The 72,089-nt window shown below is 40.9% G+C and overlaps 1 pseudogene; it reads left to right on the forward strand.

Annotated features, from left to right (window-relative positions):
* The first annotated feature begins 16,401 nt into the window (after positions 1–16,401).
* LOC148041460 (polyubiquitin-like) lies at positions 16,402–53,452 on the forward strand (annotated as a pseudogene).
* Positions 53,453–72,089: the final 18,637 nt, after the last annotated feature.

The raw sequence follows: 72,089 nt of genomic DNA on the forward strand, positions 1-72,089 counted from the left end.
CTAATTGCATCCAAATGAGGCTTTTTAGCTAGCCTTGTGATATCATACTCTTTTATGGAATCCAAGAGCTTCTCAGACTGAATGGGGAATGGGGTGATACCCATTTTTATTTTTCCTCTTTATTCAATCAATGGTTGCATCACCACTTCATCTATCTTTGGAGGTACATTCATCTCTTCTCCTTGTCATGTGGTTTCATGTTTTAGACTATGTTTGTATCCTTTTGTGACATTGGATTGTTCTATATTGTAATATCCTGTACTATTCTATCGTGTGGCTCTATTGGGAGCTTGAACATGATAACTTTTGTAGGTGGAACATTCTCTTTTGGAACTATTGATTCTCTTTTCTTGGCACATGTAATTGTGAATACCTCCAATCTACTAGATTGGAGGCAGGTTCCTGATTCTTTTATTCTTTATCTATAGCATTAGCCTTAACAAGGGGCTAAACTGGGATAGTCTTTTTTAGTGGTATGGCCTTCTCCTTTGCATTGGCTATAGAGGGGCTTGTAATCGATGGATCTTATAGAGTTGTTGAGTAGGGAATCTCCTTGGACCAAAATTAGGACCAAACTCTTTGGGATTTGGGTATATATCTTGGGTTTTCATTTTAGATTCTAACAAATTGACCCTTGCTTTCTCATCTTTCTTCATTTTGTCATGCATCTCCTTCAAAGAGTAGATGTCATGGTTTTTTCTTAAGCAATAATAAGAATAGAAGGCTCTAGGGATAGTTGGCTATTGAGTACATTCAGTGGTTAAATGTCTCGCTTGATGGCACTTTTCACAGCATGTATTTGCTCTCATCACATCTCTTCCACCTCTTGTAGTGTTGGATATGCTAGCAATATTCACTTTCAGTGTCTACAATTGTTCTATCATAAACTCATTCTTGATACTTACAATTGAATTGGACAAGTAGTCCTTCAAATTTTCTCCTCCGAAAGTACTCACAGTAGGGTTTTAGGAAGTCTCTATAATCATGCCATAGACTAGTTGGGTTAATCTAGGAGAGGATCCTATGTTCTAATTCTAATTCAGAGTTTCTATTGGGACTCTTGATTGCTACTTCTACTTGATAGGGTTCCATTATTGCTACTAATTTTCCATTGAGGTATTTGTTTGAGGCCACTACTATTGTGGTTGAACCATCATTTGAGGCATTATTTTTTGTGACCACTGTGGATTTAATGCACTATATTGCCACGCTGTTTGCATTTGGGGGTAGGGGTAGAAAATAGTCCCTAGTTATACATTTAGTGGGTATACGATTTATGGCATTGGAGGAGGTAGGACTCCTCTTCCTAAGGTCATAGAAACCCTTGCTTCAACTTTATCATACAATCTTGCACCTTCCACTACACTTTGCATGCTGACTAGTCTTCTTAGCTCTATAAATATACAAACTTCTAGTTGTGGGCCTCTAAGAAATTTCATTCTAGAGCATATGCTTTCACCCATTCCTCAGAGAATCGAATTAAGTTCATGAAATCCTCTCCATCTACTCTCTCCAAAATATTCACGTGTGAATTTAGTGAGAAAGGCCATCTTCAAGTCATCCCATGTGCCAAAAGATCGTCACGCTTGTCTCTCATACAATTGAAACATTGCACCTATGAAAGTGGTAGGGAATATTACCGACCAATGCTTTGGAGTTGTGGCATTATTGGCTATACATGCTACCATGAACTCGGCTACATGAAGATTGGGGTCTTCATTATATTCTCTCTTAAAGATTGACGATGTGACTACATTCGCTAGGCTGTCATCAACATTTTCATGATAGATAGAGCTAGGCAACATGGGACCTTGATTTGCTATTAGGACTTCTGTAAAGAGTACTGCAAGGGTGTCAAAGAAGGCTTCTGTACTAGCTTTTTCTTGGCTTTGATTTTCGCCTTCTCTCTTCTCATGTACCTTTAGATTCATTCTAGTGCTTGCCTCTTGATCTTGTCATTCATCGGGGAATTAACTCCACTCAATTTGTCTGTATTCAATAGAAGAGAATCAAAGGGGCTTCAATCTCTAAAGGACTCTCTTGTCAACATTTCTTCTACTTCCTTCTTTTCAACGTCTCTGAATTTCACTTTCATGCCACTACAAAGTTGAAGATATTCAATTTTGAAGATATCAACATTCATTCTTCTAAGGATCTCCGTAGTATAATTGTCCTAATAGTACCAACTACGGAGGGTCTCAATGATGTATGCTATAGAGAACACTAAATCTACCAACTTCCAATGGGTTATCAATTGCACAAATAGAATATTATCTATGCACCAAGTGTCCTACATATCTTGTTGTTGTGCATCCATGAATAAATCCTAGCTCTTTTCTTTCTTATTCTTGTGAACTTCCACTAACCATGACTTTTAAAGCTTCTTCGCAATCTCACTTGATGATATCTGAAAATTCTTCAACGAGTGTCAAATCTTCAGTTCATACTTATTCTGTCTATTTTTCTCTTTAGGTTTGTGGGAACACTTGGCTATAATGATACAACTTTCTATAGTTCAGAAGATAATAACACCATATTAGAGAATTTGGGAATTTTCTAAGTCCCACTTTCAAATAAAGATTGAAGATTTGGCCATGTGGCTAAATCTTAACCCAACCATGCTTCAAAGTGGGACTTGGAAAGACAACTTCTATAGTAATTAGAGTAGACTCTACTTTCATGTAAGGGGACAAGATTTGATCATGTGGACAAATATTAACTATATTGGGGATTCTCAAACTATATGGGGATTCTCAAATTCCCTAATATAATGTTCAGTGGGATCATTCTGTCACATAGAGTCCATATCAAGATAGTGATATATTTTCACCATTGAGAAATGCACTTTTGAGAGATGATTTGTGATATTGAGAAAAGCTTAAAAATAGCCAAAAAATCTAAATTTCAAGGGAATAATAGACTTTGTCAAAGGCAGCAGCTGCAATCCGTACGATTTTAAGCGGCAAGCCCCAAAAGTGCTTTAAAGACACACCGAGCGATGGTTGGGGAATTTTCATAAATTTTTCAACTGTCATATGAGACTCTGGGAGATGCTTGGTGGTGGGGGACTTTGAGACGGATGCGCGGGAATTTTTGGACCTCGAATTGGATGTCGGACGACCAACGACTGAGCAATTGTCCAAACTTGGTGAGAAGGGGCGAGGAGTGAAAGGGGGTGACCCTTGGGGTCCACCCCTTAAAATTTTGATTTTGGGGGGGGAGGGGGGCATTTTTTCAGCCATGTGAAGGAAATGGCGACGTCCTCCTATGCACGACGATTTTTTTAAAGGGGGGTTTCAAAGGAACCCCCCCTTCTGATTATATCCATGACCTTGTGCTGCCCGGATGAAGAGATATAGTTTCAGTCTTTCTCTCTCCTCCCTCTCTCTCCCCTTCAGGGGCAATTCATGCATAAGAGGAAGAATGAAGACCAGTTGAAGGATGCTTGCCCAGCATGAACCGGATTGCTCCAAGATCAAGGGGAGGCTGAGGGGAGATGTTCAACATTGAATATTTGCTACTAGTTGGTCCATTGGCAACCTAAAAAATTTAATATAAAAACCCGCAACATGCAAGTAAGCGGTATGTGTAATTTTTACAAAGGAAATTTGCTTCTTGTTGATGTTTGATGGTTGAAATGGAATTCATATGGAATAAAAAAAAATTGGAGCTTGTTTGCATTATGATTGAGGGTTGTCCATAAAAAAAGTACAGATCCATAATAATAAATAGTCACAATAATTAAATTGTAGCTTGAAAAGCGCATTTTTAGTGTAAAAATGAAGGTTTTATTGGTTTCGGGTGGGGGAAAGAGATGTGCATGGGATAAAATTCTGAGACAAAATATATTTCAGCTATCATAATTAGTCACTAGTCATAAATAAAAAAATAATCTATTTTTATGCACAAATAAATAGAGAAAAATAGCTAAAGAATGAGAGAAAATAAGATTTTCGTGTTATAAAAATCTACAAAATTATTATTCATGGTTGTGGATGTATAAAAAAAACTGAGGCATGAATTTTAGATTCAGTTCTGCTTTGTTTATGTTTCATAGTCCATGTTTTTTCCATCTTATACAAAAAATACATACAAAATAAAACCCTACACCTATGCAACACAGCATAACCTAAACATTAAAGGGAAAGGGTGAGGTTAAGAGATTAAGAGGGTTGAGAGGATTTTAAATTTTTGAAACATTTGATTGTGCATTCCATTTAGAATTGTGATAATTCAGTTTAAGGGGCTAGTAGAACGAAGAATCGGTGTTAGTCTCCATACATCGAAGCATACGTTTAGTGAAAATCGTGAAAGGGTTGTTTTTTCCACATCACAAAATGCTATTTTTTTAAATATTGTTTGTGAACTAGGATTTAAAAAAACTATGCATGACACATGACATGGTATAAGTCTCGGATTGCATAGCAATTGTCTTTCTAGGACATGACTTATACGTTGAGTGGAAAGGAGCCGTTGTTGTAGGTCAGTTGTACGCTTTTCTTGGGACTGTTTGTTGAGGATCTATATATTCATGGATCGTACAAAACAAGAAAAGAGTGGAGTTTTTGCGTTATGTTTTATATGTTGGAGCGATGCATCTTGGGGCCAATCCTTGAGGTATAGGAGAGTTGCAGTGGAGCCACGGCAATCAGCTGAGAGGAGCTTCCTGATGTTTGTGTGACGAGGCACTATGCCTACATGTTATGGGATCTCCTTTTAAGGAGAAGGGAAGGTAAACATTGGACTACATATCAGCTGCAAATGCATAATTAAGTCTATTTAGTGTACATCGGTGTATTACAAACGCTCCAGGCCCATGAGACCGTGTGGTAGGGTTGTTTGTTTTGTGCACAAGGCCCAGCTAGTGCCATAGCCAGTGCCGGCCTGTTTTAGGTCCCATCAGTGGTGCATTTTTCGGGAGCCACCAACAAGTGGTGGTTCTGAATCTAGGGTTTCTAGGGACCAAATAGTTGGTTTATGTCCTCTGACAAGAATTGTCAAGCCAAAATACAAAAAGTGAAACGTGCAGAGACAGTTCCTTTATCACCCTCTTTAATCTTTTGACCTCTTGTTATGGCTCGTAGATTAGAAGTTTCAGTGTTATTGACACATATAACCTCAATAAGACTGACTCCACTGCCATGAGGCAACTCCTCTACAATAGCCTTTCCTCATTGCAGTATTTATCTCGGTCCCTCATCTTGTTGGAGATTATTTCTTCGTGCATGATGGTTAACTAGACCTATCAGTTTACTCCCTTGTTGGAGAGAAGTGATCTTACTCCAATAGGTAGCAGCTAAATGGTCAAACTTCCCGCAAATATTGCATTTGACATTCGGACAATTCTTAAGGAAATGTTGGCCACCACACCACTTATATCTGAATCTTGAGGGGGCACCCTCTTCAGAGCGTCGACTCCCTATCAAATTCTTCTGCTTCTTAAGAAAAGTAACATCCACATCTATTTTTCTATATTGTTCAGAAATGATATCGGTGTAGTGCTTCATCATGTCCCTAACTTCGCCAAGGATATTAGAGGCACTCAACTCATAGTCGTGATCATCTATCTGTCGTCCCATCGGCCTAACCACTTGATTAGGAATTGACTTTTGACCTGTTGGGACAACATTAAGATTCATTGTTTGGCCCCCATTATTTAGTGAGGCTGCCTAACTAGCCATAAGCATATTCATACTATTACGAGGAGTTGGTAACATAGGCGAATTCAACATAATACTTCCTCTTCCATTCACATTTGACATGGGGTCCCCTTGACTCCCATTGGTCAATGCCAAATTATTACCATTCCAATTTATCCTTGCTACATAAGCCGCTTGCAAGCGCGACTCTACTCCTTCCGGTTGGGTGATAATAGTGTCAATGTCGGCCAAAGTAACACTACTAAGCTACACCTAGATATTGAAAGCTAATCCATGTAGGAAATATTGCAACTGTGCAGTCGATGGAATGGGGATATAAGTGCGCTAGGAGTATGCAAAGAATTTAAAAAGATCTTGTGTACGTGTTATATCGTAGAACCCTTGAGAATAGTGCAGGTAGGGGATGACTGGTTTGAACATGCCGAAAAGTACTGCCCAAGGGTTGTAGCCTATGTTGATGGGATTCTAGTGGATAATGCTATCCTCAACACAGGATTCTTAGTTAATATTATGAGTTATGAATTGATGGAGAGGCTGGGTCTTGCAATTCAGAAAGATGCCTCCACAATCCTTAGAATGGTTGACGATAGTCTGAGACAGCTGAATAATCCAATTTTCAAGGCATCCGAGTTACCAAGTATTGCTTGGTCAACCTTGGATTTTGCAAGCAATTTGTCAAGTAGATATACCGCTGGTAGATTGATATTTGGCAAAGGTGCTAGACGTGTGGTAATTGATGCATAACAAAGAACTTGCTTCAGCTTCTTTGCATAGGCCTAGATATTCTCATTTGGCTCTTGGCGTGTTACATTCAAGACACGCAACCAATACTATCCACCCCTCTTTGGAGCAAACTCTCTATGGAAGGCCGTGAAGAATTGGTCAGTGCTAGTTATGGTTTTGGCCTCTAGACTGTGATACCATACTGCTACCCTTCCTTTTAATGTCATGTTGAAGAACATCATTAGGTGTCCTTCGTCTTGGATTCAATAGTTGAACATGAGGATTTGAAACTCCTTAATATGGAGTTCTCTATCTTCTTCTACCAACCCATGGAAAATGGGAAAAGGTGCTCCTAATGCCGATAAATCCGATGTCCCTATTGGAATTGCAATGGATTGTGCCATGGCTACAATCGGATTGACAACATGAGTTTGTGTAGGTAAAACTATACCCCCACTTGAAGTGGGTTGATTGACTAGAAGAGGGGAAGTACTAAGACTTCTGCTTGCACTCAAAGGACTGCTTACGACACTTACGTTATGAGTCCGCCACGAACTCCAAAGGAAGTACATAGCTTTCTGTCATCAGTAGGGTTTATTGAAGGTTTATAAATGCCCTGGCAGAAATAATGTTGCCATTGACGAATCTATTGTTCTTTAACTGTCAGTTTACATGGAGTGATACTTGCAAAGTATCTTTTGATGATGTGAAGTAGGAGTTTGCCAAAGCACCTATTTTAAAAGCACCTCAAAGGGGCAAAATATTATATATATTTTCAATAGTCACCATGTATAGTATCAGCTGTTGCTTTTCCCAAATTTGGGAGGAAAAGTGGTACCATCCAATAGCCTTTGCTAGTCGGAAGTTGGGCATACAGAAATTAACTACACATATATGGAGCTTGCCTCGCGATAGTATTTGTGACCAAAAAGTTCAGTCATTACATTCTTTAATCACTTTGCAAGAGATGGATTATGAGATCAAGAGCAAGCTACCAAATCTACAGGGCATTGTAGAATGTCTTGTGGATTTTGAAGAGCCCAAAGTGGTCTTGGCTGAAGGAAGTGACATAGAAACTTTGTTCAAGATTGATATGAAATCTATTCCCTCTTGGTATGTTGCTATAATGCACTATTTATCTACGGGAGAGACTGGAGTTACTTTATCCAAATCCGAGAAGAGAAAAATTAAACAACAAACATTGAAATTTTCCTTGATTGCAGGAACACTATATCGGCAGGGTACTGGTGATATCTATCACCAATGTGTGATGCCTGACGAGGTTCCATTTATCTTGGAGGAGTGCCATGACTTCGCTTGTGTAGGGCGCTTTGTTGGGTAGTTGACGGCACAAAAGGCTTTGAGAGCTGGATATTGGTGGCCATCCATCTTCCAAGATTCATTTGAGTATGTTAAGATATGCGATACATGTCAAAGACATGACAGTAGAGAGAATAGGAAGTGTCTACTTACGACTATTATGGCTATTCTTCCATTTGAGAAGTGGGGCATTGACTTTGTGGGTCCCATTACCCCATCATCTACCACTTAGAAGAGATACATTATAGTAGCCACGGATTACTTTACAAAGTGGTCAGAAGCTCGGGTGACAAAGGTAGGACAATGCAAAAGAGACAGTCAGTTTCCTACTTGAGCAGATTATCTACCATTTCAGTCCGCCAAAGGAAATAGTATCGGAACGTGGAACCCATTTTTTGAACAAGGTAATTAAAAGCCTGACTGAAGTATGGAAGATCAAGCATAACAAGACGACCCCCTATAATCCACAAGCCAATGGAAAAGTTGAAAGTACCAATAAGCAGCTTGTGGGTATCCTATCCAAGATAGTCTTTGAAAAGAAATGGGACTGGGATACAAAATTATATGTGGTGGTTTGAGCATATAACACAACATTTAAACGAGTCACTGGCCACACCCCCTTCAAATTAGTTTATGGGGAGGAGTGTGTCTTGCCCTTGGAAATTGAGTTTCTGACCATAAGATTTGCAATCAATCATTCTTTGGGTGACAAAGATGCCCTATTCGAGCGGTTTAGAACTATAGTCCACTTGGATGAGCTCAAATTGCCGAGTCTGTTGCACCATGAGGTAGGTAAGCATCGGATGAAGCGGTTGTATGATTTAAAAGTGAAGAAATATACCTTTAAGAAAGGACAGTTAGTTCTATACTACGATGCACGTAGGGAGCTATTTTTAAAAAATTTGGAACCTAGATGGGTTGGCCCTTACAAGATAGTTAGGATAGGTAAAAATAAGTCCACGGATTTATTAGTTGATCTACAGGGAGTAGAATTTAAAAATAAGGTTAATCTTAATAAGATTAAGCCTTATTATTTTTTAGTATGCTAACACACTAAATGCATTGCAAGTCCATGTTGGGGTTGATCTGAGACCTGTAGGAGAGCTTAAACTGGTTGATGGGGCGGTTAATCCCTTATTTGGAGCATCCATATCTAGAGCAAAGGTATCATCAGGGGAAGCTTATCTGGTGGAGCAAAGGATACAAAGTGATTGAGCAAGAAGACGGTACCTTTGTGAGGAGATTAAAGTTTTTTGCCATCACTGTTTACAAATTTTGACAAGCATCCCTATTGAGTTTAATGAAGAAGGTGGGATGGAGCCATCAGTTCATCCTCTAAATATGTTGAATTTTGACTATCATAATTACAAATAGGGGAGTTCTTAATGGGATGGCTCTGTAAACCCAGTGTGGATATACACGTTATACTTCGATGGAGTGTCCAGGGGCCCTCATAATAAAGGGAGTGTTGGAGTAGTTATCCGAGATTCCCAACGTAGAGTTATAATGAAATTAGCTACTTATCTCGAGGTAGGATTCACTAACAATATGGCAGAGTATAAAGCCTTGATTATGGGACTACATTTTTCTAAGAAATGTGGTATTTGACAGTTGTTAGTAAAAGGGGATTCCTAGTTAATCTTAAATCAGCTAAATGAGACATATACAGTCCGGAATCCCATCCTTTACATGTATCATCGAGCTAATATAACCCTACTTGATGACTTTGAGAGCGTATCTCTTCAAGTCATTCCACGTTCTTGGAATCAGTTTTGTGGATTCATTAGCCAATTTTGCTTATGAGGAGAACCTCTTCTTCAACTATGGTCCTAGTCTAGATGTTGCTATTGATCATGAGACAGGACCTTGTCACTTGTGGGGAGTTTTATCAGACCACGCATTATATGGCAAGCGATGGTTGATATGGGTAATGTGAAGAGTAGTAGAGACCCATCTACCACTATTATCTTGGACCCATAGGTTGATTCGATGACATGTTATGCATACACCTCTTGCTATATATGCAGGAGAGGGATGGGTCACAACTTGATGCATTTAGTCTAGGGTTGAAAGCCCTATTTTCCCCCTTGGAATAGAACGTCTTGTCGTCTATCTACCTTCTTCCAAGGAGGGATCTATATGAGTTGGTTTGTTTGATTTCTTTAGGCCAAGAGGGCCAGTTTCTTTAAGGTTTTAATGACTGATTTATTTAGGCCAAGAGGGCCAGTTAGTTTGTAGTGAAATGTGTTATTTCTTTAGGCCAAGAGGGCCCTTTGTCTGTTTGGTGCAGGTGTGTTTAATGGTTTGTTGTTTTAGTGATTGCATCATGCAGGTTGACGAAGTCGTTGGAGGGAGCCTTTATTGTAGAGGAGCTTCTTGTGGCCATTCTAGACGGGTTCGTCCCCTTTCCGAGTCTTTTTTCCTAACTCAAATCCCAAATGTTAACCTTGAAGGAAGGACTTCAATGATTCGTGTTTGGTGGCAAGGACTGGAGCCCCAAGAGGAACACCAAGGAAAAGGGGATTCTCCTGCAAGAAAATCTATCTTGTAACATCAACAAGCTTTTATTTCATTCTTTTGATGACCAAAACAAGGAAAACAACAAATCTTCACATAGCAACATAGTAGATATCTCCCACAGATTTGATAGAATCAACCATAATCTTCAATTTCTTCATAGAATCCATCATAACAAGCAAGAATACAAAGGAATACACCACTTTTGAATGGAAATAAATCACATAATATTCATCTTCAATTTCTTCATAGTTTTCTCTCTCAATCTCTCATAGAAAGATACATTGTTTTGATAGAATTGACTCTCTCTCTGTCTCTCTCTCTCTCTCTGTCTCTCTCTCTCTCTCTCTCTCTCTCTCTCTCTCTCTCTCTCTCTATCAATAGTACATCATCTCCTCACTACAATACTCAATAATGGCACTCAATAATCCTTCTTAGGTTGGGATACACCTCCCAAAAGGTATGTCTGATGCGAAGAGACACCAGAGATATCATAGTGTCCTGTGAGATCTAGCTTCTATCACTGCTCTTCTGTAACCTTCTGTGAATCTTCAACAGCTACTTCTTCAATTCAATTAGCTTGAATAGATCTTTCATTCATCATTTTACTAAGATAAAAACACTTCCCAAAACATCCATATATCCAACATAATACTCAACAGAAACAAACAGAACAGACCATAGAGCAACAGGACAACAGAAGAACAGGACTACAAAAGCTACAAAACCTTACAGAAGATCAACAGAGACCATAAAAACCAAACCAAAACCAATTCCATATTTCATAAACCTTTTAGCACCACCTTAACCATCTCTCAAAACATCCATTCAACCATCTCAACTACCAAAACAGAAGCAAAATAGAACAAAACATAAGAAAATCAGACCTTACAGAACCAAATGGAGAAAATCACAGAACCCTTCAGAAAATCATATCCTCATCAAAAACCAACATAAACCCTTCAAACATACTCAAACCATTCCAAACACTTCAAAACATCTTCAAATTGAAACAATACATCACCAAAAACAACCATTCAGCAACAAAAACAACAAAAAATTAGCCCAAAAAACATATCATTTCAACACTCAACATATATCCCCACACTTAGAAAGGAAGCGTCATCGTGACCTCAGAAAAAAATGAATAAAAGCTCTAATATTTGCTAAAAAGAATCTTCAATCCAGCTCAAATCATTAGCTACTATCACGACCCCAACATATCAGCTTCATAGAACCTATATCTAAAATAGATATGAAAGAAAAACCAATAATATCAAAAGCCATTCCAATACCATATAACCAAAATAATTCAAACTATTAAAGGATATAAGAGTTCAACATCCAAATCTTCAACTGCAACTATGTTATAACCATCATCAGCAATTTTCACAGCTTCATCTTCATCAGCTCCTCACAATATAAAAAACAAACAAAACCCTACACACAAAAAATACCCATATACAAATATAGTCTGAATGGCAAAATCCCCAAAAAAGAAATTTCCATTGAGAAAGAGAGGATACAATCATGGAAAGCCCTCCTACAAAGTAGAATGAAGGTATTTCTTATTAAATTGCATACTAAATTTAAGATGGTCTAAGACTTTGTTCTCATCTACAAAGTACTGAGGTACATTTTGCAGGAACTGTAGACAACACATCCTTTCCAGTAAAATTATGAACCTAGTAGGGAAGGCCTATGCAAAGTAATAGAGAACATCCATGTGAGCAACATCTACATCCTCATTTGGATTAATCAGAAACTATGGGATACTCTTTCGAATATTCAGGGTGGATTGTTGATGCATAAAAGTAAGATATTCAGGATGGTATCCCCAAAAGTAACATGTACTCTAGCAAAATGGAGGTAAGAGTTTGAACATGCTGCAGAGGTATCATAGGACCCTGGAATAAAAGGCCAGTAGTTCTGTCACAGAATCATGTAGTGTCCATTGTTGTCGACGAAGTATGTCACTATCATAACCTGGTGAATCCAACACTGTCTGGGCAGGAAGGCTAATGTAATCGAATGGAGAGGGCAATGAAATAAAAGGAGAACATTGTAATGGAGGATAGGATAGATCAAAAAAGGAAGGTAAATGAAGGGATAAAGAAGGTGGAAAAGACAGAGAATACATCAAAAAGGTATGAAGGGATTCTACTAAAAAAACAGAAGGAATGAGAGGAACGGGAGGTGGGGGTTCAGACGGAGGAGGAGATAATGTAGATCAGCAATGAAAGGACATGTAATAAAAACAGGAATATGAGGAAATCCTGAAGGGGTAAAGGATAAGAGAGGAATGGTGTCAGGACTAGATGAAAGAAGAGAAACATAAAGAGGGAAACGATAAGATATGCGAGAATAAGAAAGAAGATTTGCAGGATCTAAGGGATCAATAGAACAACAAAAATCAAGGTCTTGAAAAAAGAACTCTATAAATAACGGGTGATTAGCAATAAAGCTCAATAACTGAGGTTGTAGAGGCTGGATATCGGATTTATGGAAAACATTTCTGAGTTGACGAGGTTCCAAAGCAACATCCTCCAAAGGTGGATGCCAAGCATGTCCCTTACACCAAGACGTCTGCTCATGATAATAAACTATCTGCTAGCAGGAGCTCAACTGAGTGTACATACATCACTACCTATAAAATCACATCCCCCACATAAACATTCAAGCCCTCCTTATTAGGAATTTGCAGATGGCCTATAAGATACATGAAAGATAGTAACTGGACCTCATGGGAAATCAACTCATCCACAAATCTATCAAAAACAGCTCTCAAGAGATCTACATGCCCATCCATCCTCAGGAGACTCCAAATCCACATTACTTAAGGAGATATATAAAGCAAATCTCTACTAGTTATACTTCACCCAAAAGGAAGGAGGAGGTGACACCAATTCAGTATAATGGACAAAATCATTCTGCATGCAATCCATACACTGCTAAAGGCATTCAACCTTAGCTGAGAACCCATCACATAGTTTAACTTTTTGTTGCAACTGATCAAGATCCTCTTTGGAAGACAAAAAAAAAGATACAGGAGTGGGAGGAGAAACTGAAAACAATCACTCTTTGGTTAAGTTCTTCAATAAGTTTCTTTTGAGACTCTACAGTTTCCTGAGAGTGCTGCAACTATTCCTCACTAGTAGCAAGTTTACTAGCCAAAGTGACCATTTCCTCAAGGGAAATTTTTTTCTCAATCATCAAAGATGCATTCTCCTCCTCCAATTTAACAATTTTAGATTCCACCTCTTGAATAATTACCTTTTGTGAATCCATTAAGGTTGTGGAAGTAGTCATTTGGTTATGAATATCACTGAGTGTAGTCCTTTCAGAAGACAGATCCTCCAGTGTCTTACTCAGCTGATTGGTTAAGGAATCCTCCTTGTCTTGCTTGGAAGTGTAAACACTTGTGTACATTGTCTGAAGGCAAGAGGTAAGGGAGGTTTCTAGAGTAGCCTGGATGTTTGAAACCATCTGTGGAAGCATGGGTCCAGATATTATGGCTTATAAAGATGAAGGAATCTGCAAATCTAACGGGCCTTCCTTTTGGGCTGCAAATAAATTAGTACAGGAGAGGAAAGAAGGAAGGGAACTGCTAGAAACAGTAGGAGTGGATATGTGTACCCGGGAATCTAGTACAGGAGGATTGGAAGGACCCTTCGTGCGAAGGTATTTCTTGCAAGAAAACACAACAGGGGACTCTTCATCTTCTGAATTAGGTTGCATAGGCCGAGGAGAAAAAACTAAAGATGTAGGCTGCACTGGTAAAGAAGCAGGATCGGGCACTGGAACACCACTAGGAGGTGCAAAAGTGAGGATTCTCTGTAATAAGGCACCATAGGAGACATTACTATTTTGACCCTTTTGTACTCGCTCGAAATGTTGATCCATCTTGGATAATAGGAAGCCTGCCCAATTGAACTTAGCACCCTCTAAAATCTTTGCAAAAGCAGTGAACAGTTCTTTGGACAGATACTTGGATACAAACTTTCTTGACATAAATCAGTCATGGAGGAACTAACATAGTTGCTTCCATATGGGAGAAGAGATATGGAAAACAGATACCCCTGAACTATTAATGAGCTGGTTAAGGAGCAAGGGGGTAGAAGTTTCCTTCTTCATTAGCGTAACAATCTCTTCAGTAGTAAGTAACTAGTTACCGCTGGGCACAAATGAAGCAGAAATGGGCAAGCACAGTGCTTCACTGATATTAGGTATAGATAAACAAAAGGTGCGGTTATAAACTAGGCCAGACTAGTTTTTGTAAGAAGCCAAGAAGGAGTAACAAAGTTTCTCATGCACAAATGGCAATGTGAGGGCAACAAATGGTTGGAGGCCTGCACGTCGGATCTGCATGTCGGATGCAATCCACCTCTAAAAGGAGGAAATAATCATGGACTGTGAGGGGAACATGTTGTACCACAATCAGAGGGGTAGAAGTAGGTGCCATTCAGACTATAGCAAAAACCCACACACACAAAACCAAGAATAAAAAGAGAAAACGTGCAAAATCCACAAACAAAACCCATTAAGACCATAGATAGGAAATAGACTGAGAACTAGACTGATTGGACCAAACCACTCCAAGCAAACCACATCCTACAGAAAATTCGACATGACCTACACACATATGCGACCTAAAGCTTCATGCTATGCGATAAACAGGCACCTTGTTATATCCTCATAGACAAACACTTAAAAAGAATAAAACTCAACCACACCGTATTCCAGACATGGACTCAAAAAATCATGATTGAACCAAAGACTCTGTCTGAAAAGATAATGAGTAGACCAATGTCAAACTGATAATCTCGAATCCCACGTAATGGTCAATGTCCTACAGTGCGGTGAAGTGGACAAGTGAAACTAACGACTCATTTTGATTAGGTGATCAATTAAGCACAATTCATTGTTAATTCAATCCGTTAATGCATGGTGAGTCGAAAGCGTAGCCCATCCCCTCTCAGACTTGACATGACTTGACTGGATTGGGTCTCTACAAATGCAGTTCATTGTTACAATTACATGATGTGTGGCACTTGAGTGCATGCATGCATGACTTCGGGGGGTTTATTTTAATTACAATTTAAATGTGTTTGTAATGCGTGTGCACGTGCACTTGTGAATTAATTTTTAGAAAATGAGATGGGTTATTGTGCCAAAGCACTTGTGCAATGGCAGGGTTCCTTTTACAATTAACATTCGGTTCATTTTATTTACAATGTTATGATGTGCATTATGTTAATTTGGTGTGTGCAATGGTTAGTTGATTTTTATTACAATTAAATGTGTGTTATAGTGCAACGTAAGAGAGGGAAAAAGAGAAAAACAACCTGGCAATGTGTAAAAGAGTGGGATAGATGGGTAGGACACGAGTTAGCATGGGAATACCCAATTATACTGACAAGGTATATAAGATGTTGAGAGACCCAATTAGGGCATCAGTTTTATCAATAATCAAGTCTCTTTTCTCCTTCCTTCCAGCTTTCATGGCTTCCCTCCTCTTTCTCTCTCTTTTCTTGTCTTTCTCTCTCTTCTACTAGTATTTCTCTCTCTTCTTCTTTCATCTTCTTCCTCTTTCTCTCTCCTCTCTACAATCTCTCCCTTCTCTCCTTCTCTCTCGGTATCCTTCATTACAATTGGTATCAAAGCTTAGGTTTTTGGTCCCTTCTTCTTTTTCTTTTCTCATATGCAGTTATATTTCACAAAAAAACAAACTAGTTACACATGTACAGCACATGTAAGAAGTAGTGATGGAGTACCACATGGTGTTGGCAACCTTTCTTGGAAATCTCATAAGAGCCACATGACTTGGAGAGAGTTTTGACTACAATTACTTCTCAAAGGAGTGTTTTCTTCTTCATTCTTGAGAATCTCCCATGGATTCTCAGTCCAACGAAAGAAGGGAGAAATATTCATTGTTTCTGTATCACCCATAATAGGAGTTAAGAAATCTTTTGAGTAGCAACATCATAGGCTTGGACCGCTTCTTCAGCTGTGTTGAATAACTGTTTCTTTCTCCTAGAGTTTTTGTTCTCAACAGGTGTTCCTACTGTGATAGACGAAGGTGTAAATCAAGTTGGAAAAACGTTTTTGCAGGGGTTCCTACAGGACTTAAAATCATCTCGCAATAGCTTGATCATTGCATCTTTGTTAACCAAACTTTGCTGGTCGGCAGCTTGAGGATGGACGTACCCTTTTCGCCTATAACATTCAGAAGGAAAGCACCCTTCACCTTGTCTTATGGCTTCGTGGTGGCATGCAAATCTTTGTCAAAACCATACGATCACTCTGGAAGTTGAGAGCTTTAACACCATTGATAATGTGAAGACCAAGATTCAAGATAAGGAGGGCATCCTGCTTGACTAGCAGAAACTGATCTTTGCTGGCAAACAGCTTGAGGATGGTCGCACCCTGGTAGACTACAATATCTAGAAAGAAAGTACTCTCCATCTTGTTTTACGTCTTCATAGTGGTATGCAGATCTTTGTGAAGACACTGATGGGAAAGACCATCACCCTCGAAGTTGAAAGCTCGGATACTATAGATAATGTCAAGGCTAAAACTCAAGATAAGGAGGGTATTCCTCCTGACCAACAGAGGTTGAGATCCTTACTGAACTTTATTACAGACTGAATTTGTTCAGAGCAATGCCTGGCTTTGCATCAAAGATGTTGGACCTCTCATCCCCAACAAAGTCGGTAGAGACCACATCATTCTCAGTATATCCAAGGATCCTCTTCATTGAGCTTTCAGAAGCAGCTTTGACTGCTGCCTTAATTTCATCGTAAGAAGCATCTTTTTCCAGTCAGCAAGTCAAATCAACAACTGAAACATTAGGAGTCGGAACTCTAAATGCCATGCTAGTCAACTTGCCATTCAACGCAGGTAGAGCCTTTTCCACTACCTTTGTAGCACTAGTTGAGCTAGGGATGATGTTTTGTGCCTCACCCCTGCCTCCTCGCCAGTCCTTCCCAGAAGGACCATCCACTGTCTTTTGAGTTGCAGTAGTTGCATGGACCATAGTTGAGAGCGGAATTTTGGTGCTGAGAAGTGCTTAAAAATAGCTAAAAATTATGAATATCAAGGGAAAAATATCCAATGTCAAAGGCGGCAGCTCGATTTTAAGATCAAGTGCTTGACGAGCACCCGTGCAACACTCCGGGATTTTTAGTAACTTTTCCGTGCGCCTGAGCAAGTGATTGAAGATGTGGGCCAGTCCCGGATGCCAAGACGAATCTACAGAAATTTACAGCTCGCAAAACGGACGCCGGACGTGGGAGGAGCCTAAAATTTGGCCAAAAATCGAAGATTGAAAAGGTGTGATTAGTGGGGGGTGACCTTTGGGTCTACCCCCCCCTATTTTTCGGTTTTTCATTCCGCCAAGTGCCTGAACGGTGACGACAGGCGACTAAACCCCCCCCCCCCCCCCCCTCAATGCAAAAAATGTGCTGAAGAAGAAGCCATACTACTGATTACACGGGGCAACTACATTATTTTCACACTCTGCATCACTCCGTCCCGCGCGAGATTTGGCAGCCTGTAGAGAGAGAGAGAAAATCAGTTTTTCTCTCTCCTCCCTCTCTCTCCTCTAAGGGGGGATTCATGCGGGAAGAGAAAGGAGGAAGAAATAATGGTGGAGGCTTGTCTGGCATCAATCGGATCGCTCCACGGGCTGGAAATGGTGACGTGTGATCGCCATGAGCATGAAGTGCTACTGATTTTCAGATTTGCAGCCATGGACATGAAACCCGAGACACGCAAATAAGCGGTAATTCAATTTTTTCAAAGGAAATTTGAGATTTCATGGCTTTTGATTGATCAAATGTTGTTCATCTAGGCTAAAATTTGTTTATGTTGATGTTTTCCATGAGTATTTGTTGATCAAAATCAGAAGATAAAAAAAACACGCATCTTGTGGCCCAAAAAATACACTAAAATACGTAAAATATGGAAAACCAAGGGAAAATGATGGTTTTTGAGCATAAAAATGGAAAAATAAATAGGAACACCAACTAAATTTTCATTTTTGTTGCAAGAAGGAACTAAGGGCCACAGCCCATAACCTATTTTGAATTTTCAGTAATTAAATAATGCTAAAAATAATAAAAATACAAGGAAAATAGAGAAAAACCACTAAAAATAGGGGAAAAATGCATTTCGGGTGCGGAAAATTAATGAAAAATAAGAACGATGTTCGTGAATATTTGTGGGGATTGAAGCATGAGGATTTGCCTCAGTTCAGCCCCACCTTCTTGTTTTAGTGTGTCTTTTTCCGCTTTTTACACATAAAATGATGGCAAAATGCCTTATAAATCTATGCAACAATGCAACATTTGATCGATGGGAGGGTAGAGTGGTTAAAATGTGTCTAAATGCTGAGTGAACCGATGAAAATCATGATGGTTTTTTTCATACCATATAGGTCAGTAAATAATTATAGAATAAGGGCCTAGTAGCACGAGGGTTTCCTCGGTGCTAGGTTCATGCAACGCCGCATAAGAACAGTAGCTGAAAACCATTAAAAGGATGTTTTCCACATGTGCACAATATTGATTTTATAATTGTTTGAGCACTTAGCATCCACAATATGCATAAATCATGGAAATATTTAAAGGTATCAGAAATCGTGGATGCACAACAATTGCTTTCATTAGGACCTTGACCCACGTTGAGTGAGAGACAGGACACCCTAAGCCATAGGCTAGTCATAGGGGCTGGGGAAAAGAGAAGTAAGGACAATGGTACATTCCTGTATATGATCAATTGGTACCTTGAGTGGATTCTGTGCGAAATGTTTATATGTTGAGTGACGCACCGAGGGGCCAATCCCCAAGGTGTAGGAGAGTTGCAAAGGGGTGGTGGCACTCAGCCGTTGGAGGACCCCCTATGTCTGTGCTTCATGCCATTAGGCAATGTGTAAGGGACTCCCTCTGAGGAGTAGTGGGTGAGAGAAGAGTGGACTACAAACGACGTAATACAAGCGCAAGATGTCTAGGAAGGCAATTGATGTGCCATTAACGCTCCTAGCCGTGAGGCCGTGGGGTTGTTGAGAGCGTGAGATAGAGGTCCGGCTAGTGCACGAGCCAGTGCCGGGCCATTCTAGGTCCCATCAGTGGTGTGTTTGCCAGGAGCCGCTTAAAAAGTGGCGGTCCTCGAATCCTGGTTGTCTAGGGACCAACTAGCAATTTATGCCAAAGGATACTATGATTGATCTATTATTTATCGATAAGCATCGTCTAGCAGAAATCCAAAAGCAAGAGAGAAACGAAAGAGCTAGGCGACGTGCTGAAATTTTTAGGAGATATTCCCCTAAGCGTAGCGGTGCTGAACCCTTACGAGGGAGTGGATCTAGTGGTCTTGGTGCCACAAGTAGTAAGTTAGGAGAAGGTGGAAGCTCTGGTGCCAAATTTTGAACTACGTGCTCTAAATTTCAGCCCAATGATGGACCTGTGATGTGCCTTTGGCTCTACGTAGCCTTTGGGGTCAATCTCGGGGTTTAGATGTGTCAAAATTTGTGTTCTAGATACCTGTCCGATTTTGACAGTTTTTTGTCCGATTCTCAGGTGTCCGCTTTTTAGGAGTCCGATCATCGGAATTAGACGCCCGATTCTGGGTTGGTTCGATCGGCCTAGTGGTCCGATTTTGGTCACGTCCGATTCTGGGAGTCGGATCAAAAAGTAGTCTGATTTTCAAAGTGGTCTGATTCTAGAAATCGGATCAGACAGGGTGGTCCGATTCTGGATTCTGGTTGGTCCGATTTCGGACTGATCCGAGTGTCCGAGTCGGACGGGTTGGTCCGAGTGCCACGTGACAGGTCCAGGGCTGGTCCAATTCTGGTAATCAGACCAGAGTGGTCCGATTCTGAAAGTCAGACATCTGACTCCAGAGCACGAGTGGTCCGATTTAGGGTTTCGAACCACTGCGAGTTGGTCCTACTGCATCGGCAGCGGGCGAGATTCTGGAACATTTGAACCCTCCTTACTGTCTGCTGCACACAATCACCATAGACTTCCCAGATTTGATTAGAGCACTATTGGAGAACACTGGACTCACCTGGAGCAACACGAATCGCTGGCGCCTAGAAATCGGGGTAGCGCTTCCTCGTCCTGTGAACCAGAAGCTCTCTCTCTCTCTCTCTCTCTCTCAGCCAACCAAGGAAATGGGGTCTGTCCTGGCCTCCCCGGCCTCTTAAGGTCCTTTCCCAGCGCTGCAGAACCTTACAGCTAGTTCTGTGTCCCTATTTCACCCAGAAACTTGAATCTGGTCCCCTGTTTTCCTGTTTTAGCCTGTTATCCAACAATAGAAAATCCTACTGTTTGTTTCTTTTTCTTTGTTTTTTTCCTGTACTAAATGCATACAGATCACAAAGTAAATACCTACCCTACTCCATTCCACAACATAAATCTCAAGAAAGCAAAAACTACTTGCCAAGGAGATCAAATACCCTCTTCAATCCCCTCGCTTCCTACCTATCTACATCAAGCACCGGTTCGGGGAAAACCCTACTCCAATGCTCGATTGGAAGCGCGCAAGTGCTCAAGGCTTGAATCCGTTGGTCCCGACAAAGGAACCAAAATGTGGGGAGCTTTCACTCAACCGCCAAGACCCACAGACCGCTTATTGTTTCAAGCATTCCAAGCCGAGCACTAATGGCTACCTCTCACAAAATCGACATGCCATCCATATCTACGGGTGTAGTGAGCTTACCTCCGTGCCGTTCGAGTTACCTCCTCTCCCGCACACTCCGGTAGCTCCACGATCCAAGTGCAAGCTTCAAGCAAGCTCCATCCTCAAGCTCCAAGCTCCAAGCTCCATTGCTGCGAGCAAGACAAGAGAAGAGAAGAGAAGAGAAGAAGAGAGGAGAAGATGGAGAGCTTCTCCTCCTCGGTCCCTCACCCTCACACACTCGCTCCCTCACACTCTCACACTCTCTCTCTCAAGCACAAGCTCAAGCAAGCAAGAAGAAGAAGAAGAAGAAGAAGAAGAAGAGAGCTACTTTTGGCCACACACAAGAATGAGCTTCTCATTCACATTTCAACTTTATATACAAAACCCTAAATCCTTTTTGGGCAGTCATCCCCTTTTCCCCTTTTTACATGGCTGGCCATACCCTAGGCCCTTTTTCCCATTGTCCTTCTATCTTCCTAGCTTCCTTTCCACTGCCCATCTACATTTACAAATTGCACGGGTGAGAGCCTGGCGCTCTTTTACAAGATTTCAGGGTGCGCCTTTTTATTTTAAAATGCGCCTTTTCCCTTTCATATTTGCCTTGGCCTTTTAAGGTTGCCCTTGTGCTTTTGGCCTTTTCTCCTATTCTTTCTTCAGTCGAGCTACCTTTTTTCCGCCTTTGCCCTGCGTCTTTTTTATTTCCTTTTTCTTTCTTCGTGTTGGGGTTAACACTCGTCGTCGGCTCTCTTGCTCGAACCTTGCCATGACACCACAGTCCATTGTGGAGCGCATTTTGTCAATACCCTCCACGTGAAAATGCTGTCCGTGCGACCACGCTCCACTATATATTTTGTACTATACATTGAAACACTCAAATTAGATATCGCATATAAAATTTAGATACGACAGATTCTAAAGCCCTCATCACCTTTGGACTACATCCCCTCGAGAATTCCCACTCCTCCATTGAGACCTCTGTCCCTTCGCGAGATGCTGCGGTCAAGGCTCCATGCAACCATCGCGTTGACATAAGCCGCGGCATCTCCTCCATGCCTTCGGGATATCGAATCGGTCGATGAAGCGTAGTACATCGGAATTCAGCTCGCACTTCCTCTCAATCTTACCTTGCAATCTGGTACTTGGCGAGCCACATTTCCATGGAGACATGGTGCAACATACAAAAGCGATTCACCTTCTCTTCCATTGAGGCATCCATTCTTTTTTCTACCCCATTTCCAACCACCACATCTCCAATCAGTCTATCATCATCCTTCAGCGTCCATAGCATTTCATTGTCTGGTTCCACCGTTGGTAGCCATTATGAAATATGCACTAATGCCTCTGACATCAACCAACCTTCGGCCATGCTACCTTCTGGCCGAGCTCATTATATCACAAAGCCTTTCAGGGTTTTCATGAAGCACTCTAGGAAGAACATCCATCGCGTATGGACAGGTCCAACAATCTCCACTTCGTCCACAAAATGCATCAAGAAGATGGATTTGTATCGTGAGCATGCTAGTGGGCAGGTATTTCTCAAAGAGACAGACCATCTCCATTGCTCCGCTTGGGGATTCAATAGAGGATGTCTTAATCTCTTTCTGTGAGATCCATTGCACCAAAGTCGACAACTTGTAAATGGCCCCGCGAATTTCTAGAGTAAGGCATCCTGTGATCGCGATCGGTAGGACAAACTGCCACAAATGAGAAAGCATTATGAATAATGGCAACTTTTCAAATTGCAAAATGCCCACACTAATTACAATCCATTCATAGCACAAACCTGACATATCTTATGCCAATCATGGGATTTTAGCCCTGACAATTGGTCGTCTTTAGAAAATGCGGACCTGAGAGAACGCATCATACCCGTCGGAGTGCAGATAGACTTGATTACTTGCTTCACAATGTGCTCTTCTTTAGTGGACAAAACCCAAGGAGCGCGAGGAAGCACCTTGAAAAAGCACAAATGTTTGTAATAATAGTGTCAAAAAAAAATCAATGAAGCCTATGTGCAAGGTACCTGAATAACTCGGTCACATTCATATCGCTCCACCCGTATTTTGCTTGTACACTTAAGAGTGCAAGCAGTGTCTTCAATTGAGATACTCGACACCCATCATGTAGTGGTATGGATGCTTCCTCTCTAAGAGGATCAGAAGTCTCGACATCCATGGGAATCAATGCATCGATCATTGCCTCCATCTCAGGCTCCAAGATTATAGGTAGGTCTAGAAGATTGTCTGTCTCCTCTGGCATTGATGGTATAGATTGGCCTTGCGAGTGGTGGATTGGCTCCTGCACTCCATCCATCACACGCCCACAAACTCTTCTAATTGGCCGCAAAGGATGCACTCCCCCTTGGGACGAGACATCACCTCCCTGGATAGAAAATTTGCCAGCAAGACCCAATCTTATTGTATATGGTTTTCAATTAGCTTGCGAGTACACTGCATGATTGATATTAACTTCAAATTACCGTTTGCTGAAAATCCACAATCGCGTGATCAATGATCTCAGATTGAAACTCGCCAAATCGTCGTACGTGTTCTATAGACAATCGGCGTTTTTGTCTAATTGCCAACTTGCATTGAGAGCAAGGACATGGGACACGCTAATTAAGATATGCCTCGCGATCTTGAACAACAAGACCTTCTTCGTTTTCCATCTTATCTACATTACAACAAACAATTTAATGACTTGTAATACAATTTGGAAAAACGAGGCTCAAATGGATAGCTTTATGGAGATGTATGTCAAGTTGCAAGTTGACCATAAGCTCTTGCTTGAGAGGTTTTAGCCTCTGCAAGAGATTGAGAAGCAAATTTTGTAAAACATCGAGGTTGATATTGATGCATCCATGGTGTTGAAATCTAAACTTCAAGATATAAGAAATGCTTTACTGATTGATGTAAAGAATGCATGGGACATAGTAGTTGAGAGACTTATTGATGTTATATCTCGGCCATATACCATGCTCAAGGATTTGTTTGTCCCGGTAGATAATTATTCATTATTGTAAAAAAAAAGCATTGGTTCATAAGTTTCATGAGTTGAAGACTAAATGTTTGGACTTGACTAAAAGATTGGATAATGCCTTAGATGCTAAAAGGAAAAGTGATGAATATGTTACTTCATCATTGCAACAAAAAGATTGGTGACAAGGATGCTATGATTAATGAAGTTCTTCACGAGGTCAATATAGAGTTGAAGGGGATGGAACACGATTCTTGTTTGGGATTTAGTGGTGATCAGTCAATTATTGAGGTGTCTTCTTGTATGGCCATTATACCTTATATACCTAGCTACGGTCTCTAGGTTATGTACTTTGAGTATCTTAGAGGGGCTCTACTAGGATTACTTATACAACTGCACTAGAGGGCTTTGAGTATAAGTAATCTTAGTCAACAAAATTTATGAGCATAATTGAGGATCTCTTAGTCTAATAATAAATCAATCTCAACAAAAAGCATCTTAGTAATGTGGTTTTTTTGTCCTAGGTCCATGTATAAAAATTAATGCCATCTATGAAATTTATCAACGATAGTTATAAAATTTGTTCCAATCAATTCTACTCATAGTCATAACATTTGAAGAAAATATCCTATGCTCAATTTAAGGGATTCTTCTTCTATAGCAATACTTTTGGGTTCATTTTGATGAAGTACCATAATGACCATTAGCTAGGGTATCACTTTCTTTTAGTCCTTCCGTTGACTAGTTGGCATGATTACTAATTTGTTATGCCTATAAAGTTAATACAAAAACAAGGAATTATGCATATCACAATTAGATCCCCTACTTGGACATTATGAAGGATATGACCAATTTTAAGCCATCTTAAAGAGTCACCAATGTACGTGGCCCATGGCAAAGCACATTGCATACCATTATCAATAAGTCTATTATCGTGCATCTTAAATCTCCTAATTAGACTTTATAAAGTGTATGACCAATTTTTAGCCCTCTTAAGGAGTCGATGTAATGGTACCCATAAAAAAAGCAAAGTGCATACCATTACCATAATCATGGATATGTTATCGTTCCAATATATACACACACAGGTGGACTACATCTTGAGTAGACAAAAGCTATCCATTGAGTAGACATACATCTCCATAAAGCTATCCATTTGAGTATACATCTCTTTCTCTTTCTCTCCCTCTCTCTCCCTCTCCCTCTCTTTCTCTCTCATTTCCTCTCCCTCTCACAATATATCCTAACACTCTCCAAAAGCAAAAGGGAGAGGGAGAGAGAGAATGCACTCTCCCTCCCTCTCCTTCTCCCTCTCTTTCTCTTTCTCTTTCTCTCCCTCTCTCATTTCCTCCCCCTCCCTCCCTCTCTCCCTCTCTTTCTCTTTCTCTTTCTCTCTCCCTCTCTCTCTTTCTCTCCCTCCCTCTCCCTCTCTTTCTCTCTCATTTCCACTCCCTCTCACAATATATCCTAACACTCTCCAAAAGCAAAAGGGAGAGGGAGAGAGAGAATGCACTCTCTCTCCCTCTCCTTCTCCTTCTCCCTCTCCCTCTCCCTCTCTTTCTCTTTCTCTCCCTCTCTCATTTCCTCCCTCTCCCTCTCCCTCTCCCTCTCCCTCTCCCTCTCCCTCTCCCTCTCCCTCTCCCTCTCCCTCTCTTTCTCTTTCTCTTTCTCTTTCTCTTTCTCTCTCATTTCCTCTCCTAAACAAGCAAAAGAGAAAGTGATTTAAACCTTAAACAAGTAAAAGGAGAGATGGAGACTCACCGATGAGATATGGCGAGTGTGGGGCGGCTCCTCTTTGCGATGAAGGCTCTTCCTCTCCTTCATGAATAACGGTGGCGGTGACGGCGGCGGCAGCAAGTCTTCTTCCTCTCCTTCTCTCACGACGGTCGCTCTCTCCCTTGCTCTCGCTCTCAAAACACAAAATGCGAAAATGCAAAATAAAGCCGTGCTCGATTTCGGCCCGTTTTTTTTCCTTGTGGACCATCGCTATTTGCGTTGATTTTGGGACGCAAATACCAACACAAATAGCAACGCTGCTACCTGTCGTTGCTATAAGCTCAAATCCTTGTAGTGATATATGGTATATAGACTCAGGGGCATCTAACTGCATGACTCCTCATGGAGAGTGGTTTGACACATTGGTACAAGGTGCTCATTGATATTTTTTCACAAGGGATGATACACAGCATGACATTATGCATAGAGGTATTGTTCCCTTGATGATGCATGGTGGTAGGAAAAGAGTGTTTACATTGGATACAAAAATTCATGTGTTGAATGCTGCTATGTAATCACATGACAATGCTGCAATAAGGGACACTAAAATATGGCATAAAAGGATTGGTCATGCAAATGTTCAAAAGCTGAAGAATATGCAGTATAAGCAAGTAGTAATTGGACTTCCTAAGTTCAAGCATGTGGAATTGGGACATGTATGTCAATCGTGCCAATTTGGGAAGCAATCAAGGCTTCCATTTATGAGGCATGTAAGCACTACTACTAGACCATTACAGCTTGTACATTCTGATGTATGGGGACCCTCACAGAATGCGTCTCTTGGGGGATCACGTTACTATGTGTCATTCATAGATGACTATAGTAGGTACACATGGTTGTATGTGCTAAAGCACAAGATTTATGTCATGGATGCTTTTCAGGACTTCAAGAGACGTGTGCAGAAAGAATTGGCTTGCTATATCTCATGCTTGAGATCTGATAGTGGTGGAGAATATGTTTCTAAAGATTTTGATCACTTCTTGGTAGCCCATGGGATTAAAAGGCAATTGACATGCAAGTAAAAACCACAACAAAATGGTGTGGCAGAAAAGAAAAGTAGGGTGATCATGGAATTGGCTAGAGCCATGTTGAATGAGAAGAGCCTACCAAATGCATATCCGCAAAGGTTGTAATGACTACATGTCATGAATTGTACACCAAAAGCAGGTATACATGAGGTGACTCCTCATGAGAGGCTTTATGGGATAAATCCAGACATTAGTCATATAAAGTTTTTTGGATGCTTGGCATATGTACATGTTCCAAATGAAAAGAGAAAGAAGCTTGATCCAAAGGCAAAAAAGACCATATTTATTGGGTATGCACAAGATAGGAAAGCGTACAAATGCTACAATCCTTCTACTCATGAGACATTGGTCTCAAGAGGTGTAGTATTTGATGAGTTGAAATCATGGCATGAGAAGAAGATCACCTTGATGAATGATGATGATGTTTGTCAGGAGACTTATGTACATGCAAGTACAAATGAAAGTGCAGAAATTTCTAGGCCTTCCAAAGATGCTACTACATTAGTTAGTCCTTGGACAAGTAGATTGAGGACTTCAACATCTTTATCCACTGACACAGGTATGTTAGCAAGGGGGAGAAATGTGGATAAAGGCAAAGGAAAACTTGATGATGTTACAGGGCCACTCACTTGTGGTTATGATTCACCTGGCATTGACAGCTTCGATAGTGAGTTTGGTATTCCATCAGTTGTGATTCCTGGTGTAAGACATAGATATATAACACCTCATGAGAGAGGAGAGTCTCATACTACACCTGAGATACTACACCTGAGTTAAGGAGATTAGAAAGAGTCAGAAAGATTGTGGATAGGCTTACATACAGTGGCTATACAATGAGGCACTATGCATATATGGCAAAAGCTGCTAGCCTCAAGGAACCCACAAATTTTTCCGAAGCTATTTTGGATGATCATTAGTATAAGGCAATGAATGAGGAATATTTAGCATTGGATGAAAATGACACTTGGAATTTGGTTGATTTTCTTGAAGGAAAAATGGCTATTGGTTGCAAATGGGTATACAAAGTGAAGTGAAAATCAGATGGCACATTGGAAAGATACAAGGCAAGACTTGTGGCAAAAGGGTATACACAACAATATGGTCTTGATTATGAGGAGACATTCAACATCATTGCTAAAATGGCAACCGTGAGGACAATGATTGCTTTGGCAGCATCTAGAGGCTGGAGTATGCATCAGATGGATGTGAAGAATACTTTTCTCAATGGTGATTTGGTTGAGGAAGAATACATGGATTAGCCCGAGGGCTATGTATATCTAGATTTTCCTACACATGTGTGTAGATTGAAGAAAGCATTATATGGGCTGAAGCAAGCACCTAGAGCTTGGAATGCTAAGATAAGTGCATGCTTACAGAAACTTGGTTTCACTATGGGCAAGGATGATCGTAGCCTATTTACAAAGAAGACAAGGGCTGGTTATGTGATATTAGTCATCTATGTGGATGACTTGATCATTACAGGTGATGATGTGATGGGAATTGAAGAAATCAAGGAAATGTTACATGCTAAATTTCAAGTCAAAGATTTGGGTGAACTGAAATATTTCCTTGGGTTTGAGGTTGTCTCTACACCTCATGGTACTTGGTTGTTGCAGAAGCAGTATGCATAAGACATGTTAACCAAGTGTGGTATGTTGGATTGCAAGTCTTTGAGTACTCCATTGAAACAAAATGTTAAGCTACTTGTAGATGTTGGACATGAGATTGAGAATGTCACTATGTATAGATAAATGGTGGGTAGTTTGATTTACCTTACCATTACTAGACCAGATCTTAGCTATTCAATTGGACTGATTAGCCAATTCATGTAGAAGCCTATGAAGCCGCACTTGGATGCAGTGAGGAGGATCTTGAGATATGTGAAGGCTACATTAGATTATGGTCTATTCTATGAGTATGGTAAACCCTTGGAGCTTAGAAGATATACAGATGTTGACTAGCAGGAAGTAGCTATGACAGGAGATCTACTAGTGGATATGCATTTTCCCTTGGTAGTAGTATGGTCAACTGGAGCAATAAGAAGAAACCTATAGTTGTACTCTCTAGTACTGAGGCAAAGTATAGAGGTGTTGCATTAGTTGTATGTGAGGCAGCATGGCTCATGAAGCTTCTTGATGATTTGGGCATGCAGGAAGTTAGGCTTGTCACACTCTTTTGTGACAACATGAGTAGTATGCTCCTAGCCACTAATCCTGTCTATCATGCTAGGACTAAGCACATTGAAGTACACTATCAATTTATCAGAGAAAAAGTGATTCCACGTGACATTGATTTGGTCCATGTGAGGACAGAAGACCAAGTTGCAGATATCTTTATCAAGTCATTAGGTAAATATAAGTTTGTGCATTTTAGAGAGCTATTTGGAGTGAAGTACCCACTTGAGCTTGAGGGGGAGTGTTGAGATTCAAGCTCATAGTATTTTGTCAGTTGTCTACCTTAATTGAATAAGGCTAAGTAATATTGACTTAACCATGGTTAGATCTAGGTCATTTGATCTTTTCTATGTGTGTTATACATAGTTGACTTGACTGTGTTGATGAAAATGGGATGAATAGGGAGCATGTTTGCTACCCTTCACATCTGAGCTTTTGTCCATCTCTTTCTCTTTGAATTGTCCATCTCTTTCTCTCTGAATTGTCATACGAACTTTCTTGGATTAAGAGCAATGCAAAACTACTTGTAATGCTTGAAATATTTTCTCAAAATAATCAGCTATCTCTCCCTTGTGGTTGGTTGCCCCTAGATTATCAATAAAGTTTTTCAACTCCTATGGGAAAAAATCACCAAAAGTCTTATCAGCTATATGTTGCTAAGAAGCTGGTACATTGCATAATCCAAATGCCATAACATGATATGAAAAGGCACCAAATATAGTGATAAATATTGTTTTCAACCTATCTTCCTCAACAATAGCCATTTGATTATATCTAGCAAAGTAGTTTATAAATGAATAGATATCTCTACCTGCTAACTGATCTTGAACTTGGTCAATAAATGGCAGTGGATAGTAATCTTTGATTGTTTGTTTATTGAGCTCCCTAAAATCTATGTAAAGTTGAATTTGATTATTCTTGATTTTCCTGATAACTACCCTTCATGTGTTGTACAGGAAATATCAAGCAAGCCTTATGTAATTTTTGCAGCTCCTCAAATAGTCTGTCCCGTAGCTCAAAAGGCGTATGCCTCACTTTTTGTCACATAGGGCGGCTACCTTCCTTCAAGGGAATTGTATGCATAGCTAGATTGGGAGGAATACCCCTCAACTCATCAAAGCTCCAGGAAAATATGTCACGGAATTCTTAGATTAAGGGCACATAGTCCTTCCTTTCTTCCTAATTGAGCATAGACCCTAATTTAATTAGTCACTGATCATCCAATGTATCGAGGTCCAACTCAATTAGATCCAGGTCTCTTATTCTATCTTGAGCTTCTATCAGCTCATTTAGAGTCACCTAGTAGACATCCTCTATAGTGGATCCCTCTTTTGATTCGTCACTTGTTGATGAAGTCCCACTACTATGTGGATTCTCTAATGTATCTAATTTTGACGAAGATAAAGGTACTCTTTCACTTTGAGGAGATTCAAAATATGCATCCATTATCACATATCAGGCACCTCTGTCAAAAATCAAGGATATATCAACTTGACAGTTGGATTGCAAGATCCATGGATTTCCTAACAATATTTGATAGCTTGGCCGCCCTATACAAACTTGATAAACCTAAAGTCCACAATGCATTCCACATTAGCAAACAGTCACATGGAATTTGGTAATACAACCTTTAGGTTGCCTTAATCTGTCATTATCAACCATTCGGAGATATGTGGAGGCATCCTTTTGGATTTCTAGTCCTAATCTTTCCATTAGTTATTCTAAAATCATAATATTGATAGAGAATTCCATATCCACAATGTCATATTCTAGTAGTATGCCATCAATGTATGCTACTATCCTTAGGCAATGCTTTTTAGCATGTTCAACGATATACCCAGTATATGAAGAATCTTCTTGAACTCTTTACACACTCTTGAAGATAACTTGATCAACTGCAGGAGATTCACATCATGCTTTACCTTGCAAAGAAAACTCATTAAATTAAATTCATGATAATTAGCAACGGTTCTCTTTTCCCACTAGATCATTTTTTCTCTTGGTCATCCTTGTTGAATATGCTTTGGTGCCTCTTTCTTAGCTTTTACCTTCTTCCTTGGCAGTACCTTATTTGGGTCAACTTTGCTACTAGCAGCTTTTAGAGGACCAACTTCCACATAGGATTAAGGGCTTGCATCCCCTAAACATCCCATTTAGGATTTGTCTCAACATGTTTTACATTATCCATGTTATCTTCTTTAACCTTTTGTTCACTTGTAATGGCTCACAAATTGGAAGCCTTAGTGGCATTAACATGCACAACTTCGAAAAGGCTAACACCACTACCACGGAAGCTCCTCTATGGTAGCTTTTCCTCTTTGCAATATTTGTTTTGGTCCCTCATCTTGCTCAGGGTTTTTCCCTTGTACTCGATGATTTATTGGACGTGGCTACTTATACCCTTGCTAAAGAGACATGATCTTACTCCAATAAGTACTAGTTAAATGATTGAACTTCCTACATATGTCACATTTGACATTAGGAAAGTTTCTCCAAAAGTGATGACTGACACATACCACTTACAATTGAATCTTGATGGACCACCCTCTTCAAGGCGTCAACTTCCTATCAAGTTTTGTTGCTTCTTTAAGAAATTACTATCTATGGCTATTTGTGTGTATTGTTCTGTTATCTTATTGGTATAATGCTTTATCATGTCATTGACCTCGCCAAGAATATTTGATGTACTAGACTCATAATGGCTATCATCTACTTGCCATTTAGTTGGTCTAACTAGTTGATTAGGGATTGACTACTAGTGATTAATTGGAACAACATTAGGGTTTTTCATTTGACTTCCATTATTTAGTGGAGCCATCTAGCTAGGTATCAGCATGGTCACATTAGAAGGAGCTAGCAGCATCATGGGCACACTGTCTATTATGCTTCCTCTCCCATTCGAATTGGTCATGGGTGCCCCTTGACTTGTACTAGTTAATGCCAAATTATTTCCAAGCCCTAGATTCGAATTCAAGTTTGACCTAGATGCATAGGGTGATTGTAATCTCAACTCTACCTCCTCCCTGCTCACGTAATAGCGGTATCAATGTCAATAGGAGCAACACTACTGAACTGCACCTTAATATTAAAGTTCAACCCATGTAAAAAGTAATATACTTGAGCAAAATTGGAATGGAAATATAGGTTTCTAATTTATGAAACACTTTTTTTAATTTCTTGGCGTACACTCGAACATTCTCATGAGGTTCTTGACGTCTTACATTGAGAACATGTGGCCAATACTTATTTCCTTTTAGAGGGGCAAACTCTGTTGGAAGGCTGTGAAAAATAGGTTAATTGTAGTGATGGTTCCAGCTTCTAGGCTGTGATACCATACTATAGCTCTTCCTTTCAAAGTCATATTAAAGAATATCATCAAATGTCCCTCATCTCGAATTTGGTAGTTGAATATTAACTTTTAGAACTCACTAATGTGAAGCTATGCATCTTCCTTTGCTAACCCATTAAAAATGGATAGAGGAAATCCTAAGACTGGAAGATCTGGCGTCCCCTATAGGAATCGCAATAGGTTATGCCATGCTGAAAACCGGATTTGCTAAGGGTCTCTAAACTAGTGGAACTACTACCCAACTGAAAGTGGGTTGATCGATTGGGAGAGGGGAAGTACTAGAGCTTCCTCCTCCTCCTAAAAAATTACTCATAGAACTAGGGTCACTAAGACCCCTCCCTCATAGGAATATTGGGCTGCTCCCTAAGGGGAATACCTCCTAACAATTTCAACCCGCCATCTAGCCCTTTTAGCTCTTTCTTGCTTCTGGATCTCAACTTGACAATCTTTCGGATCTATTTCACTATCTTTTGGCATACACTAAAAAATTGATCCCTATCAACTAAGATTTGGAAACTGCCACTTATTAGCAGCTCTCGACAAATGCACCACCTGTTGGGACCAAAACTGGGCCCAACACTCTCTAAGTTATAGTCGGCGGGCCTCTATGCTCAACCAAAACAATCCATGGCCTTGTAGCCACCCAGGAGCATCTCTAGAGGCTAACCACACTATTCTAACTTTCACATTCATTTGCACTATTTATAGTTCAATGAATCCCTTCCCAAATCCAAGAAATTGGAGTTCCCAAATAGATTGGTGTCTAGCACCTCGTATCACATACACAAGGAGCATCCCCTAGTAGATTGATATGGCAACTATACGGCTCTCCTACACCTCGAGGATTGGCCCCAAGATGTGTTGTTCAAACATATAACACATGAAAAACATAGTCCACTCTTTTAATGTTCGTTCGAGGAGATAATTCAATCCTTACCAAATCATTCCCCAAAGATAACGAATGTACTATCCTACAACATGGAACGCCTTATGCTCTCGGATCAATGATTATAACAATCAAGTGAAATACATCTAGGATTTTTTATCCTGATACCATATGTATATGCAATGCAATGCAAAGTTGAATGCCCTTAAGTGCACACACAATTTACCTAATCAAATCAGTATCATGGATGTGCACAACCAATTCTTTTCATGGTTTTTTGCTATTAATGCAGTGTGTGTCATTGCTAAGGCAATGCCGAACTATTCCATGCCACTATCCTTTTTAACACTTAAAATAATTGAGCCCTATATGCAAAGTGCAAAAAATAAATTGGATTTAATACCATAATTAACACTCATAAATTCCCTCTTTATCCCTATCGTTTAATGTTATGCTTGCAGTGATAAATGTAGAGAATGTCTTCATGTCATTTTCTTATCTAGAAAGTAATAAATCATGCACTATAATATGGAAATGTGGATAAGCTGAGGCTAAACCTCATGCCTTAGCCCCACCATACATCCACAAACACATTTATAAATTTCTTGGGAGGGGGGATCACTCATGAATATATGTATATATAATGTGAGTTCAAAATAAGGGGTTTTTAAAACACCAATTTTATACATTTTTTACATAAGGGTGTCATATAAAGGGGTTACTTACAAATTGAATAGAAAAGAGTTGTGTTTTATTGAAGAAAAATTCACAGATTAGGATATTTATAAATAGGCCATGGACGCACGTTATATAGAAAATATATATATGATGAACCCCTCGAGATAAATTTTTGGCACATAAAATCTAAATTTTCCCTATAAAATCCACTTTTCTTGATTTTTATTGATTTATTTTGAATAAATTAATGTAATTTTCCTCGGTTTTGTGAGTCAACAAATTAAGTCACACTCTAATCCATCTTAACATTTAATTTTACCCCACATGACCACAATTTGATTGCTCGCGATGACAAAAACACCATTTTTCATTTAAAAATATGCTTTTCAAATTTTTGAAAATTAATAACTCATGATTACGAGCATGGATTCTGAATTTTATGACAAAACCATCAAACATATTGCAACTGAGCATTAAACAAATTTTTGTTGTATATGAACGAGAATTATATCATAAATTGTCAAAAAAGATTTGAATTTTCATTAAAATAGGGCTTATTGCCTTTTCTTGGGTTTCAAGAATTAATTTTGGGCAGCCATTGAACCCATCATTGATCCTCAAACCATGCTGGCTATCACTCCTCAGAATCAACATGATTCACTCACATAATCTGGTGTGGACAACCAATCTTCATTCCAATCTCTTCCAAGAATCATTCGCATGAACACACGTTAAGAGGAGAGAGATGGAGGAGAGAGAAATACTAATTTTTGAATTTCCTCTATAGTCCACCACTTTTTGATTGGAGACGGGCATTGATAGGAAAAAAATTGACAAATAGGCTGGTGTGATAATGGGCTTGCTTTCAGTCCCATAGCCCCTCTCAACAAGGAATCGTGATGATGGCGCCCTCCATGTTTCCTTGTACCTGTTGAAACCCCTCACCCCCCCTTCCAAATTCGACAAAAAAAATTTGGGGGGTCCTTGGGCCAAAGTCCATGCCTCTTTAAATCTCAATCTAATGACCCCCCATATGCCGGATCACTTATAGCTTTTATGTCCGGCGACGACCAATTTCAAATCTAAAAATTTTTACATGTCCATCTTGAAGTACCAAACTTTTGGAACTTGCCCTGCTTTGATTCGGTACCCTAAAAATTATGAAAAATGTGTGACGACTGCGAAGTTTGGCTTCCAAAGTAATTTGAATTCCCATCTTTCTCGGCCATTTAAAATTATCGAATTTGTGTCCTTTGCTTCCATCGACAAGCTTAGAATATTGCCTTAAATTCTCATGATTTGGCACTTGTCTTGCATTTTTCTAGTGTTTAAATTTCACTTTCATTCATGTCCAAATCTCATAGTACATGATCCACTAATCTACCCTTATCTAGTATTAGGGCCTTCCAAGAATTCCATCTTGGGCTTGTAGGGGTTAGGTCAGTTTCCTTGACAGGTTGAAGGGATTTATGGCTAGAGCCCCTCTCGTACCCTTGTCACCTCTCCTAGCCTAATATCGCCTCTACAGAGATATCTCTCACATTTAGGACCAATCCTAGCCTCTAACATGGTCAAATATCCCTTGGTAAAGGGCTTCCATCACTAATCTTGGCAAAGATTTAGTGCATGAATATGAATCCACCTATGAGAGTGTTACAAATCGCATGGTGGAGGAACTTCCTTGAGTTGTTGTGCCAAACACACACCATACACATAAGAGAAAGCTCACTCAAGAATACAAGAAGAGAGATGGAGGCCAAAACATTTTCTTGCTAGTTTCTTCTTCTTCTTTTGTGTAAGACAATGGGCACAAAGTATAGATAAGATAAAGCATAAAGGAAAGTTGCCTATTAATTCAACAAAAAGTGCATAACTAACTATACTAATCCATTAGCACTATAAGTATGCTAGTTATAAATAGGTCCAACAAAATAAATATAATAAGTTATATGTCAGTGGTTATGTGAGAATCATAATAACTAGTGATGTGTTAAGTGTATGGTGCATCAAGTGGGTTCAAAATGAGGTATTTTTAAAATACCATGTTTACACATTTTTTACATATAGAAGGGTGTAATGTAAATGAGTTATTTATAGATTGAATAGAGAAGGGTTATATTTTATTCAAGAAAAATTCATAGATAATGATATTTATAAATAGGCCTAGAATGCATGTGATGTAGAGGATATACATATAGGAACTTCCCCGGGAGATGTACATATCCATCTAGCCAAGTGATCTATCATCAATGTCTGCAAATGTTGAGCTTGCCATCTCAATACACCTCCTCAAGCTCAATTGTATCTCTACAACTCCAAGTAAGTTTTGAAACTTTTGAAGCTTCAATACACACAATGCTTTCGTGAAAATGTCAGCTATCTTATCATGTGTGCTGGCGTATACCAAGTCAATATTTCCTATAAGTACCTTCTCTATCACAAAGTGGTAATGCACCTCAATGTGTTTTTTCCTAGCATAGAACACTAGGTTCTTAGCCAGTTGTATATTTCTTATATTGTCACAGTGAATGACAATTGGACCATCTCCCTACACATCCAAATCACCAAATAACTTTTGCAACCATATCACCTCACATGCTACCATAGCAACACATCTATACTCACTCTGTGTACTTGATAAAGCAATTGTAGGTTTCTTTTTGCTGCTCCATATTATAATTGTTGCACTACCAATGGAAAACATGAATTTGGTGGTAGATCTTTTGTTACACCCAATCTATATTTGTGTATCCAAACACTTGTATATCCTTACCTGTCTCATAAAAAAGTCCATAATGCAAAGCATACTTCACATACCTCAATATGTGTCTAATTGCATCCAAATGAGGCTTTTTAGCTAGCCTTGTGATATCATACTCTTTTATGGAATCCAAGAGCTTCTCAGACTGAATGGGGAATGGGGTGATACCCATTTTTATTTTTCCTCTTTATTCAATCAATGGTTGCATCACCACTTCATCTATCTTTGGAGGTACATTCATCTCTTCTCCTTGTCATGTGGTTTCATGTTTTAGACTATGTTTGTATCCTTTTGTGACATTGGATTGTTCTATATTGTAATATCCTGTACTATTCTATCGTGTGGCTCTATTGGGAGCTTGAACATGATAACTTTTGTAGGTGGAACATTCTCTTTTGGAACTATTGATTCTCTTTTCTTGGCACATGTAATTGTGAATACCTCCAATCTACTAGATTGGAGGCAGGTTCCTGATTCTTTTATTCTTTATCTATAGCATTAGCCTTAACAAGGGGCTAAACTGGGATAGTCTTTTTTAGTGGTATGGCCTTCTCCTTTGCATTGGCTATAGAGGGGCTTGTAATCGATGGATCTTATAGAGTTGTTGAGTAGGGAATCTCCTTGGACCAAAATTAGGACCAAACTCTTTGGGATTTGGGTATATATCTTGGGTTTTCATTTTAGATTCTAACAAATTGACCCTTGCTTTCTCATCTTTCTTCATTTTGTCATGCATCTCCTTCAAAGAGTAGATGTCATGGTTTTTTCTTAAGCAATAATAAGAATAGAAGGCTCTAGGGATAGTTGGCTATTGAGTACATTCAGTGGTTAAATGTCTCGCTTGATGGCACTTTTCACAGCATGTATTTGCTCTCATCACATCTCTTCCACCTCTTGTAGTGTTGGATATGCTAGCAATATTCACTTTCAGTGTCTACAATTGTTCTATCATAAACTCATTCTTGATACTTACAATTGAATTGGACAAGTAGTCCTTCAAATTTTCTCCTCCGAAAGTACTCACAGTAGGGTTTTAGGAAGTCTCTATAATCATGCCATAGACTAGTTGGGTTAATCTAGGAGAGGATCCTATGTTCTAATTCTAATTCAGAGTTTCTATTGGGACTCTTGATTGCTACTTCTACTTGATAGGGTTCCATTATTGCTACTAATTTTCCATTGAGGTATTTGTTTGAGGCCACTACTATTGTGGTTGAACCATCATTTGAGGCATTATTTTTTGTGACCACTGTGGATTTAATGCACTATATTGCCACGCTGTTTGCATTTGGGGGTAGGGGTAGAAAATAGTCCCTAGTTATACATTTAGTGGGTATACGATTTATGGCATTGGAGGAGGTAGGACTCCTCTTCCTAAGGTCATAGAAACCCTTGCTTCAACTTTATCATACAATCTTGCACCTTCCACTACACTTTGCATGCTGACTAGTCTTCTTAGCTCTATAAATATACAAACTTCTAGTTGTGGGCCTCTAAGAAATTTCATTCTAGAGCATATGCTTTCACCCATTCCTCAGAGAATCGAATTAAGTTCATGAAATCCTCTCCATCTACTCTCTCCAAAATATTCACGTGTGAATTTAGTGAGAAAGGCCATCTTCAAGTCATCCCATGTGCCAAAAGATCGTCACGCTTGTCTCTCATACAATTGAAACATTGCACCTATGAAAGTGGTAGGGAATATTACCGACCAATGCTTTGGAGTTGTGGCATTATTGGCTATACATGCTACCATGAACTCGGCTACATGAAGATTGGGGTCTTCATTATATTCTCTCTTAAAGATTGACGATGTGACTACATTCGCTAGGCTGTCATCAACATTTTCATGATAGATAGAGCTAGGCAACATGGGACCTTGATTTGCTATTAGGACTTCTGTAAAGAGTACTGCAAGGGTGTCAAAGAAGGCTTCTGTACTAGCTTTTTCTTGGCTTTGATTTTCGCCTTCTCTCTTCTCATGTACCTTTAGATTCATTCTAGTGCTTGCCTCTTGATCTTGTCATTCATCGGGGAATTAACTCCACTCAATTTGTCTGTATTCAATAGAAGAGAATCAAAGGGGCTTCAATCTCTAAAGGACTCTCTTGTCAACATTTCTTCTACTTCCTTCTTTTCAACGTCTCTGAATTTCACTTTCATGCCACTACAAAGTTGAAGATATTCAATTTTGAAGATATCAACATTCATTCTTCTAAGGATCTCCGTAGTATAATTGTCCTAATAGTACCAACTACGGAGGGTCTCAATGATGTATGCTATAGAGAACACTAAATCTACCAACTTCCAATGGGTTATCAATTGCACAAATAGAATATTATCTATGCACCAAGTGTCCTACATATCTTGTTGTTGTGCATCCATGAATAAATCCTAGCTCTTTTCTTTCTTATTCTTGTGAACTTCCACTAACCATGACTTTTAAAGCTTCTTCGCAATCTCACTTGATGATATCTGAAAATTCTTCAACGAGTGTCAAATCTTCAGTTCATACTTATTCTGTCTATTTTTCTCTTTAGGTTTGTGGGAACACTTGGCTATAATGATACAACTTTCTATAGTTCAGAAGATAATAACACCATATTAGAGAATTTGGGAATTTTCTAAGTCCCACTTTCAAATAAAGATTGAAGATTTGGCCATGTGGCTAAATCTTAACCCAACCATGCTTCAAAGTGGGACTTGGAAAGACAACTTCTATAGTAATTAGAGTAGACTCTACTTTCATGTAAGGGGACAAGATTTGATCATGTGGACAAATATTAACTATATTGGGGATTCTCAAACTATATGGGGATTCTCAAATTCCCTAATATAATGTTCAGTGGGATCATTCTGTCACATAGAGTCCATATCAAGATAGTGATATATTTTCACCATTGAGAAATGCACTTTTGAGAGATGATTTGTGATATTGAGAAAAGCTTAAAAATAGCCAAAAAATCTAAATTTCAAGGGAATAATAGACTTTGTCAAAGGCAGCAGCTGCAATCCGTACGATTTTAAGCGGCAAGCCCCAAAAGTGCTTTAAAGACACACCGAGCGATGGTTGGGGAATTTTCATAAATTTTTCAACTATCATATGAGACTCTGGGAGATGCTTGGTGGTGGGGGACTTTGAGACGGATGCGCGGGAATTTTTGGACCTCGAATTGGATGTCGGACGACCAACGACTGAGCAATTGTCCAAACTTGGTGAGAAGGGGCGAGGAGTGAAAGGGGGTGACCCTTGGGGTCCACCCCTTAAAATTTTGATTTTGGGGGGGGAGGGGGGCATTTTTTCAGCCATGTGAAGGAAATGGCGACGTCCTCCTATGCACGACGATTTTTTTAAAGGGGGGTTTCAAAGGAACCCCCCCTTCTGATTATATCCATGACCTTGTGCTGCCCGGATGAAGAGATATAGTTTCAGTCTTTCTCTCTCCTCCCTCTCTCTCCCCTTCAGGGGCAATTCATGCATAAGAGGAAGAATGAAGACCAGTTGAAGGATGCTTGCCCAGCATGAACCGGATTGCTCCAAGATCAAGGGGAGGCTGAGGGGAGATGTTCAACATTGAATATTTGCTACTAGTTGGTCCATTGGCAACCTAAAAAATTTAATATAAAAACCCGCAACATGCAAGTAAGCGGTATGTGTAATTTTTACAAAGGAAATTTGCTTCTTGTTGATGTTTGATGGTTGAAATGGAATTCATATGGAATAAAAAAAAATTGGAGCTTATTTGCATTATGATTGAGGGTTGTCCATAAAAAAAGTACAGATCCATAATAATAAATAGTCACAATAATTAAATTGTAGCTTGAAAAGCGCATTTTTAGTGTAAAAATGAAGGTTTTATTGGTTTCGGGTGGGGGAAAGAGATGTGCATGGGATAAAATTCTGAGACAAAATATATTTCAGCTATCATAATTAGTCACTAGTCATAAATAAAAAAATAATCTATTTTTATGCACAAATAAATAGAGAAAAATAGCTAAAGAATGAGAGAAAATAAGATTTTCGTGTTATAAAAATCTACAAAATTATTATTCATGGTTGTGGATGTATAAAAAAAACTGAGGCATGAATTTTAGATTCAGTTCTGCTTTGTTTATGTTTCATAGTCCATGTTTTTTCCATCTTATACAAAAAATACATACAAAATAAAACCCTACACCTATGCAACACAGCATAACCTAAACATTAAAGGGAAAGGGTGAGGTTAAGAGATTAAGAGGGTTGAGAGGATTTTAAATTTTTGAAACATTTGATTGTGCATTCCATTTAGAATTGTGATAATTCAGTTTAAGGGGCTAGTAGAACGAAGAATCGGTGTTAGTCTCCATACATCGAAGCATACGTTTAGTGAAAATCGTGAAAGGGTTGTTTTTTCCACATCACAAAATGCTATTTTTTTAAATATTGTTTGTGAACTAGGATTTAAAAAAACTATGCATGACACATGACATGGTATAAGTCTCGGATTGCATAGCAATTGTCTTTCTAGGACATGACTTATACGTTGAGTGGAAAGGAGCCGTTGTTGTAGGTCAGTTGTACGCTTTTCTTGGGACTGTTTGTTGAGGATCTATATATTCATGGATCGTACAAAACAAGAAAAGAGTGGAGTTTTTGCGTTATGTTTTATATGTTGGAGAGATGCATCTTGGGGCCAATCCTTGAGGTATAGGAGAGTTGCAGTGGAGCCACGGCAATCAGCTGAGAGGAGCTTCCTGATGTTTGTGTGACGAGGCACTATGCCTACATGTTATGGGATCTCCTTTTAAGGAGAAGGGAAGGTAAACATTGGACTACATATCAGCTGCAAATGCATAATTAAGTCTATTTAGTGTACATCGGTGTATTACAAACGCTCCAGGCCCATGAGACCGTGTGGTAGGGTTGTTTGTTTTGTGCACAAGGCCCAGCTAGTGCCATAGCCAGTGCCGGCCTGTTTTAGGTCCCATCAGTGGTGCATTTTTCGGGAGCCACCAACAAGTGGTGGTTCTGAATCTAGGGTTTCTAGGGACCAAATAGTTGGTTTATGTCCTCTGACAAGAATTGTCAAGCCAAAATACAAAAAGTGAAACGTGCAGAGACAGTTCCTTTATCACCCTCTTTAATCTTTTGACCTCTTGTTATGGCTCGTAGATTAGAAGTTTCAGTGTTATTGACACATATAACCTCAATAAGACTGACTCCACTGCCATGAGGCAACTCCTCTACAATAGCCTTTCCTCATTGCAGTATTTATCTCGGTCCCTCATCTTGTTGGAGATTATTTCTTCGTGCATGATGGTTAACTAGACCTATCAGTTTACTCCCTTGTTGGAGAGAAGTGATCTTACTCCAATAGGTAGCAGCTAAATGGTCAAACTTCCCGCAAATATTGCATTTGACATTCGGACAATTCTTAAGGAAATGTTGGCCACCACACCACTTATATCTGAATCTTGAGGGGGCACCCTCTTCAGAGCGTCGACTCCCTATCAAATTCTTCTGCTTCTTAAGAAAAGTAACATCCACATCTATTTTTCTATATTGTTCAGAAGTGATATCGGTGTAGTGCTTCATCATGTCCCTAACTTCGCCAAGGATATTAGAGGCACTCAACTCATAGCCGTGATCATCTATCTGTCGTCCCATCGGCCTAACCACTTGATTAGGAATTGACTTTTGACCTGTTGGGACAACATTAAGATTCATTGTTTGGCCCCCATTATTTAGTGAGGCTGCCTAACTAGCCATAAGCATATTCATACTATTACGAGGAGTTGGTAACATAGGCGAATTCAACATAATACTTCCTCTTCCATTCACATTTGACATGGGGTCCCCTTGACTCCCATTGGTCAATGCCAAATTATTACCATTCCAATTTATCCTTGCTACATAAGCCGCTTGCAAGCGCGACTCTACTCCTTCCGGTTGGGTGATAACAGTGTCAATGTCGGCCAAAGTAACACTACTAAGCTACACCTAGATATTGAAAGCTAATCCATGTAGGAAATATTGCAACTGTGCAGTCGATGGAATGGGGATATAAGTGCGCTAGGAGTATGCAAAGAATTTAAAAAGATCTTGTGTACGTGTTATATCGTAGAACCCTTGAGAATAGTGCAGGTAGGGGATGACTGGTTTGAACATGCCGAAAAGTACTGCCCAAGGGTTGTAGCCTATGTTGATGGGATTCTAGTGGATAATGCTATCCTCAACACAGGATTCTTAGTTAATATTATGAGTTATGAATTGATGGAGAGGCTGGGTCTTGCAATTCAGAAAGATGTCTCCACAATCCTTAGAATGGTTGACGATAGTCTGAGACAGCTGAATAATCCAATTTTCAAGGCATCCGAGTTACCAAGTATTGCTTGGTCAACCTTGGATTTTGCAAGCAATTTGTCAAGTAGATATACCGCTGGTAGATTGATATTTGGCAAAGGTGCTAGACGTGTGGTAATTGATGCATAACAAAGAACTTGCTTCAGCTTCTTTGCATAGGCCTAGATATTCTCATTTGGCTCTTGGCGTGTTACATTCAAGACACGCAACCAATACTATCCACCCCTCTTTGGAGCAAACTCTCTATGGAAGGCCGTGAAGAATTGGTCAGTGCTAGTTATGGTTTTGGCCTCTAGACCGTGATACCATACTGCTACCCTTCCTTTTAATGTCATGTTGAAGAACATCATTAGGTGTCCTTCGTCTTGGATTCAATAGTTGAACATGAGCATTTGAAACTCCTTAATATGGAGTTCTCTATCTTCTTCTACCAACCCATGGAAAATGGGAAAAGGTGCTCCTAATGCCGATAAATCCGATGTCCCTATTGGAATTGCAATGGATTGTGCCATGGCTACAATCGGATTGACAACATGAGTTTGTGTAGGTAAAACTATACCCCCACTTGAAGTGGGTTGATTGACTAGAAGAGGGGATGTACTAAGACTTCTGCTTGCACTCAAAGGACTGCTTACGACACTTACGTTATGAGTCCGCCACGAACTCCAAAGGAAGTACATAGCTTTCTGTCATCAGTAGGGTTTATTGAAGGTTTATAAATGCCCTGGCAGAAATAATGTTGCCATTGACGAATCTATTGTTCTTTAACTGTCAGTTTACATGGAGTGATACTTGCAAAGTATCTTTTGATGATGTGAAGTAGGAGTTTGCCAAAGCACCTATTTTAAAAGCACCTCAAAGGGGCAAAATATTATATATATTTTCAATAGTCACCATGTATAGTATCAGCTGTTGCTTTTCCCAAATTTGGGAGGAAAAGTGGTACCATCCAATAGCCTTTGCTAGTCGGAAGTTGGGCATACAGAAATTAACTACACATATATGGAGCTTGCCTCGCGATAGTATTTGTGACCAAAAAGTTCAGTCATTACATTCTTTAATCACTTTGCAAGAGATGGATTATGAGATCAAGAGCAAGCTACCAAATCTACAGGGCATTGTAGAATGTCTTGTGGATTTTGAAGAGCCCAAAGTGGTCTTGGCTGAAGGAAGTGACATAGAAACTTTGTTCAAGATTGATATGACATCTATTCCCTCTTGGTATGTTGCTATAATGCACTATTTATCTACGGGAGAGACTGGAGCTACTTTATCCAAATCCGAGAAGAGAAAAATTAAACAACAAACATTGAAATTTTCCTTGATTGCAGGAACACTATATCGGCAGGGTACTGGTGATATCTATCACCAATGTGTGATGCCTGACGAGGTTCCATTTATCTTGGAGGAGTGCCATGACCTCGCTTGTGTAGGGCGCTTTGTTGGGTAGTTGACGGAACAAAAGGCTTTGAGAGCTGGATATTGGTGGCCATCCATCTTCCAAGATTCATTTGAGTATGTTAAGATATGCGATACATGTCAAAGACATGACAGTAGAGAGAATAGGAAGTGTCTACTTACGACTATTATGGCTATTCTTCCATTTGAGAAGTGGAGCATTGACTTTGTGGGTCCCATTACCCCATCATCTACCACTTAGAAGAGATACATTATAGTAGCCACGGATTACTTTACAAAGTGGTCAGAAGCTCGGGTGACAAAGGTAGGACAATGCAAAAGAGACAGTCAGTTTCCTACTTGAGCAGATTATCTACCATTTCAGTCCGCCAAAGGAAATAGTATCGGAACGTGGAACCCATTTTTTGAACAAGGTAATTAAAAGCCTGACTGAAGTATGGAAGATCAAGCATAACAAGACGACCCCCTATAATCCACAAGCCAATGGAAAAGTTGAAAGTACCAATAAGCAGCTTGTGGGTATCCTATCCAAGATAGTCTTTGAAAAGAAATGGGACTGGGATACAAAATTATATGTGGTGGTTTGAGCATATAACACAACATTTAAACGAGTCACTGGCCACACCCCCTTCAAATTAGTTTATGGGGAGGAGTGTGTCTTGCCCTTGGAAATTGAGTTTCTGACCATAAGATTTGCAATCAATCATTCTTTGGGTGACAAAGATGCCCTATTCGAGCGGTTTAGAACTATAGTCCACTTGGATGAGCTCAAATTGCCGAGTCTGTTGCACCATGAGGTAGGTAAGCATCGGATGAAGCGGTTGTATGATTTAAAAGTGAAGAAATATACCTTTAAGAAAGGACAGTTAGTTCTATACTACGATGCACGTAGGGAGCTATTTTTAAAAAATTTGGAACCTAGATGGGTTGGCCCTTACAAGATAGTTAGGATAGGTAAAAATAAGTCCACGGATTTATTAGTTGATCTACAGGGAGTAGAATTTAAAAATAAGGTTAATCTTAATAAGATTAAGCCTTATTATTTTTTAGTATGCTAACACACTAAATGCATTGCAAGTCCATGTTGGGGTTGATCTGAGACCTGTAGGAGAGCTTAAACTGGTTGATGGGGCGGTTAATCCCTTATTTGGAGCATCCATATCTAGAGCAAAGGTATCATCAGGGGAAGCTTATCTGGTGGAGCAAAGGATACAAAGTGATTGAGCAAGAAGACGGTACCTTTGTGAGGAGATTAAAGTTTTTTGCCATCACTGTTTACAAATTTTGACAAGCATCCCTATTGAGTTTAATGAAGAAGGTGGGATGGAGCCATCAGTTCATCCTCTAAATATGTTGAATTTTGACTATCATAATTACAAATAGGGGAGTTCTTAATGGGATGGCTCTGTAAACCCAGTGTGGATATACACGTTATACTTCGATGGAGTGTCCAGGGGCCCTCATAATAAAGGGAGTGTTGGAGTAGTTATCCGAGATTCCCAACGTAGAGTTATAATGAAATTAGCTACTTATCTCGAGGTAGGATTCACTAACAATATGGCAGAGTATAAAGCCTTGATTATGGGACTACATTTTTCTAAGAAAGGTGGTATTTGACAGTTGTTAGTAAAAGGGGATTCCTAGTTAATCTTAAATCAGCTAAATGAGACATATACAGTCCGGAATCCCATCCTTTACATGTATCATCGAGCTAATATAACCCTACTTGATGACTTTGAGAGCGTATCTCTTCAAGTCATTCCACGTTCTTGGAATCAGTTTTGTGGATTCATTAGCCAATTTTGCTTATGAGGAGAACCTCTTCTTCAACTATGGTCCTAGTCTAGATGTTGCTATTGATCATGAGACAGGACCTTGTCACTTGTGGGGAGTTTTATCAGACCACGCATTATATGGCAAGCGATGGTTGATATGGGTAATGTGAAGAGTAGTAGAGACCCATCTACCACTATTATCTTGGACCCATAGGTTGATTCGATGACATGTTATGCATACACCTCTTGCTATATATGCAGGAGAGGGATGGGTCACAACTTGATGCATTTAGTCTAGGGTTGAAAGCCCTATTTTCCCCCTTGGAATAGAACGTCTTGTCGTCTATCTACCTTCTTCCAAGGAGGGATCTATATGAGTTGGTTTGTTTGATTTCTTTAGGCCAAGAGGGCCAGTTTCTTTAAGGTTTTAATGACTGATTTATTTAGGCCAAGAGGGCCAGTTAGTTTGTAGTGAAATGTGTTATTTCTTTAGGCCAAGAGGGCCCTTTGTCTGTTTGGTGCAGGTGTGTTTAATGGTTTGTTGTTTTAGTGATTGCATCATGCAGGTTGACGAAGTCGTTGGAGGGAGCCTTTATTGTAGAGGAGCTTCTTGTGGCCATTCTAGATGGGTTCGTCCCCTTTCCGAGTCTTTTTTCCTAACTCAAATCCCAAATGTTAACCTTGAAGGAAGGACTTCAATGATTCGTGTTTGGTGGCAAGGACTGGAGCCCCAAGAGGAACACCAAGGAAAAGGGGATTCTCCTGCAAGAAAATCTATCTTGTAACATCAACAAGCTTTTATTTCATTCTTTTGATTACCAAAACAAGGAAAACAACAAATCTTCACATAGCAACATAGTAGATATCTCCCACAGATTTGATAGAATCAACCATAATCTTCAATTTCTTCATAGAATCCATCATAACAAGCAAGAATACAAAGGAATACACCACTTTTGAATGGAAATAAATCACATAATATTCATCTTCAATTTCTTCATAGTTTTCTCTCTCAATCTCTCATAGAAAGATACATTGTTTTGATAGAATTGACTCTCTCTCTCTCTCTCTCTCTCTCTCTCTCTCTCTCTCTCTCTCTCTCTCTCTCTATCAATAGTACATCATCTCCTCACTACAATACTCAATAATGGCACTCAATAATCCTTCTTAGGTTGGGATACACCTCCCAAAAGGTATGTCTGATGCGAAGAGACACCAGAGATATCATAGTGTCCTGTGAGATCTAGCTTCTATCACTGCTCTTCTGTAACCTTCTGTGAATCTTCAACAGCTACTTCTTCAATTCAATTAGCTTGAATAGATCTTTCATTCATCATTTTACTAAGATAAAAACACTTCCCAAAACATCCATATATCCAACATAATACTCAACAGAAACAAACAGAACAGACCATAGAGCAACAGGACAACAGAAGAACAGGACTACAAAAGCTACAAAACCTTACAGAAGATCAACAGAGACCATAAAAACCAAACCAAAACCAATTCCATATTTCATAAACCTTTTAGCACCACCTTAACCATCTCTCAAAACATCCATTCAACCATCTCAACTACCAAAACAGAAGCAAAATAGAACAAAACATAAGAAAATCAGACCTTACAGAACCAAATGGAGAAAATCACAGAACCCTTCAGAAAATCATATCCTCATCAAAAACCAACATAAACCCTTCAAACATACTCAAACCATTCCAAACACTTCAAAACATCTTCAAATTCAAACAATCCATCACCAAAAACAACCATTCAGCAACAAAAACAACAAAAAATTAGCCCAAAAAACATATCATTTCAACACTCAACATATATCCCCACACTTAGAAAGGAAGCGTCATCGTGACCTCAGAAAAAAATGAATAAAAGCTCTAATATTTGCTAAAAAGAATCTTCAATCCAGCTCAAATCATTAGCTACTATCACGACCCCAACATATTAGCTTCATAGAACCTATATCTAAAATAGATATGAAAGAAAAACCAATAATATCAAAAGCCATTCCAATACCATATAACCAAAATAATTCAAACTATTAAAGGATATAAGAGTTCAACATCCAAATCTTCAACTGCAACTATGTTATAACCATCATCAGCAATTTTCACAGCTTCATCTTCATCAGCTCCTCACAATATAAAAAACAAACAAAACCCTACACACAAAAAATACCCATATACAAATATAGTCTGAATGGCAAAATCCCCAAAAAAGAAATTTCCATTGAGAAAGAGAGGATACAATCATGGAAAGCCCTCCTACAAAGTAGAATGAAGGTATTTCTTATTAAATTGCATACTAAATTTAAGATGGTCTAAGACTTTGTTCTCATCTACAAAGTACTGAGGTACATTTTGAAGGAACTGTAGACAACACATCCTTTCCAGTAAAATTATGAACCTAGTAGGGAAGGCCTATGCAAAGTAATAGAGAACATCCATGTGAGCAACATCTACATCCTCATTTGGATTAATCAGAAACTATGGGATACTCTTTCGAATATTCAGGGTGGATTGTTGATGCATAAAAGTAAGATATTCAGGATGGTATCCCCAAAAGTAACATGTACTCTAGCAAAATGGAGGTAAGAGTTTGAACATGCTGCAGAGGTATCATAGGACCCTGGAATAAAAGGCCAGTAGTTCTGTCACAGAATCATGTAGTGTCCATTGTTGTCGACGAAGTATGTCACTATCATAACCTGGTGAATCCAACACTGTCTGGGCAGGAAGGCTAATGTAATCGAATGGAGAGGGCAATGAAATAAAAGGAGAACATTGTAATGGAGGATAGGATAGATCAAAAAAGGAAGGTAAATGAAGGGATAAAGAAGGTGGAAAAGACAGAGAATACATCAAAAAGGTATGAAGGGATTCTACTAAAAAAACAGAAGGAATGAGAGGAACGGGAGGTGGGGGTTCAGACGGAGGAGGAGATAATGTAGATCAGCAATGAAAGGACATGTAATAAAAACAGGAATATGAGGAAATCCTGAAGGGGTAAAGGATAAGAGAGGAATGGTGTCAGGACTAGATGAAAGAAGAGAAACATAAAGAGGGAAACGATAAGATATGCGAGAATAAGAAAGAAGATTTGCAGGATCTAAGGGATCAATAGAACAACAAAAATCAAGGTCTTGAAAAAAGAACTCTATAAATAACGGGTGATTAGCAATAAAGCTCAATAACTGAGGTTGTAGAGGCTGGATATCGGATTTATGGAAAACATTTCTGAGTTGACGAGGTTCCAAAGCAACATCCTCCAAAGGTGGATGCCAAGCATGTCCCTTACACCAAGACGTCTGCTCATGATAATAAACTATCTGCTAGCAGGAGCTCAACTGAGTGTACATACATCACTACCTATAAAATCACATCCCCCACATAAACATTCAAGCCCTCCTTATTAGGAATTTGCAGATGGCCTATAAGATACATGAAAGATAGTAACTGGACCTCATGGGAAATCAACTCATCCACAAATCTATCAAAAACAGCTCTCAAGAGATCTACATGCCCATCCATCCTCAGGAGACTCCAAATCCACATTACTTAAGGAGATATATAAAGCAAATCTCTACTAGTTATACTTCACCCAAAAGGAAGGAGGAGGTGACACCAATTCAGTATAATGGACAAAATCATTCTGCATGCAATCCATACACTGCTAAAGGCATTCAACCTTAGCTGAGAACCCATCACATAGTTTAACTTTTTGTTGCAACTGATCAAGATCCTCTTTGGAAGACAAAAAAAAAGATACAGGAGTGGGAGGAGAAACTGAAAACAATCACTCTTTGGTTAAGTTCTTCAATAAGTTTCTTTTGAGACTCTACAGTTTCCTGAGAGTGCTGCAACTATTCCTCACTAGTAGCAAGTTTACTAGCCAAAGTGACCATTTCCTCAAGGGAAATTTTTTTCTCAATCATCAAAGATGCATTCTCCTCCTCCAATTTAACAATTTTAGATTCCACCTCTTGAATAATTACCTTTTGTGAATCCATTAAGGTTGTGGAAGTAGTCATTTGGTTATGAATATCACTGAGTGTAGTCCTTTCAGAAGACAGATCCTCCAGTGTCTTACTCAGCTGATTGGTTAAGGAATCCTCCTTGTCTTGCTTGGAAGTGTAAACACTTGTGTACATTGTCTGAAGGCAAGAGGTAAGGGAGGTTTCTAGAGTAGCCTGGATGTTTGAAACCATCTGTGGAAGCATGGGTCCAGATATTATGGCTTATAAAGATGAAGGAATCTGCAAATCTAACGGGCCTTCCTTTTGGGCTGCAAATAAATTAGTACAGGAGAGGAAAGAAGGAAGGGAACTGCTAGAAACAGTAGGAGTGGATATGTGTACCCGGGAATCTAGTACAGGAGGATTGGAAGGACCCTTCGTGCGAAGGTATTTCTTGCAAGAAAACACAACAGGGGACTCTTCATCTTCTGAATTAGGTTGCATAGACCGAGGAGAAAAAACTAAAGATGTAGGCTGCACTGGTAAAGAAGCAGGATCGGGCACTGGAACACCACTAGGAGGTGCAAAAGTGAGGATTCTCTGTAATAAGGCACCATAGGAGACATTACTATTTTGACCCTTTTGTACTCGCTCGAAATGTTGATCCATCTTGGATAATAGGAAGCCTGCCCAATTGAACTTAGCACCCTCTAAAATCTTTGCAAAAGCAGTGAACAGTTCTTTGGACAGATACTTGGATACAAACTTTCTTGACATAAATCAGTCATGGAGGAACTAACATAGTCGCTTCCATATGGGAGAAGAGATATGGAAAACAGATACCCCTGAACTATTAATGAGCTGGTTAAGGAGCAAGGGGGTAGAAGTTTCCTTCTTCATTAGCGTAACAATCTCTTCAGTAGTAAGTAACTAGTTACCACTGGGCACAAATGAAGCAGAAATGGGCAAGCACAGTGCTTCACTGATATTAGGTATAGATAAACAAAAGGTGCGGTTATAAACTAGGCCAGACTAGTTTTTGTAAGAAGCCAAGAAGGAGTAACAAAGTTTCTCATGCACAAATGGCAATGTGAGGGCAACAAATGGTTGGAGGCCTGCACGTCGGATCTGCATGTCGGATGCAATCCACCTCTAAAAGGAGGAAATAATCATGGACTGTGAGGGGAACATGCTGTACCACAATCAGAGGGGTAGAAGTAGGTGCCATTCAGACTATAGCAAAAACCCACACACACAAAACCAAGAATAAAAAGAGAAAACGTGCAAAATCCACAAACAAAACCCATTAAGACCATAGATAGGAAATAGACTGAGAACTAGACTGATTGGACCAAACCACTCCAAGCAAACCACATCCTACAGAAAATTCGACATGACCTACACACATATGCGACCTAAAGCTTCATGCTATGCGATAAACAGGCACCTTGTTATATCCTCATAGACAAACACTTAAAAAGAATAAAACTCAACCACACCGTATTCCAGACATGGACTCAAAAAATCATGATTGAACCAAAGACTCTGTCTGAAAAGATAATGAGTAGACCAATGTCAAACTGATAATCTCGAATCCCACGTAATGGTCAATGTCCTACAGTGCGGTGAAGTGGACAAGTGAAACTAACGACTCATTTTGATTAGGTGATCAATTAAGCACAATTCATTGTTAATTCAATCCGTTAATGCATGGTGAGTCGAAAGCGTAGCCCATCCCCTCTCAGACTTGACATGACTTGACTGGATTGGGTCTCTACAAATGCAGTTCATTGTTACAATTACATGATGTGTGGCACTTGAGTGCATGCATGCATGACTTCGGGGGGTTTATTTTAATTACAATTTAAATGTGTTTGTAATGCGTGTGCACGTGCACTTGTGAATTAATTTTTAGAAAATGAGATGGGTTATTGTGCCAAAGCACTTGTGCAATGGCAGGGTTCCTTTTACAATTAACATTCGGTTCATTTTATTTACAATGTTATGATGTGCATTATGTTAATTTGGTGTGTGCAATGGTTAGTTGATTTTTATTACAATTAAATGTGTGTTATAGTGCAACGTAAGAGAGGGAAAAAGAGAAAAACAACCTGGCAATGTGTAAAAGAGTGGGATAGATGGGTAGGACACGAGTTAGCATGGGAATACCCAATTATACTGACAAGGTATATAAGATGTTGAGAGACCCAATTAGGGCATCAGTTTTATCAATAATCAAGTCTCTTTTCTCCTTCCTTCCAGCTTTCATGGCTTCCCTCCTCTTTCTCTCTCTTTTCTTGTCTTTCTCTCTCTTCTACTAGTATTTCTCTCTCTTCTTCTTTCATCTTCTTCCTCTTTCTCTCTCCTCTCTACAATCTCTCCCTTCTCTCCTTCTCTCTCCTAGGTATCCTTCATTACAATTGGTATCAAAGCTTAGGTTTTTGGTCCCTTCTTCTTTTTCTTTTCTCATATGCAGTTATATTTCACAAAAAAACAAACTAGTTACACATGTACAGCACGTGTAAGAAGTAGTGATGGAGTACCACATGGTGTTGGCAACCTTTCTTGGAAATCTCATAAGAGCCACATGACTTGGAGAGAGTTTTGACTACAATTACTTCTCAAAGGAGTGTTTTCTTCTTCATTCTTGAGAATCTCCCATGGATTCTCAGTCCAACGAAAGAAGGGAGAAATATTCATTGTTTCTGTATCACCCATAATAGGAGTTAAGAAATCTTTTGAGTAGCAACATCATAGGCTTGGACCGCTTCTTCAGCTGTGTTGAATAACTGTTTCTTTCTCCTAGAGTTTTTGTTCTCAACAGGTGTTCCTACTGTGATAGACGAAGGTGTAAATCAAGTTGGAAAAACGTTTTTGCAGGGGTTCCTACAGGACTTAAAATCATCTCGCAATAGCTTGATCATTGCATCTTTGTTAACCAAACTTTGCTGGTCGGCAGCTTGAGGATGGACGTACCCTTTTCGCCTATAACATTCAGAAGGAAAGCACCCTTCACCTTGTCTTATGGCTTCGTGGTGGCATGCAAATCTTTGTCAAAACCATACGATCACTCTGGAAGTTGAGAGCTTTAACACCATTGATAATGTGAAGACCAAGATTCAAGATAAGGAGGGCATCCTGCTTGACTAGCAGAAACTGATCTTTGCTGGCAAACAGCTTGAGGATGGTCGCACCCTGGTAGACTACAATATCTAGAAAGAAAGTACTCTCCATCTTGTTTTACGTCTTCATAGTGGTATGCAGATCTTTGTGAAGACACTGATGGGAAAGACCATCACCCTCGAAGTTGAAAGCTCGGATACTATAGATAATGTCAAGGCTAAAACTCAAGATAAGGAGGGTATTCCTCCTGACCAACAGAGGTTGAGATCCTTACTGGACTTTATTACAGACTGAATTTGTTCAGAGCAATGCCTGGCTTTGCATCAAAGATGTTGGACCTCTCATCCCCAACAAAGTCGGTAGAGACCACATCATTCTCAGTATATCCAAGGATCCTCTTCATTGAGCTTTCAGAAGCAGCTTTGACTGCTGCCTTAATTTCATCGTAAGAAGCATCTTTTTCCAGTCAGCAAGTCAAATCAACAACTGAAACATTAGGAGTCGGAACTCTAAATGCCATGCTAGTCAACTTGCCATTCAACGCAGGTAGAGCCTTTTCCACTACCTTTGTAGCACTAGTTGAGCTAGGGATGATGTTTTGTGCCTCACCCCTGCCTCCTCGCCAGTCCTTCCCAGAAGGACCATCCACTGTCTTTTGAGTTGCAGTAGTTGCATGGACCATAGTTGAGAGCGGAATTTTGGTGCTGAGAAGTGCTTAAAAATAGCTAAAAATTATGAATATCAAGGGAAAAATATCCAATGTCAAAGGCGGCAGCTCGATTTTAAGATCAAGTGCTTGACGAGCACCCGTGCAACACTCCGGGATTTTTAGTAACTTTTCCGTGCGCCTGAGCAAGTGATTGAAGATGTGGGCTAGTCCCGGATGCCAAGACGAATCTACAGAAATTTACAGCTCGCAAAACGGACGCCGGACGTGGGAGGAGCCTAAAATTTGGCCAAAAATCGAAGATTGAAAAGGTGTGATTAGTGGGGGGTGACCTTTGGGTCTACCCCCCCCCCCCCCCCTATTTTTCGGTTTTTCATTCCGCCAAGTGCCTGAACGGTGATGACAGGCGACTAAACCCCCCCCCCCCCCCTCAATGCAAAAAATGTGCTGAAGAAGAAGCCATACTGCTGATTACACGGGGCAACTACATTATTTTCACACTCTGCATCGCTCCGTCCCGCGCGAGATTTGGCAGCCTGTAGAGAGAGAGAGAAAATCATTTTTTCTCTCTCCTCCCTCTCTCTCCTCTAAGGGGGGATTCATGCGGGAAGAGAAAGGAGGAATAAATAATGGTGGAGGCTTGTCTGGCATCAATCGGATCGCTCCACGGGCTGGAAATGGTGACGTGTGATCGCCATGAGCATGAAGTGCTACTGATTTTCAGATTTGCAGCCATGGACATGAAACCCGAGACACGCAAATAAGCGGTAATTCAATTTTTTCAAAGGAAATTTGAGATTTCATGGCTTTTGATTGATAAAATGTTGTTCATCTGGGCTAAAAATTGTTTATGTTGATGTTTTCCATGAGTATTTGTTGATCAAAATCAGAAGATAAAAAAAACACGCATCTTGTGGCCCAAAAAATACACTAAAATACGTAAAATATGGAAAACCAAGGGAAAATGATGGTTTTTGAGCATAAAAATGGAAAAATAAATAGGAACACCAACTAAATTTTAATTTTTGTTGCAAGAAGGAACTAAGGGCCACAGCCCATAACCTATTTTGAATTTTCAGTAATTAAATAATGCTAAAAATAATAAAAATACAAGGAAAATAGAGAAAAACCACTAAAAATAGGGGAAAAATGCATTTCGGGTGCGGAAAATTAATGAAAAATAAGAACGATGTTCGTGAATATTTGTGGGGATTGAAGCATGAGGATTTGCCTCAGTTCAGCCCCACCTTCTTGTTTTAGTGTGTCTTTTTCCGCTTTTTACACATAAAATGATGGCAAAATGCCTTATAAATCTATGCAACAATGCAACATTTGATCGATGGGAGGGTAGAGTGGTTAAAATGTGTCTAAATGCTGAGTGAACCGATGAAAATCATGATGGTTTTTTTCATACCATATAGGTCAGTAAATAATTATAGAATAAGGGCCTAGTAGCACGAGGGTTTCCTCGGTGCTAGGTTCATGCAACGCCGCATAAGAACAGTAGCTGAAAACCATTAAAAGGATGTTTTCCACATGTGCACAATATTGATTTTATAATTGTTTGAGCACTTAGCATCCACAATATGCATAAATCATGGAAATATTTAAAGGTATCAGAAATCGTGGATGCACAACAATTGCTTTCATTAGGACCTTGACCCACGTTGAGTGAGAGACAGGACACCCTAAGCCATAGGCTAGTCATAGGGGCTGGGGAAAAGAGAAGTAAGGACAATGGTACATTCCTGTATATGATCAATTGGTACCTTGAGTGGATTCTGTGCGAAATGTTTATATGTTGAGTGACGCACCGAGGGGCCAATCCCCAAGGTGTAGGAGAGTTGCAAAGGGGTGGTGGCACTCAGCCGTTGGAGGACCCCCTATGTCTGTGCTTCATGCCATTAGGCAATGTGTAAGGGACTCCCTCTGAGGAGTAGTGGGTGAGAGAAGAGTGGACTACAAACGACGTAATACAAGCGCAAGATGTCTAGGAAGGCAATTGATGTGCCATTAACGCTCCTAGCCGTGAGGCCGTGGGGTTGTTGAGAGCGTGAGATAGAGGTCCGACTAGTGCACGAGCCAGTGCCGGGCCGTTCTAGATCCCATCAGTGGTGTGTTTGCCAGGAGCCGCTTAAAAAGTGGCGGTCCTCGAATCCTGGTTGTCTAGGGACCAACTAGCAATTTATGCCAAAGGATACTATGATTGATCTATTATTTATCGATAAGCATCGTCTAGCAGAAATCCAAAAGCAAGAGAGAAACGAAAGAGCTAGGCGACGTGCTGAAATTTTTAGGAGATATTCCCCTAAGCGTAGCGGTGCTGAACCCTTACGAGGGAGTGGATCTAGTGGTCTTGGTGCCACAAGTAGTAAGTTAGGAGAAGGTGGAAGCTCTAGTGCTCCCCTTCCTTCCATAAGCCAGTCTACATCAAGTGCGGGAGGTGCAACCCCACCGTCCCCTATTCCTAGTGCAAATCCAATTCTCGTCATGGCGCAGCCTATTGCAATTCCAGCAGGAACGACGGATTTTCCGGCTCTAGGTTACCCGTTACCCATTTTTAATGGGCTAGTTGAGGAAGATGTAGAACTCCACATCAGGGAGTTTCAAAAGCTGATGTTTAACTATTGCATCCAAGAAGAAGGACATTTAATGATGTTCTTCAACATGACTCTCAAAGGAAGAGCTGCCATATGGTATCATGGTTTAGAAGCCGGAACCATATTCAATATTGATTCATTTTATGGAGCTTTTCGAAGGGAGTTTGCCCCTAAAAGGGGTGGGCAATATTGGTTGCATGTACTCAACGTGACCCGCCAAGAACCACACGAGGATATTTGTGCTTGTGCAAAGAAAATAAAAGAGGTTTTTCGTAAGTTGGACACCTCTATTCCTATCCTTGCAGCTGCCCAATTGCAATATTTCCTACATGGTTTGGACTTTAACATCCAATTGCAGTTAAGTAGTGTCACCTTGGGGGATATAGATACTGCCATTACACGAGCACAAGAGGTGGAATCCCGACTACAATCAGCTTATGCTTCTCGAGGCAATTCGAATATGGGTTTAGTATTGAGAAACAATATGGTGATGGCCAATGGCAGTAGTGGCCAAGGGATAGAGATGGCTAACCCTAATGGGAGAGGGAACATGATGCAGAATGTGCCTTTATTACCAGCTCCCCCTAGCATGTCGATGCCTACGGGCAGTCAAATGGCTCCAAATGGTGGAGGCCAGGCAGTCAATTCTAATACCATGCCTGTGGCTCAACAACCAAAGCCTAATCGAATTGTTAGGCCGATGGAATGACATGGTAATGACCAAGGCTATGAGTCAGTTCTTCCAATGTTCTTGGCGAGGTTAAGGACATGATGAAGCATTATACCGACATGATTACGAAGCAGTATCGACAAATAGCCGTTGATGTCAACTTCCTTAAAAAACAACAAAATTTGATATGAAGTAGATACCCAGAGGAGGGTGCACCTTCGAGGTTTAGCTGCAAATGGTGTGGTGGGCAACACTATCCAAGAAATTGCCCAAATGTTAAGTGCGACATCTGTGGAAAATACGGCCATTTAGCAGCTACTTGCTGGAGTAAGATCGGCTCCCTCCAGCGAGGTAGTCGGCAACCAGGGCCTGTTAATCATCATGTGCAAGGAAATGATTTCAGCGAGAAGACGGGCCTAAACAAATACTTCAACGACCAAAGACTACAGTGGAGGAGCTACCTAGTGGTAGTGGGGTTAGTTTGATTGAGGCTGTACGCGTTAATGATGCTGAAACCTCTACTCTGTGAGCTGTTCTTACAAGAGGTCAAAAGGGTAGAGAAGCCGACAAGGATGAGCCTGTCGACAGAAACCCTAAACAAGGCGACAAAGGAACGCAAGTTTTGGATCCTGCCATGGAAGGGGGACCTTTGAAGCCCGTGGAAAGTAAAGCCGATAAGGAATCACGAAAGAAGAAGGTGAAAGTTAAAAAAGAGGCAATAAAGCCGGTTCAGCGACCTAAAGAGCGGATGGTTTGGCGTGAAAAGCGAACTCTATCGAACTATCATGAATTCAATTTGGCGAGCTCTCTTTGTGAAGTCAAGCCGGATGTGAATCTTTTGCAGTTGATTAAGCTTTCTCTAGGAGTACGCAAGGAATATAGAAAGATCCTACGTACCGGTTATATCGTAGAACGTTTGGGTATTGCGCGAGTTGGTGATGACTGGTTCGAGCATACTGAGAAGCATTGCCCAAGGGTTGCAGCCTATGTCGATGGGATATTAGTAGATTATGCCATTGTCGACACGGGATCATCTGTTAACATTATGAGTTTTGAACTAATGGAAAGGTTGGGTCTTGCGATCTAGAAAGATACCTCCACAATTCTCAGGATGGAAGACGATAGTTTGAGGCAGTCGGAAGGCTGCATTACTAAGGTTCATGTCACTGTTGCAAATGTAGAATGCATGTTGGACTTTAGGGTGATTCGTTTTGCAGGCTGTCCAAGTTACCAAGTATTACTTGGACAACGTTGGATCTTGCAAGTAGACTGCCAAGTAGATATACCCGCCGGTCGACTAATATTCGGTAGAGGTACCTAGCGTGTGGTGGTTGATGCTTATCCTGAGTCCCCACAGAGTGAGAGAGCTCCTCTATCCTCTACAGAATTGGAGACATTAGAAGATTTATCTGCCAGTGAGACATCATAGAGTGATGAGTCCAAAGAGGGATCCACCACGGAAGACATCTATCAGATCACTTTGAACGAGCCGATAGAGGCCCAAGATCGTATAAGAGATGCAGATGTTGTCGAGCTAGACCTTGGTACGCCTGATGATTCGCGGCCAATCAAATTAGGTTCTATGCTCAACACAGTAGAAAGGGAGGACTATGTGGCCTTGATTCATGAATTACGTGATATCTTTGCCTGGAGTTATGATGAGCTAAGAGGCATTCCTCCTAGTCTGGCTGTTCATACAATTCCGTTGAAAGAGGGCAGTCGTCCTATACGACAGAAAGTAAGGCGTATGCCTTTCGAACGGAGGGACCGACTGTTTGAAGAGTTACAGAAGCTTTGAAAAGCGGGTTTGATTTTTCCTGTGCAACACACGGAATGGTGTTCGCCAGTTGTGATCAGAAAGAAGAAAAATAATCAAATTCGATTATGTGTAGACTTTAGGGAGCTGAATAAGCAGACAGTTAAGGACTACTACCCGTTGCCATTTATTGACCAGATTTTGAATCAATTAGCAGGTAGGGAGATATATTCATTTATGGATTTCTTTGCAGTATATAACCAGATGGCAATTGCAGAAGAGGACAAGTTGAAAACAACTTTTATTACTGTATTTGGTACTTTTGCGTACCATGTGACGGCCTTTGGTTTATGCAATGCGCATGGTTCGTGGCAACGAGCAGCAGATAAGACATTCGGTGACATATCCCTTGAAGAGTTGAAGGTGTTTATTGATGACTTAGGGGCCGCCACCGTGAGAGGAAGGCAGTTGATCATTTTAAGAAAATGCTTTGAGCATTGTAGACAATTTTGCATCGCCCTAAACCCACAGAAGTGTGTTTTTGGAGTACCTTATGGGTATTGCTGGGCCATGTGGTCAATTCGGTAGGAATTGCGACAGATCTCGAGAAGGTCAAAGTTATAGTTGCCATGGGTCCACCACGCACTCCGAAAGAAGTTCATAGCTTTCTGTCTTCGGTTGGTTATTACCGTAGATTCATAAACGCCTTGGCAGAAAGAACGTTGCCACTTACAAATTTATTGTCCTTTAGCTGTTTGTTTGTATGGGGTGACCCTTGTAAGGTAGCATTCGAGGATGTGAAACAGGAGCTAGCAAGAGCTCCCGTTTTAAAAGCACCTAAAAGAGGTGAGCTGTTCTATATATTCTCAGCATCCACCATGTATAGTATCAGCTGCTGTTTAGCCCAAATTTGGGAAGAGAAGTGGTATCATCCGATAGCCTTTGCTAGTCAAAAATTGGGCATTTCAGAGATCAATTATACCTACATGGAGAAGTTGTGTCTAGCAATGGTCTTTGGGACCAAGAAATTCAAGCATTATATTCTCTGTGAGAAAGTCGTGCTTTATACGAAGATGGAGGGGCTTCGACTATTGATGAATAAGCTACAGCCGCCTGATCGTCTAGCGAAGTGGTTAATCACTTTGCAGGAGTTTGATTATGAAATCAGGAGTAAGCCACCAAGGTTGCAAGGCATCGTGGAATGTCTTGTGGACTTTGGGGAGCCGAAAGAACTGGCTGAAGGTAGTGACATAGAGTTGTTATTTAAAATAGATACGGCATCTATTCCCTCCTGGTACGCTGTAATAACGCATTATTTATCGATGGGAGAGGCGGGATCCGAATTATCTAAAGTTGAGAGAAGGAAAATTAAACAACAAGCGTTAAAGTTTGCCTTGATCGCAGGTATATTATATTGGCAAGGGGTTGATGACATCTATCGCCGAAGTGTGATGCCTGACTAGGTGCCATTCATTTTGGAAGAGTGCCATGATACTGCTTGTGGCGGCCATTTTGTTGGATAGCTTACAGCACAAAAGGCTTTAAGAGCAGGTTATTGGTGGCCTACCCTCTTCCAGGATGCGTTTGCGTATGTTAAGAGATGCGATATTTGTCAACGACATGATAGTCGAGAGAATAGAAAACGACCACTCATCCCTATTATGGCGATACTTCCATTTGAGAAGTGGGGAATAGACTTTGTGGATCCTATTACTCTGTCATCGACTGCGCAAAAGAGGTATATCATTGTAGCAACTGACTACTTCACAAAGTGGTCAGAAGCACGTGCAACAAGGAAGGATGATGCTAAAGAAACTGCTAGTTTCCTTTTAGAGTAGATAATATGCCGTTTTGGTTTGCCGAAAGAATTAGTGTCGGACCGCAGAACTCATTTCCTGAATAAGGTGATCAAAAGCTTGACAGAGACTTGGCAAATCAAGCATAACAAGACAACCCCATATAACCCACAAGCCAATGGGCAAGTTGAAAGCACCAACAAGCAGCTTGTGGGCATCCTGTCCAAAATTGTGTCGGAAAAGAAACGGGATTGGGATAAAAAGTTATACGTGGCAGTGTGGGCCTACAATACGACCTTCAAAAGAGCCACTAGCCATACCCTGTTCAAGTTAATATATGGGGAGGAGTGTGTCTTGCCTTTAGAGATTGAGCTGCCGACTATTCGGTTTGCCATCAATCATTCTTTGAGTGATGAAGACGCACTTTTTGAGCGCTTGATGGCACTGGCACATTTAGATGAGCTTAAGTTGCAGAGCTTATTGTACCAAGAAGTGGTGAAGCGCCGAATGAAGCGGCTACACAACCTCAAAGCCAAGAAATACACCTTCAAGAAAGGACAGCTTGTTCTGTATTATGACGCATGACGTGAATTATTTCCAGGCAAGCTAGAGCCCAAATGGGACGGGCCCTATAGGATCGTTAGAATAGGAAAGAATAAATCCACAGTCTTGTTAGCCGACCTTGAGGGGATATAATTTAAAAATAAGGTTAATCTTAATAAGATTAAACCTTATTATTTCTGATTGCACTAATACTATGACTGCCTTGCATGTCTAGGCGAGATTGATCAAACATCTGCAAGGAAATCGTGATAGAGGTTGATGGGTTGTCTGATCCCTTATTTAGAACACCCATATTTAGAACAGAAGTATCATCAAGGGAAGCTCATTTGGTGGAGCAAAGGATATAAGGTGACTGAGCAAGAAGGCGGGACATTTATTTGGGAGATCAAGGTCTTCTGCCATCACTGCCTACAAATTTTGACGAGCATCCCTGTTGAATTCAATGATGATGGAGGGATGGAGCCTACAGTCCACCCGTTGAATTTGCTGAATTTCGATTACCATAATTACGAGTAGAGTTCAGGATGGCAGGATATGTAAACCCTTTATGGGCGTACACCTTGTACTTTGATGGGGCGTCCAGGGGTCCATGCAAAAAAGGAAGTGTAGGAGTTGTCATCCGAGACCCCCGACGACGCATTGTCATTAAGTTAGCTGCTTATCTCGGGTGAATTTTACCAATAATATGACAGAATACAAAGCCCTGATTATGGGTTTGAATATTGCAAAGAAGGGTGGTATCCGCCAGTTGTTGGTGAAAGGGGACTCTCAGTTGGTTTTAAATCAACTCAATGGGACGTACATGGTACGAAACCCCATCCTTTGCATGTACCATCATACTGCCATAGCCCTACTAGACGAATTTGATAGAGTGTCTTTTCCTTTGATTCCACAAAATTGGAATCAGTTTGCCGATTCATTGGCTAATTTTGTGTATGAAGAATACCTCTTCTTTAATTGTGGCCCTTGTCCTGATATATCTATTGACGATGAGACATGACCTGGTCATTTGTGGGGTATGCTTTCTGAACATGCCCTCTTTGGCAGACGATGGTTGATCTGGGTGATGCAGAGGGTAGGCGAGACTCATCTGCCTTTATTATCTTGGACCCACAGACTGATTAGATGACATGTGATGCGAACACCTCTTGCGATATACGCAGGAGGGATGGGTCATAATTTAATGCACCTAGTTTAGGGCTACGAGCCTCTGTTCCCCTGGGAATGTTATGCTTTGATGTTTATCATAGTTGTTTCCAGGAGGATGTTATGCGAAGTCATGTTTGATTTCATTAGGCCAAGAGGGCCATTTCCATGTCTAGTGCAGGTGCGTTTAATCGGGTTTTTGTTTTAAGTGTTGTGCTGGACAGGTTTTGTGATTTGTGGAATTTGGTGGAGCCTTTGTTGCGATGGAAGCTTCTTGTGGCCAATCCAGGTGATACCTCTCCTTTATGAGTACCTTTCTTTCCTATTATATGTGTATTTGTACTTGTCGAGGGGATATATTTTTGTTGGGGACCGGCAACCAAGGCATTAAGTCCCAGGTTTAGGCTAAGTATGTCTGAGGGAGGTCTGAGTAGTCGGTACCTCCTGTTAGGGCATTGCCAGGCATCGAAAGACCTGTTTTAGAAGGGAGTTCTAGTGACCCTGTTCTTCTAGCCTACTAGGCAGCCGTTCTAGGAGTTCTTGTTAGTTGTGAGGCAGTTAGAGAAGCCTGCCAGAAGATAATAATGATGATGCCAAGAAACCCTAAACATCCCAAAAGATGAATATAAATACGAAGGTGTGCAAAAAGGGGTTCTAACCCCTATCAAAGAAAAGAAAAGGAATGAAAATGTATAAGCAGTTGATCATTGCCTTGCGAAGGCCTGGTAGGTTCCTGGGGACGAGTCAAACCCGGGGCCAATACCTTGTCTTCCTAGGGGTGGCTTCTTGCTGGAAAAAAAAAACAAAATAAGGAAGGTTGGAGCGAAAATAAAAGTGAGCGTTAGAAAAGGATTAAGTGTCGCCTTGTAAGGGCTTGGTAGGTTCTTGGGTGCCGAGACAGGTCCTGAGGCCAATGCCCTATTCTCCTTGGGTCACTACGCTCAGCTCCCTCCTTTTTACATGCCCAAGTATATTAATAAAATAAAAACCCCAAAAGAAGAAATGTACTGAAAGAAAATACTTCTTGATCAAGCTATAGGAGTCCTCGCCTCGTAGGAGCTCCTAGTTGTGTTGTCTTTAGTTGGTAGGTAGTTCAGACCACCACTTAGGGCGACCTCTTTGATAGGTTTTTTAGTTTGGCTGTATTGGAGCAATTGATTAGTGACTAGCTTTGGATCTTCTATCAGATTCTGCTAGGCCTACTCCTTGTGGATGTCATGCCTTGGTTTTTTCACGGCGTAGGGAGAGCATTGTGCTGTGTTTAGTATATATCTACTTTGTATCAGCTTGATGCTTTTTTTGGTTGTTTTGTGTAGATCTATCGTGGGATTCGACAAGCTGAGTCGCCCTATCCCATGGTCGCCAATGAGAGCGGAATTTTGGTGCTGAGAAGTGCTTAAAAATAGCTAAAAATTATGAATATCAAGGGAAAAATATCCAATGTCAAAGGCAGCAGCTCGATCTAGGATGATTTTAAGCATCAAGTGCTTGAGAGTGCCCTGCAACACTCTGGGAGTTTTAGTAACTTTTCCGTGCGCCTGAGCAAGTGACTGAAGATGTGGGCCAGTCCGAGATGCCAAGACAAATCTACAGAAATTTATAGCTCGCAAAACGGACGCCGGACGTGAGAGGAGCCTAAAATCTGGCCAAAAATCGAAGATTGAAAATGTGTGATTAGTGGGGGGTGATCTTTGGGTCTATTACCCCCTCCCCCCCTATTTTTCAGTTTTTCATTCACCCAAGTGCCTGAACGGCGACGACAGGCGACGAAAACGGCCCCCCCTCTCAATGCAAAAAATGTGCTGAAGAAGAAGCCATACTGTTGATTACACGGGGCAACTACATTATTTTCACACTCCGCATCGCTCCGTCCCACACGAGATTTGGCAGCCTGGAGAGAGAGAGAGAGAAAATCATTCTTTCTCTCTCCTCCCTCTCTCCTCTAAGGGGGGATTCATGCAGGAAGAGAAAGGAAGAAGAAATAATGGTGGAGGCTTGTCTGGCATCAATCGGATCGCTCCACGGGCTGGAAATGGTGACGTGTGATCGCCATGAGCATGAAGTGTTGCTGATTTTCAGATTTGCAACCATGGACATGAAACCCGAGACACGCAAATAAGCGGTAATTCAATTTTTTCAAAGAAAATTTGAGATTTCATGGCTTTTGATTGATAAAATGTTGTTCATGTGGGCTAAAAATTGTTTATGTTGCTATTTTCCATGGGTATTTGTTGATCAAAATCAGAAAATCAGAAAAACACGCATCTTATGGCCCAAAATAATACACTAAAACACGTAAAATATGGAAAATCAAGGGAAAATGATGGTTTTTGAGCATAAAAATGAAAAAAGAAATAGGAACACCAACTAAATTTTCATTTTTGTTGCAAGAAGGAACTAAGGGCCATAGCCCATAACCTATTTTGAATTTTTAGTAATTAAATAATGCTAAAAATAAGAAAAATACAAGGAAAATAGAGAAAAACCACTAAAAATAGGGGAAAAATGCATTTCGGGTGCGGAAAATTAATGAAAAATAAGAATGATGTTTTTGAATGTTTGTGGGGTGTGGGAGCTTTCGCTCAACCGCCAAGACCCTCGGACCGCTTATTGTTTCAAGCGTTCCAAGCCGAGCACTAATGGCTACCTCTCACATAGCCGACGCGCCATCCATATCTACGGGTGTAGTGAGCTTACGTCCGTGCCGTTTGAGTTACCTCCTCTCCCGTGCACTACGGTAGCTCCACGATCCAAGTGCAAGCTTCAAGCAAGCTCAATCCTCCCGCTCCAAGCTCCAAGCTCCATTGCCGCGAGCAAGAGAAGAGAAGAGAAGAGAAGAGAAGAAGAGAGGAGAAGATGGAGAGCTTCTCCTCCTCAGTCCCTCACCCTCACACACTCACTCCCTCACACTCTCACACTCCCTCTCTCAAGCACAAGCTCAAGCAAGTAAGAACAAGAAGAAGAAGAAGAAGAGGAGAGCTACTTTTGGCTACACACAAGAATGAGCTTCTCATTCACTTTTCAACTTTATATACAAAACCCTAAATCCCTTTTGGGCGGTCATCCCCTTTTTATATGGCCGGCCATAGCCTAGGCCCTTTTCCCCAGTGTCCTTCTATCTTCCTAGCTTCCTTTCCATCGCCCGTCTACATTTACAAATTGCACGGGTGAGGGCCCGGTGCTCTTTTACAAGATTTCAGGGTGCGCTTTTTATTTTAAAATGCGTCTTTCCCCTTTTGCCTTTGCCTTGGACTTTTAAGGTTGCCCTTGCACTTTTGGCCTTTTCTCCTTTTCTTTCTTCAGTCAGGCTACCTTTTTTCTGCCTTTGCCCTGCGTGTTTTCCACTTCCTTTTGCTTTCTTCGTGTTGGGGTTAACATTACCCCCCTCCTAGACAAGTGCCAGTCCCATGGCACTCACCGTCGTAGGTAGGAGGCTGTAGCATGCACCGGAGACGTGGGTGATAAGGACACCTGTGGTTTTCGTGGAGGAGTGTTGGTGGTGGTGTGGCAGAAGGTCCTGTGGGCCTGTTGGTGGCCAAGGTGGCTGGTGGAAGGTTGTTGGAGTTGGTGGTAGGGCTATGTTGTGTTGGGGATTGCATTTATGGCCAGCACAAGTGTTGATCTGTTGGGGATTCTGCACATGACGATTCTTTGCGAGCTTGTCGGATGGTAAGGGATAAGCATTCAGAGTTGGGTGTTGATGAAGAGTGAAGGACACTTTCGTTGGAGTCTTCAACACTTGCAATTGAAAACCTCTCCTGTGGTCTCTTCCTAAGGGGTAGTGCTAGTCTTCTTATCGTGCACAAGACATATTTTTTATTAGTTTGGGAGACAGGTCGAACTCTAAGTAATCTTGGAGTATTGTCCTACACTTGAGGACCCAAACTGTGTATATAGTACGGTGCAAATAGTATGTGAGTGCTCGTGAATATTTAGGTATTACTTAGTTAGAAGACGGTCGACCTGGTTCCTTGTATAGCAATGGGTTAGTGTAGCAAGGGGCTAAGTTGATGGAAAAATTTGTCGATGAAGACGGAAAAAGTACACTTGAGGATTGCTTGAGACATCATTATGGTCTTGTCAAGGCCATGTAGCATAATTGAGTTCCTTGATGTCTAGCTCTTGGTAGCTATTGACTACCAATAGTGCTTGAAAGGTATGGTGTACTTTTCCATTGTCATTCATGCCTTGCTTACCAATGTGGATTGTAATGGCATTGAGATGAGTGCAAAAGAATTGTGCAAGTGGTTCAGGGTGACAAGTCTAACCATAGGCGAGGAGGGCTCCCGAGATATGTCCTGCCCTTGATGTGCCCTGAACAATTGTGGGGGATGTACAAAGGACTAGGGGATTAGGGACGGAGCCAATCGACCAAGTCACTGGACGTACCTAATTTGAGGACCCCTAGGTGCGGTGCTGTGATTGTGTGTGCTTTTTTTTTTTCATTCATTCATTCATTCTGTTTTTTTTTTTGTTGGGTGGGAAAAATGCATACAATCAATGACATACATTGAGGCTGTTAGCCTTTCATTTGGATTGAGAAATGTTGGGATTGAAAGGCTATGAAGAATTGATATTATAGAGATGATTGTGTCACTAGCCTTGATGCTAGAGGAACTGTTGTTGAGATGAAGAGATACACTTGAGATTTTGTAGACCTCTTCGTAACGTGTGAGACATCAAACAATTGAGGTAGCACTTGGAGTGAGCTATGCATGGACAAGGGCAGAGCATCTTGCGAATTGAATCCGGGATGATGAAGAGATGTTCGCCCTTGTTGAAAGCGTGGCTCCTACCGAACATAGAGTTTAGCCCAGAAGGAGGAGGTAATCGATTATTATGCTTTGGCCGTGCTCAGTCGCAATATGTGCTTTTGCAGAGGTGTCCTTGGGTTCTCATCTAATGGCATTTCCGTCATGGCTTTTGTTTCTTGGTATTCCTGTCACTTCCTCCATAATGGTTCTTTGTGGGGTTGGTGGTCTTGTGGTGACTTGGATGTAAAATGCTTCTAGACATTGACCTGTGTCATTCTGCATTAACTTGCTTCTTCATGAGAGTACATGCATGGTATATGCCGCAACTATAATAAACCAGTGAAATGCAAGGAGACCTCACTTATCTGAATTTTATGGTGTTGACTGAGATATTTGTCACCTGCGCTTGATTAGCTTTTTCTTTTGCTAACGATGTGAAATATATTAAACGCAGATATGAAAAGTTCATACACTTTGGGATCATGTCAACACTTAACCATTTAAAGACAAAAATTCATGGCTTGGTAGCATTTGATAAGCCCTTTATACAACATGGGGCTACTCTATTTGTACGAGGCGGGGAGAGTCTGGGTGGCCGGGTGATTGGGGCTCTGTTGGCGTGGGGCTCCCATGGGGTTGAGCAGGGAACATGTCGGCCGGGACATGAATGGTGTAATCCGGACCCGCTACCGTCTCCAGAATATCTTTAAATAGTTCATTAAATTCTTCTCTTTCCCGGGCTGCCCTTTCTGCCTTTGAGCGTCTGTGGCCCGAGCGGGAGCTGGGAGTGCATACCACTAGTGTTGCAGCCTGTTGTGGGTTTCGAGTCTCGACTTTCTTGACTCGAGGACTCTTCGGCCTTCGCCCTAGGCAATGTCGCTTAGGGCCTCACTTCTTGGCATACCTCTTGATGGTGGGCACGTAGCGCTCCGGTGGAGGGGCGCGTGACACATGCTCCCGTCTCTTGCGAAGAGCGTCTTTGCAAGCCAAATCTCCATGATTCTCCATGCGTTCCGCTAAAAAAGGAAACCTACAAGGTGTGAACCAAGGGTTAGACCTTGATACATGATACAATTGTTCGCATGGAAGGGATTTTGGTGTGGTTTATCAAGCGCATATGACAAGAAGGGGAGGGGTGACGCATGCGGTGTTTGTTGTAGGGGAATGGTCCCCATGCTGATGTTCGCGTTGGCTCCAGTCATTAGCGGATATTAGTTTATGCTAAGTCGCATGGACTGGTTGTCGTCGAGTGGGACAGGGTACATCCTCAGGAGGATAGACCAAAAAGGGAAGAAGGTGTATAGGAAGGGACTACACCCTGTCTACACCATCAGAGTTGTTGGTCAAGGCCTCCTATGGTGGCAATATGGGTTGCATGCCCTTCACTTGGAGGTGGGGCTGGTCACACGACTTTTAAAAGTGTGATGTGAGGAGGACTTGAGGAGCTTAGCTTGTCAAACCCGACTCTTCTCCCTACGCTTGACTATCATTGCTTGTGTGTGTTGATATTGTTTATACATGGTGACACAAAAATCAGTGTTTATTTATATGCATATCTATGAATCCATGTCACATCACGAGGATAAGAACCAAGTGTAGAACTCGGGGTTGTATCGGAGCGTGGCACACGCATCTAGTATTCGTGGCAGCTAACTTAATACTGATAGATATTTTGCCACGTCGAGTAGCATGGAGCCTTGACCGAGTCTACTGGCAATATGTAACTCCTCCTCGGTGAGAACCTTATCAATCAAAGGGCCCTGTAGCCTAGTCCCAGCCAAGTCCGCACCCCGAATGTTAGTGAACACTCGAAGGGAAGTTGGTGCCACATAGGTTGGGTCCCTTTGGGATCGCCATTTGGCCAATCTCTCCTCAGAGACTGTCATGATCTGAGCCCCTAGTTCAGCCATTACAATGCTGCTTTTGCACCAATGCTACTCAAATTGACTTTGGCCTGCTGACAGTCGCTTTAGTAGCTCTATGTCTACGAGATTCAGTCAGCAGAGCACTTCATTGAATGTGACAGTTAAGCGTAGTTCATCAGCCTCCTCATCAGGGATGAGTCGCATCTATTCATGCAGGAGCCTATTGTAGTGCCCGTTAAGATGTTCTTATTCTTCCCATGATAGAGAAAAGGTCAAGTAGTCTCCAAGCTACTCCTTGGGGATCGTGCCCATGTCCGCAAGGACGTAGACACGCGCAACCACTTTGAGCTTAGCCTCCAACTTAGTTAAGCATTTTGCGACATTTCTATGTTCAACAACTGCTTGCTCGGTTGCTATCTCATGCAAAGTTCTAAGAGTTTCCTTAGGCTTTAGCATGGCTGGGGGCTCAGGCCTAGATGAGCAAGATTGGTCAACGCTAGGATTTCTTATGCTCTTGGGGTTCTCACCTTTCTCCTGAGGTTTTGCTGCTATTTCGTCATGGTTCTTTTCGGATGTGACTGGTATAGATTTGTCAGCCTGTTGTGACAGTGTTGTATCCACTCTTGATTTATCAATGTGAGTTCTATTGTCAGTGGATAGAGTGTTGCAAGCAACTGTTGGTGGCAGTGGTTGCTTTGGTTTCTCAAAACACACGGATGTGTCTGGGGTTTCACCGCTATTAGGAGAGGCATCAGTGGGTTCATTGGTGGATGGACTCAATGCTTTATTCATCAACTCTCTAGCGCTCTTCGTCTCAATGTTCTTTGGGTCCACAACCACCTGCATCTGTTGTTGTTTTCTCTGCTTTCTCCTCTTTTTCTTGGTCAATGAAGGTGCCTCTTTCAACAACTCAGGACCCTGGGCTATATCGACCGTTGATGTGCTTGGTCGGGCCTCAGCATTTCCCTTCTCTAGTGTGTCCTTATGGGACATAGCCGTGGTATGCTGAATAGCCTTGCCCGGTTGTGAGGGCACAACTGCCGCCCTTTTCAGAGAGTCTAGCTTTTCAACTAACTCCCCTGCTTTAACTCCCCCGTCCTAGGCTCTAGGCACTTGGAAGATGCTGGAGTTATCGAGGGATTTAGTTGCGACACCTCCTCCACAGGTAAACTACTAAGGACACATTCCACAAGGGGCATTGTCACAGCCAAGGGCTGTGACTGCTGTGGTCCCTGATTGGAAGTAGTAGTAGCTAGTTTAGTGGGCTGGCTACCCTTGGTGGATTGCGGTGTCAAGTCCCTAGGGCGATCAGAAGTGGTTGTGTCTTTTGTTGGCCTTTGAGCACTCATCTGTGTAGATCGAGCATGAGTTGATTTGGTCACATTAGGTTGCTCATGCATATCCTTGGGTCGAGAGCTACAGATGGAGTCATGTCCCACCTCTTGGACATTCGGAAGCTTAGATGGAGATGGAGATTGGAATTGAGCAGTTTCCCTTGACAACCGCTATTGTGCTTCTTGTGTCCATTCTGAAGAAGAGGATGTAGAAGATCTAGGACTCTTAGGTGGACTTGGCACTAGCTGAATGATTTTCTCAAGGCTATTAGATGATTGTGCCATTTGCTTTGTTGAGCGAGTAGCCTTGCCATGAGCAATGTTGTGCCTATGATGTTTGTTCTCCCCTTGGGAAATCAAAGGCTCATTGGGCACTAATGGCTTTTGTGCACGCTCAATGGTTACATATGACATCTGCTTATTAAGCATGCTAGGTTAAGGCTCTTTCTTTCGAACACTCATGTCTGGTTTCTTACCTCGAGACCTAGAGTTTCTCTTAGATTTCCTCTTGTGCCATGCTTTTGAGGTACTCTGGCCTTCAGCTGATAGAGGAGGTTTAGCAGGGGGTTTTGGTACCCAAATCCATTGGTTGCCTGCATAATACCCTTGAGCACGAAGCAACGCTTTGAATATCCATCGCGGCGTTGTGCTAGCTCTCCATCAATGCCTTCGCCTATAAGGCTTGGGCTTCTTTCGTGGTCTTCTATGACATTTGTGAGTCCAAACCCTATCCTTGGCCTTGTCTCTTGACCTTCTTGTTTCCGGCATGGCCTCACTCACTGGTTCTCGCTATTCGACATGTGCTTGTATCAACTCTTCCAACAAGTCCTTGCCCTCGTTTGTAGGCTTGACTGTTATGTCATCACATTCCTTGCCCTTCCCTTGAGGTTTGATGAGGTCACCCTTGCTAAAGGTGGTGGCTATCCTCACCCCCGGTAGTGCCAGGTGTATCATCTGTGCTACATAGTCAGCCTCACATTTGGTCGCCCTTTTGAAGGGTCTTCCTAGGAGGGTTTCCTTCCTGCAGCTAGCACTTTTTGGAGGAACATGAAATAGGATAGGCAAGCTTTCCGTTTTAATTGTCGCAAGGATTTTGCACTTCCCTATGAGTGCTTGTGGGTGTCCCCCATAAGGGCTAAGAGTTGCACTAGTCGGTGTGAGCTCTGGTTGGCCTAGTAGAGTCCATGATTCATAGGTCAAGATATTAAATTCTGCTCCTTCATCAATTAGAGCATCAATAGTATGCTCTCTTTTCGCGGTGAGTTTGACCCTAAGATAAGCAGGTGGTACTATGTCTTCATCTTCCGGGTCTTGGCTTGTAAATTTAAGCCTTCTGACAGATGCCCTTGAGTTCTCGACTGCACGACCAGATGTGGATTCTCCACTGCTGTCTTGGATTGTCAGTGCAGTGCTATTCAAGGTACATCTCTCATCAAGAGTGTCATGTCTAGTCACCTTCGCATTTGTAGCTTGCTGAAGTTGCATTCTGCTCTGACTAGACATGGTTTGAACACAATGTCTTTGTGTTCTCGTGGCGTGGCCTTTTTGCCCTTGATGGCTAGATTGGCCCATTGATGTTCTAGGGTCTCTGTTTCTCTCTGTTCGAGTATGTGCTTTTGGTTGCTCTATTGCAAGTGAGACTCCATGTTGGTGCAGAGCCATTACTTCACTAGGGTCCAATTTGGAAGACCTGTCACGGCACGCGTTTTCTCTCCAACCTACTCGGGGGAGGTGCGGAGGGGGCAAGCCCCCTCTGCAGGGGTCTGGGGGGGGGGGGGC

This window comes from Lygodium microphyllum, chromosome 1, assembly GCF_053477565.2.
Source record: "Lygodium microphyllum isolate KBCC chromosome 1, Lygodium_microphyllum_v1.1.10, whole genome shotgun sequence".
Classification (NCBI taxonomy): domain Eukaryota; kingdom Viridiplantae; phylum Streptophyta; class Polypodiopsida; order Schizaeales; family Lygodiaceae; genus Lygodium; species Lygodium microphyllum.